Genomic DNA, 72089 nt, shown 5'->3' on the forward strand with positions numbered 1-72089 from the left:
ACTAACCCCAGACCTGACTACTCACACCAACCCCAGACCTGACTACTCACACCAACCCCAGACCTGACTACTCACACCAACCCCAGACCTGACTACTCACACTAACCCCAGACCTGACTACTCACACCGACCCCAGACCTGACTACTCACACTAACCCCAGACCTGACTACTCACACCAACCCCAGACCTGACTACTCACACCAACCCCAGACCCAATCCTGACTACTCACACACCTGCTAGGAGACTACAGCATTCTTTGGGCTACTGTAAATGAACTTGGTGGTGTGTGCGTGTGAATCGTTCTCAGCACACCTGGTTCAATGCTTATCTTGACTGCTATAACCCATTCAGAGCAGACAAGGCCTATGATTACATGTGTTAGCTATGTGCAGACATGTAAGGACATTGAGGGTGCTAAACTTTCTCTCACTGACTCCCACATGATCTAATTTCATTTATTGGATGCTACAGTATAACCCATTTATAGCCATGATCATTTAAAAACTCTAAAATGCTATTAAGAGAACAGCAACAGCAAGCCAAAATGACCCCAGCCATTATCACATTGGTTGACGTAGCTTCATTCAACTCAGATGATCTACAAACACATAGCCTGTTAGCTATACAATTAGCCACTACACATTAACTCACATTAACTCTCAAAAAAACTATAATGTTATATCTAGTGACCTGTTAGCGCGAAATGTATTTTATAAACTAAAGGTAAACAAACACGTTTGCTTTACATAAAAACAATTGTTGTGCAGTTGTACAGCTAATTTCCTGCAATTCTACCCATTGTTCCATTACGTATGCCATGTCAATATTATATCTGAGTGAAAGTGACTAACAAAATCAATGGGTGTCCCCTGGAGGTCAGGGCCCCTGGGCATATGCCATGCATGCCCGGTCTGTAATTTGGCCATGAATACTTCAAGTTTAGTTAGCTGTCTAGACTAACTAGACTAATTAACCAATCAAAAAATGATAATATTAACGGACTAATTGAGTGACTGTCAGTGACTGACATAACAACAGGAAAACTGCTGATGCACAACCAAATTTCCAAATTGCACCTTGTGTATTCTACTATTCTAACTCGTAACAGTGAGTTAAGACCCCGACTGACTTCCTAAAAAATAAATAAATTAGTTGTAAACTGCACAAAAAAAGGTTATGTAAAGCAAACGTATTTGTTTTCCTTTTGATTATAAAATACTTGTTCTGCTAACAGATCCCTCTGTGTCCTCTTATGTAGCTACGGCGATGCTAAGGATATCAAAGTTTGTTTCCATGGTTATTATCATAATTGAAGGGCCATCAACCATGTATGATTTCATCTCATGTGATGTCGTCTGGTTGGGAGCTAATGAGCCTAATGTGTCATCATGAGTCTTGCATGTTTGAGTGATGAGGTTTGCTAATAGCATCACACTAAATGTGATGAGTGGGAGAAAGAGGAGATGGGGAGTAGAGAGAGAGGAGAAAATTACAGAGAAACAGACAGAAAGGAGAGACTGACAACTGTGGGGTTTTACGAGTTCATTTTCAGAACAATCTACTGGCCCTTGAAACACATCAGCCTAATTATTCTGCACCTCACCACTTCTCTCCATCTCTGAGAGATATTCAGTCTCTCTCCCTGCCCCCCTCTCGCTCTCTCAATTCAATTCAAAGGGCTTCATTAGTATGGGAAACATATGTTTACATTGCCAAAGCAAGTGAAATAGATAAACAAAGTTAAATAAACAATATAAAATGAACAGTAAACATTACACTTACAAAAGTTCCAAAATAATAGAGACATTTAAAAGGTCATATTATGTCTATATACAATGTTGTAATGACGTGCAAATAGTTAAAGTACAAAAGGGAAAAGAAATAAACATAAATATGGGCTGGTTGCCCTTTTCTTGTGGCAACAGGTCACAAATCCTGCTGCTGTGATTGTACACTGTGGTATTTCACCCAATAGATATGGGAGTTTATCAAACTTTGATTTGTTTTGGAATTCTTTGTGGGTCTGCGTAATCTGAGGGAAATATGTGTCTCTAATGTGGTCATACATTTGGCAGGAGGTTAGAAAGTGCAGCTCAGTTTCCACCTTATTTTGTGGCCAGTGTGCACATAGCCTGTCTTCTCTTGAGAGCCAGGTCTGCCTACAGGCTACCAATAGCAAGGCTATGCTCACTGAGTCTGACCATAGTCAAGGCTTTCTTTAATTTTGGGTCAGGCACAGTGGTCAGATATTCAGCCAGGAAGAGTAGCTGCTGCACGTGCAGTAGCTAATGAGGATCCTAATAAACTAAACTAAATTCTCTCTTCCACTGAGAGGTGATGGAGATGGAGACAGAACGTTTCAGCAGTGAGAACCCATCCATCACCCTGGCAACTGGGAGGTGGGAGGGACCGTGTCCAGTGGTGACAGAGAACAGGCCTGTCACTCAAACTCTCTCTCCCGGAGTCTCCAATGGAGAGGTGAGAGAGAGGTGAGAGAGAGGTGAGAGAGAGGTGAGAGAGAGGTGAGAGAGAGGTGAGAGAGAGGTGAGAGAGAGGTGAGAGAGAGGTGTGAGAGAGACGGAGAGGAGAGGTAAAGGGAGGAAGAGGACAGAGAGGAGTGTCACGACTCCCGCCGAAGTCGGTCCCTCTCCTTGTTCGGGCGGCGTTCGGCGGTCAACGTCACCGGTCTTCTAGCCATCGCCGCTCCACCTTTCATTTTCCATTTGTTTTGTCTTGTTTTCCCGCACACCTGGTTTACATCCCCTCATCACTCTACGTGTATATTATCCTCTGTTCCCCTCATGTCTGTGTGTGGTATTGTTCGTTCGTTACGTGTGTGACGCTACAGGCTGGTTTTGCGGCAGGTATTGTTGTAACCCGTAGTTTTGTTATTTGTACCTATTTGTGTAATTTGTGCGCTATCGCTTTTCTCCCTTGGGCCGGAGTGTTGTGACGCTGTTGCGTCCAGCTGTTTTCCTCTGCCTGAATAAAGTGTGCCTGTTCACTCATCTCTGCTCTCCTGCACCTGACTTCCTTCGACCAGTTGCACACACTCTGACAAGGAGAGGGAAAGAGAGGAAGAGGACAGAGAGGAGAGGTAAAGAGAGGAAAAGAAGAGGGTAAAGACAGACATAGAGGAGAGATACAGTACGGATGGACAAGAGCATACGGGAGAGATACAGTACGGATGGACAAGAGCATAGAGGAGAGATACAGTACGGATGGACAAGAGCATAGAGGAGAGGGATAGAGAGGAGAGCCTGAGCGAAGGAATAGAGGCTTTAGACTTATCCTCCCTCCAGTCCAACGATTGGAAGAATTTGAAGAACTCTCCATCATGCAGCATGTTAGAAGAGGAGGATGGAGAAAAAGAGATAGACAGACAGACTGGTGGAGCATGGCAGGGAGGAGTGAATAATGAATAGCATTGTCAAAGAGAGGCAGACATTAAACAAGAGACTTGATAGCTTTTAGATCAACGCCAGTTCTTCCTATTTAAACCCCTCTCTTTCTGAAGACTCCTTCATATGACACTGCATATAGAGACAGCAGCACATAGCATGATAAGATCTCAGTGAATCATAAAGATGTGCAGCGCCATGTTTCAGACAAGAAAACTACGGATCTGTCTCAAATTATACCCTATTCCCTATAGAGTGACTTTTGACCAGGGCTCTAGCATATTCCCCATAGTGCATTACCACTGATCAGAGCCAGATGTGGATTGAGATATGTCCTACTACATATTCTGATGGCAGGGGAGACATTGAAAAACAAAACTGTCAACGCTCATTGCTAGGTCACAGAAACCACCCATGGACCTGTAGTCATGTGTAAGATGGTAGACATCACATATGTCATAAGATCCCACTGGGCACCTCACATCAATTCAATGTCTATTCCACATTGGTTCAACGTCATTTCATTGAAATGTGCAAACAACATTGACTCAACCAGTGTGTGCCCAGTCGGATGTCAAACACAATAATGTAATCTGCCGATCATGGAATTCTGCTCTCTCTCACTCCTCTCTCTCTCACTTCCCCTCTCTCTTTCTCTCTCTCTCTCTCTCAGTCCTCCCTCTCTCTCTCCCACCACCTCTCTCTCTTTCTCTCACTCCCCTCTTTCTCACTCCTCTCTCTCAGTCCTCCCTCTCTCTCTCCCACCACCTCTCTCTCTTTCTCTCACTCCCCTCTCTCTCACTCCTCTCTCTCTCTCCCACTCTTTCTATCTCTCTGTTTCTGTCATTCTCTCATTGTTTCCATCTCTGTCTAATGTAATACATATATGTTGTTGGTTTACAAATCAGATGACAGATGTTCATCCCTCAGACATGATAAATATTCACTAATATTTCAGTTGACACCAATGTGTGTGTGTGTGTGTGTGTGTGTGTGTGTGCGTGCGTGCGTGCGTGCGTGCGTGCCATGCGTGCGTGCGTGCGTGCGTGTGTGTGTTTGAGAGAGACAACGCATGTTGACATCAATTGAGGACATATCTTATGGGACAGGGATACTGTCTGCAGACCCATCTCTACAAGTCAGTCTCTACACTGATGTAATCTGCCTTCTAATCTAATAGTCATTTCATTTCCTCATTCAATAATTCCATAATTCCAGCCCTCTCCAATCCTCTTTGGAGCCACATCCTTGAGTGGGAAGTACAGTAACAGTCTGTCTGCCTGTATAATCCCCTATCCTGCTGTGTGGCGCTCCACGGGGGTAGCAGCGGAGGCCTGTAGCCCAGCAGAGGAGCCCAATCCTGGGCAGACTAATCACAGACAGACCCCACCTCCCTGGGTGTCCCATGGCAGACAACAAGACAGTGGGAGCTAGCGGGAAGAGTGAGGATCCTATCAGGTGTCTGATCTTGGTGTTAAATCCAAACTGATTTAAAGAGGAGAGAAGATTCTAACTGTAGAAACAGTAGGCTAATTATAATGTGTGAGCAGATTGACTCGAGTGGGCAAGACATCCAAATGACAAGATAGTTACCTCCACTTTGTTAGCAAAAATAATGAAGAAGAGGTTGAATGTAAAACAGGAAGCTAGACATCATGGTACCTGCGGATAGGTTATGGGTGATGTCATCAGGTCCAGGTGAGAACTACCCCACTGGGCACAAACTGGTTGAATCAACGTTGTTTCCATGTCATTTCAACAACAACAAAAAATATATGTGATGACATTGAATCAACGTGGAAAACTGATTGGAATTATAAAAAGTCATCAACATCAGGGCATTTATTTTTTTTACCCAACTTTGAACCTATATCCAATGTTTTGTTGATCTCACATTGAAACTGACATCTGTGCCCAGTGGGATGGCTCCACATGGCTTGTAGAGTTGTGCCGTAGACAGCCACTATCATCGCTTGAGGAGTTAAATGTTATATGTCACGCTCAATCACCCTGGCTATTTCAAGGCAAGCACTGACACTCGCTTTGAAAATCCATTGACACTACATATCTCTCTCCTTTTCTCACTCTCTTCATCTCTCTCCCCCTCTCCTCATGCCAGCAGGTGTGATTAAGCTCTGCCAATATCAGTCAGCTATGCATTTCTCAATAAGAACTATATAATCAGTGGGCACTTCAGTCACTTTTACTGCAACGCAATTATAGCTCAGTCAATACCACATGTTCTACACCTATCCTGTAATCGATCTATCACCCTGTTGCACCGGAATGAGGAGAGGAGAGGAGAGGAGAAGGGAGGAGAGGAGAGGAGAAGGGAGGAGAGGAGAGGAGAGGGAAAATGAGAGGGAAAATGAGAGGGGAGGAGAGGAGAGGAGACTTGATAGAGGGAGAAGAGATTGGATTGAGGATGAAGAAAGGAGAGAGTATAAAGGCTGAAATACCACTAAACCCAGGACAAAAGAAACCTTTGACTACTTTGCTGAATTTATTTTTTTCCAACAACGCAACAAACACTGAAGGGATCTATTTGAGCTGTCACAGAGATCGAGTAGCTACTGTTTTCTGCCAGAAAATCAACTTGGAAGGGTTTCTAAAAGACTGAAAAGTAGAAAATGCGATGCCCCAGAAACCAAAAATAGCTTAGGTTTAGAAGTTATCACTCAATGAAGGAAAGTGTGCGTGTTTTGAGTTACTTTTGAGCATCTTCAGTATAGACACTCAAGTACGGCAAACATAAGCAGACAAAAAATTCTTAATTCAGACATACTCTTTGGGTTTTAAAATGAAGCTGAAAGCAGGCGAAAATCAGTTCCAAACAGTTCATAAAACCAATCTAAACAGGTTGCTCTCTCTCCCCCATCCCTCCTATATCCCAGTGCTGAAAACACTACTCTGACAATCTTAAAATCAATCATGACTTCTCTGATCAGCCAATACTTTTTACTCTCGGTCCAGTGAATAGAGCATTGGTCAAGGCCTAAAGTTCACAGCTGTCTGGCAGAGGGAGCTCTGTAATGCCTGTACTCTTCAGACCCTCTCCTCCTCCACAGAGAACTCTTGTCTTCCTCTCCTCTCTCTGTTTGTCCCCCCTCTTCTCTTTGAGGGCTGATTGGTGCAGACTCAGCAATCCAGGGAGGAGAAGCGACAGAGAGGTGCCTGGGGGGAACATAGCAACACCGGTCAGGTCAGGAGGGTGACGAGAGGGGGCACAAACACCTCTTAGCTGAGTCCCATGCCTATACACCTGTACCGCTGCCATCACTACCACACAGCCATTATGTTGGCCAATGATGTGTGACAGCTAGTCCTCACGAACCAGACCCCCAGAATCTATTGTCTTAAGTCTTGGATCCTGCACTCTCTCTATCTCTCTCTCTCTCTCTCTGTTTCTCGCTCTCTCTCTCTCTTTCTCTCTCTCTCACACTCTCTTTCTTTCTATCTCTCTCTCTATCTCTCTCACTCTCTCCCACTCTCTCTCACACTCTTTCTCTCTCACTCTTTCTCTCTCTCTCTCTCTCACACACTCTCTCTCATTCTCTCTCTCTCTCTCACACACACTCTTTCTCTCTCACTCTCTCTCTCTCTCTCTCTCTCTCTCTCTCACACAGACACTCTCTCTCACACACACACTCTCTCTCTCTCTCTCACACTCTCTCTCTCTTTCTCTCTCTCTCTCTCTCTCACACACACTCTTTCTCTCTCTCACACACTCTCTCTCTCTCTCTTTCTCTCTCTCACACACTCTTTCTCTCTCACACTCTCTCTCTCTCTCTCTCTCTCACTCTCTCTCTCACACACACTCTTTCTCTCTCTCTCTCATTCTCTCTCTCTCTCTCTCTCACTCTTTCTATCTCTCTCTCTCTCTCTCTCTCTCTCTGTGGCAGGGACCACACAATTCGATATTATCACAATACTTAGGTGCCGATACAACATGTATTGCGATTCTCACAATTCTTACGATTTTATATGTATTGTGTTTCGGTACTGTGATTTTATTGCGATTCGATGTTAAAAAGATATTTCCCACCATATTTCCCATCATGTCTGCTGCAGAGAGACACGAGAGAGAAATAAAAGTGAAATAAAAGTGCTGAAACAAATTGGCTCTCTATATAAAAATAAGATGGAGAACAAGCTAAGAAGGAAAAATACTGGAGTTTTGGTGCAGGTACAGCCAACTAATGCTGGCTGTACCTGCAACTGTACGTAACTGTATAGATTTTCCCCCATCACTAATGCAAAAATAATATTGCCATATTGTCAAAACCGTACGATACTGTGAGGACAGACGCTGGGAGACGAGAAGCAAGTACAGGGAGTGATCATTTAATAAATAACCAACATAAAACTAATAAGGACAGTGTCTGGACAGGGGAAACATAACGACAACAATGCTGACACGGGGAACAAACTGGGGAACAGACAGATATAGAAGGGCAATCAACAATGTGAAGGAGTCCAGTTGAGTTCAATGAGTGCTAATGCACGTAATGATGGTGACAGGTGTGCGTAATGATGGTGAGAGGTGTGCGTAATGATGGTGACAGGTGTGTGTAATGATGGTGAGAGGTGTGCGTAATGATGGTGACAGGTGTGCGTAATGATGGTGAGAGGTGTGTGTAATGATGGTGAGAGGTGTGCGTAATGATGGTGAGAGGTGTGCGTAATGATGGTGAGAGGTGTGCGTAATGATGGTGAGAGGTGTGCGTAATGATGGTGAGAGGTGTGTGTAATGATGGTGAGAGGTGTGCGTAATGATGGTGAGAGGTGTGCGTAATGATGGTGACAGGTGTGCGTAATGATGGTGACAGGTGTGCGTAATGATGGTGAGAGGTGTGCGTAATGATGGTGAGAGGTGTGCGTAATGATGGTGAGAGGTGTGTGTAATGATGGTGAGAGGTGTGTGTAATGATGGTGACAGGTGTGCGTAATGATGGTGACAGGTGTGCGTAATGATGGTGACAGGTGTGCGTAATGATGGTGAGAGGTGTGCGTAATGATGGTGAGAGGTGTGCGTAATGATGGTGACAGGTGTGCGTAATGATGGTGAGAGGTGTGTGTAATGATGGTGACAGGTGTGCGTAATGATGGTGAGAGGTGTGCGTAATGATGGTGACAGGTGTGCGTAATGATGGTGAGAGGTGTGCGTAATGATGGTGAGAGGTGTGCGTAATGATGGTGACAGGTGTGCGTAATGATGGTGAGAGGTGTGCGTAATGATGGTGACAGGTGTGCGTAATGATGGTGAGAGGTGTGTGTAATGATGGTGAGAGGTGTGCGTAATGATGGGCAGCCTGGCGCCCTCAAGCGCCAGAGATGGGGAGCGGGAGCAGGCGTGACAGATATGATATATCGTCAAAATAATATCCCAATACGTAACTGTATAGATTTTTACCCCATCACTACTAGGCATTGTGTGGTGGTTTGTAGCTTTCTTAGTAGTTGCTGTGCATGTCTTGGGTTAGAAAGGATAGAGGGAAATACACAATATAAAGTGCTGTGAGACTCATTATCAGGATGCTTAAAATGATGTCATAGGAACACAGTCGGATACACAGCATCAATAAGGGGGAGGAAATGGCTGCTCTTGGAAGAGGGAGTTTCTAGGGACAGGGTCAGGTTTGATTAAGAAAGCACTAGGCCGTTATTGTGCTGCTAGGAGAAGTCTTAGTGATGTGGAAATCTACCTCTGAGGGCTCACCTCTAGGAATGTGTCCGAATCGGCATCCTATTCCCTACATAGTGCACTACTTTTGACCAGGGCCCATAGGGAATTAAGAATCATAGCTTAAAATATGCACCACCCAGTTCATTTACATTTTTACTGACACTCATATTAACATTGTTAGAAAAAACTTAGTGACACTGTCGCGTTATGATGTGGCCAAATAGTGGCTGGATAGCTGTCGGGCAGCAATAACTGTGAATCTGCCTTCTTCTGCTATTTTCAACACGCTGTTTGGAAATAGTGACAAGAGCCGTCTCAGAGAGAGACAGAGAGAGAGAGAGAGAGGAGAGAGAGAGAGAGAGACAGAGAGAGAGAGAGAGAGAGAGAGGAGAGAGACAGACAGACAGAGAGAGAAAGAGAGAGAGGGGGAGGGGAGAGAGACAGACAGAGAGAGAGGGGGGAGAGGGGGGAGAGACAGAGAGAGAGGGGGAAGAGAGAAAGAGAGGAGAGAGAGAGAGAGAAAGAGAGAGAGCGAGTGCACATCGTTACAACACTGTATATAGACATATGACCTTTGAAATGTTTTTATTATTGTGGAACTTCTGTGAGTGTAATGTTTACTGTGAATTATCTACTTCACTTCACTTGCAATGTTAACATATGTTTCCCATGCCAATAAAGCCCTTAAATTGACATTGAATTGAATTGAGAGAAAGAGTCAGAGGGAGAGAGAGAGACAGTGAGAGAGAGAGAGAGGGGGTGGGAGAGAGAGAGAAAGAGAGTGAGAGAGGAGAGAGAGACTGAGGCAGCCACAGTCCTGTTGTGTAATCAGCATTTGTGGCACTCTTTTGTACAGGGAGACACAGATCAACCACACCAAAATGCTGACAGAGAGATACAGTAGACGGACGGACGGACGGACGGACGGACGGACCGACCGACCGACAGACAGACAGACAGACAGACAGACAGACAGACAGACAGACAGACAGACAGACAGACAGACAGACAGACAGACAATCAGACAGCATATGCCCAAGCAACCGAAGGAGTGTGGCTCTGTGTTTGTCCTCCAATGCTCCAATGTCAGACACACACCCCTCTGGCCCAAAAACAGCCCCAGAAGCCCAGAGCTTTAAAATTCTCTCCCCCTGCCTTTACAACTCAGCAAGGACCTTTTCATGGATATCAATCCTTTTAATTGCAGTCTCTCTCCTTCTCTCCCTCTCTCTCTTTCTCTCTAGGTCTCTGTGTGGTTCAATAAAAAACATCAGAAGTAAAAGTACATCCCTTAATCTTCTGGAAACATGCCTCAATGTGTGTGTCTCAACCATGCTGAAATCTGTTCCAATGGTGTCAATGACAACATCCAAGAATATCATTATAACCAACCCCTGGCCCTGGCACAAGAGAGCGGTTGTAACCATTGCACCATTGTCATCCTTAAGTGGTTTAATGCTATTAATTAACTTTTTTTTAAAATCGGAAGTGACTTTAAATGTCAAATATTATATTGAGGAGCTAGCATAGTGGGCCTCTGAGGGTCATGGCTAGAGAGAGCTAGCATGCCTCTCCTATAGCAACGGATTAATTGCGCTGAGCCCTGCTCTGCTCTGTCTTTTACAGGGCTTTGATGAGGATTAGGAGAGAACATCTTATAGTCTGACATAATGAGTCTGGAGAGAGCTATTGGGGTAACCTTGTTGAACTCAAAGATCAACCTGAGACAGCAGATGTTAAAATAGTAGTATTTCTTTCTTTCTTTCTCTCTCTATCAGGCCTTTTTTATCAATTCAGTAGGCTACATTGGTGAGATGTGGACGCTATGTGACTTATTGGAGAGAAACAATGTCCCCTATTGAACCCTCTTTACCACTGGGTGGTGTTGTCTACTGACTCAGTATACACATACAATATATATACAAAGTATGTGGACACCCCTTCAAATTAGTGGATTTGGCTATTTCAGCCACACCCGTTGCTGACAGGGGTATAATATAGAACACACAGCCATGCAATCTCCATATAGAAACATTGGCAGTAGCATGGCCTGACTGAAGAGCTCAGTGACATCCAACATGGCACCGTCTTAGGATGCCACCTTTCCAACAAGTCAGTTTGTAAAATGTATGCCCTGCTAGAGCTTCCCCAATCAACTGTAAGTGCTGTTATTGTGAAGTGGAAACGTATAGGAGCAACAAAATCTGAGCCGCAAAGTGGTAGGCCACACAAGCTCACAGAACGTGACCTCCAAGTGCTGAAGCATGTAGCACATAAGAAATGTCAGTCCTTGTTGCAACACTCACAATGCTAAGTGTCAGCTGGAGTGGTGTAAAGCTCACCGCCATTGGACTCTGGAGCAGAGGAAATGCATTTTCTGGAGTGAAGAATCAAGCTTCATCATCTGGCAGTCCGACGGACAAATCTGGGTTTGGTGGATGCCAGGAGAACGCAACCTGCCCCAATGCATAGTGCCAACTGTAAAGTTTGGTGGAGGAGGAATAATGGTCTGTGGCTGTTTTTCATGGTTCGGGCTAGGCCCTTAGTTCCAGTGAAGGGAAACCTTAACGATACAGCATACAATGACATTGTCATGACTGACCACGAGAATCCAAAAAGGTCAAATCAGGTTTGCAATGACTTCAATCAGACCCCCTTTCACCCGTAGAGGGGGAGGATAGAACTAGTGGGGATTGACACTCACATCCTGTTGTAAATCAAGGGAGAAGTTCCAGGCCTGTGCTCTCCAAATTCACCAAAGGAATGTACTTTGTCTCAACAGACCTTTTCCCGTTGAAACTCTAACACGTTCAAAAGTGAATACTGGAACAATATTTCTAACGTAGAATGTGGGGAATGGTCCGAGGCGATCTATAGAACACTAATATCATTTTGTTTGTTATTTTGTGATGTCATTAGAAATGTTATAAAGGAAATACACATATTACATAGCTGAAGTTTCCATACCATGGGTTGTGCATGTAATATGAAAAATGATGAAAATGTTTTTGTTAAGATAGGGATATGATTTGATCAATTATAAGAGATCATTGTTATCCATAACTTTGCACAGTGAGTAGTCACCGCCCCAACGTGAGGTTAGAGAGCGTGTCAGCCCACCAGAACCGCCCCTTTCGAGCAAAATTATGGATTAAGAATTTAATACAGCGGACCAACGCGAGATGGAGAAAATAAACTCACCTGCCGGACAATCGCTGGTATGGCTGGTTAGCTGTCCTAAGTAAAGTATCTTAGAAAGCAAATTTAAGTAGGACCATCCTGTTACTGTGCTCAAACCATCTTATTACGCTTCCATCATCACCCCATTTGGGAACCATCGATACGGCTGGCTAGCCGATCTTCAAAAAAGCATCTTCAAGAGCGAATGGAACGAACAATCAACTCTGTAGTTCTGTTCAGGACTACACGACAAGTCGCTCTCGTGGTGCCCAAGATCATAATGAGTTAATCGTTACATGATTCATTTAATCGGGCAACAACGAAACATAGTTAGTTGATTAGATAAATAACAGTCTTCAGATGAATGTTAAAGTCAACACACGACAACATTCTAGACAATTCTGTGCTTCCAACTTTGTGGCAAAAGTTTGGGGAATGCCCTTTCCTGTTGCAGCATGACAGTGCCCCTGTGCACAAAGCGAGGTCCATACAAAAATGGTTTATCGAGATCGGTGTGGAAGAACTTGACTGGCCTGCACAGAGCTCTGACCTCAACCCCATCAAACACCTTTGGAATGAATTGGAATGTCGACTGCGAGCCAGACCTCACTAACGCATTTATGGCTGGATGGAAGCAAGTCCCCGCAGCAATGTTCCAACGTCTAGTGGAAAGCATTCACAGAAGAGTGGAGGCTGTTATAGCAGCAAAGGGGGACCAACTCCATATTAATGCCCATGATTTTGGAATGAGATGTTCGACAAGCAGGTGTCCACATACTTTTGGTCATGTAGTGTATCAACACACTCATAAACTCAATTTGACAACAGTGACTAATTGTCAAATCAGTAAATAATTAACAAATAATATTATTATTAATTGTGTCATTATTTTATTAAAAAGAGTGTGTGTAAATCCAAAGGCAAACAATGAAATTCTATTCATGTGCTTTGATGTTCTATACATGTGCTATGACCTATTCATGCAGTGAATCAAACGCTTAATTCACACTATCAATAGATACATAGGATGAAAGAAATTGCTTGCTGGAGGCCGAGTAGGCTAATGTTGAGAGAGGCGGAGATGAGGACTCGTGCAGGTAGGTGTGTGTATTGAGAGAGAGAGAGAGAGAGAGAGAGAGAGAGAGAGAGAGAGAGAGAGAGAGAGACTCGCGGGTGACTTGTTTGCTGAGGATATTGGATTTCTCTATTCATCGTCGTTAGTTCTCTTTCCTCTCTGCCAGCTCTCTGAGGACGTCTGATGCGCTGACCAGCCCTGCTGTAGCCTGTCACTCTCGGGGTTGTCTGGCCGTGGACACAGACTGGACTGGACAGCCGTGATTGTTTTTTTAAAAGGAGCTGGTACATTACCACACCTTTGTTGCGCGTTGAAGACACTATATGAACAGTGAAGGGACTTTCCGCGAACGAAGAGACTCATGAATGGTTGGGTTTTATTTTACGCGTATTTCTCTGTGAAGGTTACGGATCTTGCTCAAGAATAAGGGCGTTTTAGAAGATCAAGGCAAGTGAATGACCACACGAATATATGTGCTACTGTAAACCAAGACATTGCCCGAGTAGACCCTAACGTCATTCCATTGTGGCTTAACACAAATCAGCTTCCTTGGATCTTACTTTTGTTTTGTTAGTGTATTTTTGCATAATATATATTTTCCCCCACGGATCTTTGGATTAGCAGAACTGTAGAATTAATATAATACAGGGAATACTCACCAAGAGGAAAGATGGGGAACAGTGTCTAGAACTGGTAAGTGAAGCGAGGTTACTATATGATAAACAGAATAATCGATTTAAATTTCATTCACGCACACATGCGTATGTGTGTGTGTGTGTGTGCGTGAGAGTGTTTAAGAATGACTTTATCTGCATTAAAATATGCTTGTGGCATATGTCAATCTTTGTCTATCCAATCAACGACAGAGCATTAAAACGTCAACATGCTGTCAGAAATAAAATAGTGCATGACTGAAGCATAAATTCACTTGTCATTGTTGGCTGTAACTACACTCTCCTATAGCATACATATTTATTTGTTCAGTGAAGGTAAAACGTTTGGTTTGGCTCTATGCTCCAGCATGTTGGATTTGAGATCAAATGATTTAAACGAGGTGACAGTACAGAATGTCACCTTTTATTTGAGGGTATTTTCATACATATGTTTTATCGTTTAGAAATGAAAGCACTTTATGTATCTAGTCACATTTTGGAGTCACTGGTAACTGTTTCTGAACACTTCGACATTAATGTGGATGCTACCATGATTACGGATAATCATGAATGAATCGTGAATAATGATAAGTGATACGTTTTTAGAGGCATAAATATCATAACATTTGATCTCAAATCCAAAATATTGGAGTATAGAGCCAAATGAAACGTTTTAGCTTCACCATCCAAATAAAATAAGTAGGAGAGTGTACATTCTCAATCTCTAATACAATTTAACTTTGTAGTATTATGCAAATGAGTTCAATAGATTACACAGCTATTGTTGTGCAGAGTGTTCTGCAGAGTGCTGGTCAAAAGTTGACCCCTATATAATAATTCCCGAGCAGCATCTCATTGGATCTACTACACTGGTCACGTTGCCTCTACTACCATGTTTGGATTACAAACCCAGTGACAGTAGGAGTCAGTGTTGCCAACAACCTCAACTCCAAGATGATATCATCCACAGAGTTGAGCACAGACTAGAGTTTTTTAAATTAACCTCCTGGCTCCTTCCAGTCACTATGCAGTTAATACTTCAAACATGTGCATTCTTAAACCCTTACCATGTACCTATGTTTGTCCTCTGTTGATGTGTGCCTTTCTTTGTTTGCTGAAATCCATACTTTTTTATAAAACATTAATCAAATACAACCATGAGTTTCCTTGCTGAGATTCAATTGTAACATTCCCACTGAGTTGCCACCTTAGAGCAACAGCAATAAGTAAACATGAGGAAAGAGTAAGAAATACACAGCTATCCTAAATAATGTAAATTCATTCCATTTAAACTACATGACTTGTATGCTAAACTTACCTTTCTTATCTTGCCTCTGTGTAATCATTAACCGTGCGGGGATACATTGTAAACGACTACTTCCTTAAACAGGGTGTTGCTGTTCTGCTCTTCACAGCACTAGTAGCATAACAGGCTAAATGCTATTTAGCAGTTCCTGGACTTACACCATTATTTTTGTTCGAATTATATCCATACAGTGTAGCCTAGTGTACAGCTTATGGATTTGAGGTCTGAGGATCATCATAGCCCCTGCGTAAATTTCTCACGTGTGTAGGATGATTTCGTAGAGAGCTTCTGAGGGACGTGTGTATCCCAGGTAGGCAAATTTATTCTCTATATCGTAATAGTCATAAATCAACAGTTATTGAATATTCAAACCATACAGAGGTACTGGAGCAGGAGACATGTTGGAGATGTGTCCCCAGTGGCATGTTGCCTATTATTTTCATTTCATTGTGAATGCGAACAGTATCCCAACTTTTTATAGAGCCTCAGCCACCTCTCACTGAACACACATTCACTCTGTCACAATCTATAAATGATGGATTCCTTGATACAGGATGTATTTGAGATTGTATTGCATGGATGGGTCCTCTATGAGGTATTATGATTATACTTGGCTTAGAAAACCTGTTAGGTGGGCAGAGACACTCAAGACCTTCCGGCTGACATCCACACCAAAGTCATTAGCCCTGCTACAACTTTCCCACACCCTCATCTCCAGTCCCCTCCACCCCTCGCCCCCACCCTGCCCCTCCCAGGACCCCAGGGTCAGAGGGGGAGTGAGGGGGTTCAGGTTTCCCACCCTCCCCTACCCACGCAGGCAGGCAGCATGGAGCTCCAGCCTCAGAGATCCTCCCCAGTAGACCTAATGCTACTGTAGCTGATCTTTTCACACAGAGATGCTCTAACCACCAGAACCCTGCATGTAGCCTTCTATAACCACCAGAACCCTGCATGTAGCCTTCTATAACCACCAGAACCCTGCATGTAGCTTTCTATAACCACCAGAACCCTGCATGTAGCCTTCTATAATCACCAGAACCCGGCATGTAGCCTTCTATAACCACCAGAACCTTGCATGTAGCCTTCTATAACCACCAGAACCTTGCATGTAGCCTTCTATAACCACCAGAACCCTGCATGTAGCCTTCTGTAACCACCAGAACCCTGCATGTAGCCTTCTATAACCACCAGAACCTTGCATGTAGCCTTCTATAACCACCAGAACCCTGCATGTAGCCTTCTGTAACCACCAGAACCCTGCATGTAGCCTTCTATAACCACCAGACCCCTGCATGTAGCCTTCTATAACCACCAGAACCCTGCATGTAGCCTTCTGTAACCACCAGAACCCTGCATGTAGCCTTCTATAACCACCAGAACCCTGCATGTAGCCTTCTATAACCACAAGAACCCTACATGTAGCTTTCTATAACCACCAGAACCCTGCATGTAGCCTTCTATAACCACCAGAACCCTGCATGTAGCCTTCTATAACCACCAGAACCCTGCATGTAGCCTTCTCTAACCACCAGAACCCTGCATGTCTTTCTATAACCACCAGAACCCTGCATGTAGCCTTCTCTAACCACCAGAACCCTACATGTAGCCTTCTATAATGACCAGACCCCTGCATGTAGCTTTCTATAACCACCAGAACCCTGCATGTAGCCTTCTATAACCACCAGAACCCTGCATGTAGCCTTCTATAACCACCAGACCCCTGCATGTAGCCTTATATAACCACCAGAACCCTGCATGTAGTTTTCTATAACCACCAGAACTTGAGCTTCTTACTGTTAACATCCATTTACCAACATGATATCGCTACTCTATGCACTCGCTGCAACTAAACTCAGCAACAACAAAAACATCCCTTTTCCAGGACCCTGTCTTTCAAAGATAATTCGTAAAAATCCAAATAACTTCACAGATCTTCATTGTAAAGGGTTTAAACACTGTTTCCAATGCTTGTTCAATGAACCATAAACAATTCATGAACATGCACTTGTGGAACGGTCGTTAAGACACAAACAGCTTACAGACGGTAGGCAATTAAGGTCACAGTTATGAAAACTTAGGACACTAAAGAGGCCTTTTTACAGACTCTGAAAAACACCAAAATAAAGATGCCCAGGGTCCCTGCTCATCTGGTTGAACGTGCCTTAGGCATGCGGCAAGGAGTCATGAGGACTGCAGATGTGGCCAGGGCAATAAATTGCAATGTCCGTACTGTGAGATGCCTAAGACAGCGCTACAGAGAGACAGGGCGGACAGCTGATTGTCCTCGCAGTGGCAGACCACGTGTAACAACACCTGCACAGGATCGGTACATCTGAACATCACACCTGCAGGACAGGTACAGGATGGCAACAACAACTGCCCAAGTTACACCAGGAACGCACAATCCCTCCATCAGTGCTTAGACTGTCCGCAATAGGCTGAGAAAGGCTGGACTGAGGGCTCGTAGGCCTATTGTAAGGCAGGTCCTCACCAGACATCACCGGCAACAACGTCGCCTATGGGCACAAACCCACCGTCGCTGGACCAGACAGGACAGGCAAAAAGTGCTCTTCACTGACAAGTTGCGGTTTTGTCTCACCAAGGGTGATGGTCGGATTCGCGTTTGTCATTGAAGGAATGAGCATTACACCGAGGCCTGTACTCTGGAGCGGGATTGATTTGGAGGTGGAGGGTCCGTCATGGTCTGGGGCGGTGTGTCACAGCATCATCGGACTGAGCTTGTTGTTATTGCAGGCAATCTCAACGCTGTGCATTACAGGGAAGACATCCTCCTCCCTCATGTGGTACCCTTCCTGCACGCTCATCCTGACATGACCCTCCAACAGGACCATGCCACCAGCCATACTGCTCATTCTGTGTATGATTTCCTGCAAGACAGGAATGTCAATGTTCTGCCATGGCCAGCGAAGAGCCCGGATCTCAATCCCATTGAGCACGTTTGGGACCTGTTGGATCGGAGGGTGAGGGCTAGGGCCATTCCCCCCAGAAATGTCCGGGAACTTGCAGGTGCCTTGGTCGAAGAGTGGGGTAACATCTCACAGAAAGAACTGGCAAATCAGGTGCAGTCCGTGAGGAGGAGATGCACTGCAGTACTTAATGCAGCTGGTGGCCACATGAGATACTGACTGTTACTTTTGATTTTGACCCCCCTTTGTTCAGGGACACATTATTCCATTTCTGTTAGTCACATGTCTGTGGAACTTGTTCAGTTTATGTCTCAGTTGTTGAATCTTGTTATGTTCATACAAATATTTACACATGTTAAGTTTGCTGAAAATAAACGCAATTGACAGTGAAAGGACGTTTCTTTTTTTGCTGAGTTTATGTAGTTTCACTTTAAAGTTGTAAAGTGAAACCTGGGCCCTTATCCACAAAGCGTCTCAGAGTAAGAGTGCTGTTCTAGGATCAGTTTTGCCTTTCAGAATAAGAATATGTGGACAGATTCTAGATCAGCAGTCCTACTCTGAGACGCTTTGTGGACACAGGCTCTGAGGGCTCAAGTTCCTCTTTGATAAGGGTTCCTGTGAGTCATCATGGCCAGGGTAGTCATTCAACCTCTTCCAGGTGGACTCCTGCACCACATGTGCCCCAATCCTCCAATCCAGGCCCGGTCTAGAGAGAGAAACAGGTGTGCGCCTAACGAGGGCATAATTTACTTTGACGTAATGTGAAATGGAAAGGGGCTTGCTACAGCCCAGAATGTGAGGTCATGTTGGGTAGTGTGTAGTCATGTCTCTCATGTCACACTGTGTCTCTGTCTTTCATGTCACATCATGTCTCTGTCTCTCATGTCACATCATGTCTCTGTCTCTCATGTCACATCATGTCTCTGTCTCTCATGTCACACTGTGTCTCTGTCTTTCATGTCACATCATGTCTCTGTCTCACATGTCACATTTGAGACACAGACATGATCGTGCAGTGGAATACAAACGTCATGGTCTTGAATGTTCTGTGTCCAGAGAAAAGGAGTGAGGAGACAGCGAAATGAAAGAAGAGCGGGACGATAGTGATGATAGTGATGATAGTGATGAAATGATGAAGGGAGAGTGTCTCTGTCTATCATGTCTCATCATGTCTCTGTCTCTCATGTCTCTGTCTATCATGTCTCATCATGTCTCTGTCTCTCATGTCTCTGTCTCTCATGTCTCTCATGTCTCATCATGTCTCTCATGTCTCATCATGTGTCTGTCTCTCATGTCACATCATGTTTCTTTCTCTGTCTCATCATGTCTCTGTCTCTCATGTCTCATCATGTCTCTGTCTATCATGTCTCATCATGTCTCTTTCTCTCATCTCTCATCATGTCTGTCTATCATGTCTCATCATGTCTCTGTCTCTCATGTCTCTGTCTCTCATGTCTCTCATGTCTCTGTATCTCATGTCTCATCATGTCTCTTTCTCTCATGTCTCATCATGTCTCTGTCTATCATGTCTCATCATGTCTCTGTCTCTCATGTCTCTGTCTCATGTCACATCATGTCTCTGTCTCTCATGTCTCTCATGTCTTTGTCTCTCATGTCTCTGTCTCTGATGTCACATTATGTATCTGTCTCTCATGTTACATCATGTCTCTGTCTCTCATGTCTCTCATGTCTCATCATGTCTCTGATGTCTCATCATGTGTCTGTCTCTCATGTCACATCATGTCTCTTTCTCTGATGTCTCATCATGTCTCTTTCTCTCATGTCTCATCATGTCTCTGTCTATCATGTCTCATCATGTCTCTGTCTCTCATGTCTCTGTCTCTCATGTCTCTCATGTCTCATCATGTCTCTGTCTCTCATGTCTCATCATGTCTCTTTCTCTCATGTCTCAGTCTATCATGTCTCATCATGTCTCTGTCTCTCATGTGTCTGTCTCATGTCACATCATGTCTCTGTCTCTCATGTCTCTAATGTCTTTGTCTCTCATGTCTCTGTCTCTGATGTCATATTATGTATCTGTCTCTCATGTTACATTATGTCTTTGTCTCTCATGTCTCTGTCTCTGATGTCACATTATGTCTCTGTCTCTCATGTCACATCATGTCTTTGTCTCTCATGTCACATTATGTCTCTGATGTCACATTATGTCTGTCTCTCATGTCTCATCATGTCTCTGTCTCTCATGTCTCATCATGTCTCTGTCTCTCATGTCTCATCATGTCTCTGTCTCTCATGTCTCATCATGTCTCTGTCTCTCATGTCTCATCATGTCTCTGTCTCTCATGTTACATCATGTCTCTATCTCTCATGTCACAATATGTCTCTGTCTTTCATGTCTCATCATGTCTCTGTCTCTCATGTCTCTCATGTCTTTGTCTCTCATGTCTCTGTCTCTGATGTCACATTATGTATCTGTCTCTCATGTCTCATCATGTCTCTGTCTCTCATGTCTCATCATGTCTCTTTCTCTCATGTATCATCATGTCTCTGTCTATCATGTCTCATCATGTCTCTGTCTCTCATGTCTCTGTCTCATGTCACATCATGTCTCTGTCTCTCATGTCTCTCATGTCTTTGTCTCTCATGTCTCTGTCTCTGATGTCACATTATGTATCTGTCTCTCATGTTACATCATGTCTCTGTCTCTCATGTCTCTCATGTCTCATCATGTCTCTGATGTCTCATCATGTGTCTGTCTCTCATGTCATATCATGTCTCTTTCTCTGATGTCTCATCATGTCTCTTTCTCTCATGTCTCATCATGTCTCTGTCTATCATGTCTCATCATGTCTCTGTCTCTCATGTCTCTGTCTCTCATGTCTCTCATGTCTCATCATGTCTGTCTCTCATGTCTCATCATGTCTCTTTCTCTCATGTCTCAGTCTATCATGTCTCATCATGTCTTTGTCTCTCATGTGTCTGTCTCATGTCACATCATGTCTCTCTCTCTCATGTCTCTCATGTCTTTGTCTCTCATGTCTCTGTCTCTGATGTCATATTATGTATCTGTCTCTCATGTTACATTATGTCTTTGTCTCTCATGTCTCTGTCTCTGATGTCACATTATGTCTCTGTCTCTCATGTCTCATCATGTCTCTGTCTCTCATGTCACATCATGTCTCTGTCTCTCATGTCACATCATGTCTTTGTCTCTCATGTCACATTATGTCTCTGATGTCACATTATGTCTGTCTCTCATGTCTCATCATGTCTCTGTCTCTCATGTCTCATCATGTCTCTGTCTCTCATGTCTCATCATGTCTCTGTCTCTCATGTCTCATCATGTATCTGTCTCTCATGTCTCATCATGTCTCTGTCTCTCATGTCACATCATGTCTCTGTCTCTCATGTCTCTCATGTCTCTGTCTCTCATGTCTCTGTCTCTGATGTCACAGTATGTCTCTGTCTCTCATGTTACATCATGTCTCTATCTCTCATGTCACAATATGTCTCTGTCTTTCATGTCTCATCATGTCTCTGTCTCTCATGTCTCTCATGTCTTTGTCTCACATGTCTCTGTCTCTGATGTCACATTATGTATCTGTCTCTCATGTCTCATCATGTCTCTGTCTCTCATGTCTCATCATGTCTCTGTCTCTCATGTCTCATCATGTCTCTGTCTCTCATGTCTCATCATGTCTCTGTCTCTCATGTTACATCATGTCTCTATCTCTCATGTCACAATATGTCTCTGTCTTTCATGTCACATCATGTCTCTGTCTCTCATGTCACACTGTGTCTCTGTCTCTCATGTCACATCATGTCTCTGTCTCTCATGTCACATCATGTCTCTATCTCTGATGTCACATTATGTCTCTGTCTCTCATGTCACATCATGTCTCTATCTCTCATGTCACATCATGTCTCTGTCTTTCATGTCACATCATGTCTCTGTCTCTCATGTCACACTGTGTCTCTGTCTCTCATGTCACATCATGTCTCTGTCTTTCATGTCACATCATGTCTCTGTCTCTCATGTCACATCATGTCTCTATCTCTCATGTCACAATATGTCTCTGATTTTCATATCACATTATGTCTCTGTCTCTCATGTCTCATCATGTTTCTGTCTCACATGTCACATCATGTCTCTGTCTTTCATGTCACATCATGTCTCTGTCTCTCATGTCACATTTGAGACACAGACATGATCGTGCAGTGGAAAACAAACGTTATGGTCTTGAATGTTCTGTGTCCAGAGAAAAGGAGTGAGGAGACAGCGAAATGAAAGAAGAGCGGGATGATAGTGATGATAGTGATGATAGTGATGAAATGATGAAGGGAGAGTGTCACAGTCCACAGTCAACAGGCTTCTAATTACCTCACAACATGGTAGCTATGGACGCCATGGCAACGCTCAGCACACAGTTAATCTTAGCTCTCTGGAATGCTGCGCAGCATTTGTGATGTCATTCAAGCAGAGTCTGTAAAATGTGATACTTGCCTCTACGCTACAGTTCATTTGGAAAGTATTCAGACCCCTTGACTTTTTCCACATTTTGTTACATTACAGCCTTGTTCTAAAATGGATTAAATACATTTTTTCCTCAACAACCTACATATAATACCCCATAATGACAAAGCGAGAAACGTAAAAGAAAAACAGAAATAACTTAGTATTCAGATCCTTTGTTATGAGACTCGAAATTGAGCTCAGATGCATCCTGTTTCCATTGATCATCCTTGAGATGTTTCTACAACTTGATGGGAGTCCACCTATGATAAAGTCTGTCTGTCTGTCTGTCTGTCTGTCTGTCTGTCTGTCTGTCTGTCTGTCTGTCTGTCTGTCTGTCTGTCTGTCTGTCTGTCTGTCTGTCTGTCTGAATGGCTGCTGTCTGTCTGTCTCTGATCCTGTCACAGCACATCTTTATGCTTCAGTAACAATGTCTCTGTCTCTCATGTCACATTGTGTCCCTGATGTCTCATCGTGTCTCTGATGTCACATCATGTCTCTGTCTCTCATGTCTCTATCTCTGATGTCATATCATGTCTCTGTCTCTCATGTCACATCATGTCTCTGTCTCTCATGTCTCTGTCTCTGATGTCACATTATGTCTCTGTCTCTCATGTCACATCATGTCTCTATCTCTGATGTCACATTATGTCTCTGTCTCTCATGTCACATCATGTCTTTGTCTCTCATGTCACATTATGTCTCTGATGTCACATTATGTCTCTGTCTCTCATGTCTCATCATGTCTCTGTCTCTCATGTCTCATCATGTTTCTGTCTCTCATGTCACATCATGTCTTTGTCTGTCATGTCACATTATGTCTCTGATGTCACATTATGTCTCTGTCTCTCATGTCACATCATGTCTTTGTCTCTCATGTCACATTATGTCTCTGATGTCACATTATGTCTCTGTCTCTCATGTCTCATCATGTCTCTGTCTCTCATGTCACATTATGTCTCTGTCTCTCATGTCTCATCATGTCGCTGTCTCTCATGTCACATCATGTCTTTGTCTCTCATGTCACATTATGTCTCTGATGTCACATTATGTCTCTGTCTCTCATGTCTCATCATGTCTTTGTCTCTCATGTCTCATCATGTCGCTGTCTCTCATGTCACATCATGTCTTTGTCTCTCATGTCACATTATGTCTCTGATGTCACATTATGTCTGTCTCTCATGTCACATCATGTCTCTGTCTCTCATGTCTCATCATGTCGCTGTCTCTCATGTCTCATCATGTCTCTGTCTCTCATGTCTCATCATGTCTCTTTCTCTCATGTCACATCATGTCTCTGTCTCTCATTTCACATCATGCCTCTGTCACTCCACTGTCCAGTAGGGGTAATAAGGGATACAGTTAAATTAAATCAGAATCTTGACAGACATTATGAAATTAGTAATGCAGCGATATTAGATTTGTATCGGTTGCCAATTACTTGTAGTTGATTGCGTTATGCGGCAATTCTTTTTTCATGATTATGCAAAATCAATGTAAAGAACATTTGACAATCCTTTTTGATTCGCACCAAAAGATCTTATGGTAACTAGAGAGTTATTTATTCTGTCCAGGCACTGATGCTCTACCAACTGAGCTACAGAGGAACCACCCTACTGAACAAAAATAGAAAAGCAACATGCAACAATTTCAACAATTTTAATGAGTTGCAGTTCATAGAAGGAAATCAGTCAATTGAAATAAATACATTTTGCCCTGATCTATGGATTTCACATGACTGGGCAGGGGTGCAGCCATGGGTGGGCCTGGGAGGGCATAGGCCCACCCACTTGGGAGCCAAGCCCATCCAATCAGATCAGTTTTTCCACAAAAAAAAGGGCTTTATTACAGACAGAAATACTCCTTAGAACCCTTCCTCACAAATTCTTTAACGACGTTGTAGGCGGCGTATGGTAGAGAAATTAACATTAAATTATCTGGCAACAGCTCTGTTGGACATTCCTGCAGTCAGCAGGCCAATTGGACACTTCTTCAAAAGTTGTGACATTTGTGGCATTGTGTTGTGTGACAAAACTGCACATTTTAGACACACACACACTCCCAGGTAGTGTTTATTGGAAGAATATTCCCAAAGAGGTTTGCGCTGGGGATTGATGAAGCTGGTCCAGGATGGTGGTGGCTGTTCAACAGAGGGATTTAGTGAAAGGGTTCATGTTATGCTTAGCCTCTCTCTCTCTCACTGATATGCCTTACCACAGAAAGAGGGCGGGTGGCGTATGGGTTGAGAAATGGAATACTGCAACGGTAACTTGATAGTTTGTGTGTGTGTGTGTGTGTGTGTGTGTGTGTGTGTGTGTGTGTGTATGTGTGTGTGTGTGTGTGTGTCTACATGTGTGCATGTGTGTAACACAATACACTCATTTGTCTGCAGCTGAATCCCCCACACCACAAACAAAGGAAGGCGGTTTATGGTTTGTTAGAAAGCGCGCTGAGACATAAGCTTGGTATTTTTCGCTCTCTATGTTGGCGTTAACTCCACTCAACTTGGCAGAAGCGGCCCTGGCCTTACTCATTCTCCTCAGGCATAGTGCTGGACGCCAATAGACTTTTGGGGTCCTGTTGTGACTGTGGAGAATGGTGAGCCAAAATGGCTCCCATGCCAGCAGTCCCCACTGGGAGGACAGGCTGCTGAAGGACCATCTGTACAGGCATCCTGACATGCAGGGTTGGGAAGTAGGGCAGGGAAAGGAATGGATGGACTAGTGGAGGGGAAAGATGCGATATAGTGGAGAGAGAGAAAAACAGAATGATTTATTATTGTGATGATCAATAACTACTGCGCTCAGATGACATCCTTTTTAAACACAGAGATAAAGCCCACAGAATCACCACAAAGCAAACAACTTTCAAAGAACAGCTCCGATATAGGCCAGTAGTGCTACAACGCTCTGAAGCACTCTCACTCTCACTACGCCCCAAAACAGTGTCAGCACTACAAGTATGCCAATGTTTTTTAGAGCAGTTCCTAAAAATGGAAAAGGCGCTAAAATAATGAACTTGCTAATAGAGTTAACAAGCGGAGCTGAAATTAGATGACAAGTGTTATAGATGTTCAGAGAGGAGAGAGTTAGGGGAAGGGAGAGGAGAGAGTTAGGGGGAGGGAGAGGAGAGGAGAGAAGAGAGAGTCAGGGGGAGGAGGAGAGGAGAGAGTCAGGGGGAGGGGGAGAGGAGAGGAGAGAGTTAGGGGGAGGGGGAGAGGAGAGAGTCAGGGGAGGGGGAGAGGAGAGGAGGAAGTTAGGGGGAGGGGAGAGAGTTAGAGGGATTGGATGAAGTTAGGGGGAGGGGGAGAGGAGGGAGTGAGTTAGGGGGGAGAGGAGGGAGTGAGTTAGGGGGAGGGGAGGGGGTTGGGGGGTGAGTTAAGGGGAGGGGAATGGAGTAAGTTAGGGAGAGGGGAGAGGAAGGAGTTAGGGGGAGGGGAGAGGGGGGAGTTAGGGGGAGGGGAGAGCAGGGTGTTAGGGGGAGGAGAGAGGAGAGGAGGGACATAGGGGTATGGGGAGAGGAAGGAGTTAGGGGGAGGAGAGAGTTAGAGGGAAGGGAGAGGAGAGGAGGGGAAGAGGAGAGGCTGAGGAAGAAAAGTGTCTCTGACCGAACGAGTAAGAGAAGGTTTCCTCAGACAGATGGCCTCAGGCTTCCTGCCCTGGGGTGGAATGTCTCCTACTCACAGGTTCTCACCCATTCTCATTCTTCTTCTCACCCCTATTCATCCCTTCTTACCTCTTCCTCACCCCACCTCCTGAATTACCTTTGAACTAGGAAATGACAACAACAAAACAAAGTGTGGTACCATACCCATAGAGGATGTTTCATGTCACCATTGGCATCTGAGAGGTGACTCTGAAAGGTTTTTGTAATATCTTCCTCATTCATAACCCACTTGAATATAAGGATATTGCCGATCCAATTGGCTGTCAGTTATAACATGTTCTACTATATAGATGTCCAGAGGGAGCTGATACACTTTATATACAACTGTACGTAGTAGAGGTCGACCGATTATGATTTTTCAATGCCAGTAACGATGCCGATTATTGGAGGACCAAAAAAAGCTGATACCAATTAATCGGCAAATTTTTATATATATATTAGTAATAATGACAATTACAACGATACTGAATGAACAATGAACACTTTTATTTTAACTTAATATAATACATCAATAAAATCAATTTAATCTCAAATAAATAATGAAACATGTTCAATTTGGTTTAAATAATGCAAAAATAAAGTGTCGGAGAAGAAAGCAAAAGTGCAATATGTGCCATGTAAGAAAGCTAACGTTTAAGTTCCTTGCTCAGAACATGAGAACATATGAAAGCTGGTGGTTCCTTTTAACATGAGTCTTCAATATTCCCAGGTAAGAAGTTTTAGGTTGTAGTTATTATAGGACTATTTCTCTCTATACCATTTGTATTTCATATACCTTTGACTATTGGATGTTCTAATAGGTACTTTAGTATTGCCAGCCTAATCTCGGGAGTTGATAGGCTTGAAGTCATAAACAGCGCAATGCTTGAAGCATTGCGAAGAGCTGCTGGCAAACGCAGTAAAGTGCTGTTTGAATGAATGCTTACGAGCCTGCTGCTGCCTACCACCCCTCAGTCAGACTGCTCTATCAAATCATAGACTTAATTATAATATAATAACACACAGAAATACGAGCCTTAGGTCATTAATATGGTCAAATCCAGAAACTATCATTTCGAAAACAAAACGTTTGTTCTTTCAGTGAAATATGGAACCGTTCCATATTTTATCTAACGGGTGGCATCCATAAGTCTAAATATTGCTGTTACATTGCACAACCTTCAATGTTATGTCATAATTGTGTAAAAGTCTGGCAAATAAGTTTGCAACGAGCCAGTCGGCCCAAACTGTTGCATATACCCTGACTCTGTGTGCAATGAACGCAAGAGAAGTGACACAATTTCCCTAATTTAATATTGCCTGCTAACATGAATTTATTTTAACTAAATATGCAGGATTAAAAATATATACTTCTGTGTATTGATTTTAAGAAAGGCATTGATGTTTATGGTTAGGTACATTCGTGCAACGACTGTGCTTTTTCGCAAATGCGCTTTTGTTAAATCATCACCCGTTTGGCGAAGTTGGCTGTCTTTGTTAGGAAGAAATGGTCTTCACACAGTTTGCAACGAGCCAGGCGGCCCAAACTGCTGCATATACCCTGATTCTGTTCCACAGACCGCAAGAGAAGTGACACAATTTCCCCAGTTAAAAGAAATTCATGTTAGCAGGCAATATTAACTAAATATGCAGGTTTAAAAATATATACCTGTGTATTGATTTTAAGAAAGGCATTGATGTTTATGGTTAGGTACATTGGTGCAACGACAGTGCTTTTTTCGCAAATGAGCTTGTTAAATCACCCGTTTGGCGAAGTAGACTGTGATTCAATGATAAATTAACAGGCACCACATCGATTATATGCAACGCAGGACAAGCTAGATAAACTAGTAATATCATCAACCATGTGTAGTTAACTAGTGATTATGTGAAGATTGATTGTTTTTTATAAGATACATTTAATGCTAGCTAGCAACTTACCTTGGCTCCTTGCTGCACTCGCATAACAGGTAGTCAGCCTGCCATGCAGTCTCCTCGTGGAGTGCAATGTAATCGGCCATAATAGGTGTCCAAAAATGCTGATTACCGATTGTTATGAAAACTTGAAATCGGCCCTAATTAATCGGCCATTCCGATTAATTGGTTGACCTCTAGTATATAGACACCCCTTCAAATTAGTGCATTCGGCTATTTTAGCCACACCTGTTGCTGACCGGTGTATAAAATTGAGCACACCGCCATGCAATCTCCATAGACAAACATTGGCAGTAGAATGGCCTGACTGAAGAGCTCAGTAACTTTCAATGTGGCATGGTCATACGATGCTCTTTTTTTATAAGTAACCTTTATTTAACTAGGCAAGTCAGTTAAGAACAAATTCTTATTTTACAATGGCGGCCTACCCCAGCCAAACCCGGACGACCCTGGACCAGTTGTGCGCCGTGCAATGTGATGTGATGCAGCGGTGACACCTCTAACACTGAGCTGCAGTGTCTTAGACCGCTGCACCACTCGGGAGCCCCTTATTAGAGCACCAAAGTGGAGACCAACTCCATGTTAATGCCCATGATTTTGGAATGAGACGTTCGACGAGCAGGTGTCAACATACTTTTGGTCATGTGCTGAATGACAGACTAAATACTTGTAATAAATCCTCTGTCTCCTCCCTGCTAGATACTGTCTCTCAGACATAGGATAACAGCTAGGATCTCTGCCTGCTGCTGTACAGAGACACAACTGGTCTTGTCTTCGCTTCACTCTGACTTTGGGAGTGATAAATTGACATGAATCACTGTAAAACAGCCCGGGTGTCTACACTGCCTCAGCCTCTCTAGGCTTTTATACAGGCTTTTATACAGCAAGGTCTCTGAATAAGACACTAAAACAGCCTGGGCCAGGCTGAATAAAAGTTGGAAGAGGGGCTCTCAACCTTGGATTGACCCTGGTGTAAACAAAGCCCTGACTGTACTCAGGAAGCAGTGGATCTTACCCCCTGACCTCTAACCCTTGACCTCTGTGTCTGAGAGGGCAGACTGAGATTTAATGCCTGACTGAATCAGCTGGTCTATTGTGAATCTGTCCTCAATGGCCCTACTTATTAACCCTTTAACCCCAGTAGGCCCCTTAATCCTATATGTCTAAGAATCCAGACAGAGATTTGCTACCTCACTGATTCAGCCAGCCGCTCCCACTCCTCTCTCCACTACACTACAGTCTGATTTTAGAGTTGTCCCCAATTCACCAACTCCCCTGAACTCGAACCTCTGTGTCTGAGAGACCAGGCTGGTAGCTGTGTCTCTCCTCTCTCTCCTTCCTCTCCTTTCTGCCTCACTGACAGACTGGCAGGTGTGAGTCATTCAGGTTGGGGAACAGGTTTCACAGAGAGAGAGGGGGGTAGAGCGAGAGAGGGGGAGAGAGACAGAGAGAGAGAGAGAGAGAGAGAGAGAGGGGTAGAGAGAGGAGGAGAGAGAGAGAGAGAAAGGGGGGTTAGAGAGAGAGAGGGGGTAGAGAGTGAGTGGGGTAGAGAGAGAGTGGGGTTAGAGAGAAAGAGGGGGAGTAGAGAGAGTGGGGTAGAGAGAGTGAGGTAGAGAGAGTGAGGTAGAGAGAGGGGGCAGAGGCAGAGAGAGGTGGGTAGAGAGAGAGGGTAGAGAGAGAGGGGATAGAGAGAAAGGGGGGAGTAGAGAGAGAAGGGGGAGAGAGAGAGGGGTTAGAGAGAGAGGGAGAGAGAGATGAGGTGAGAGAGGTGGAGAGAGACAGAGAGAATACAACGTAAAACACCAAATAATGCATGCAGAGCAAAATTAGGCCGATACCCACTAATTATCAAAATCCAGAAAAGAGCAGATCAATTCTACAACCACCGATTCCCAAACCTTACATAACAAAACCATCATCTGCAGAGAGATGAACCTAGAGAAGAGTCCCCTAAGCAAGCTTGTCCTGGGGCTCTGTTCACAAACAGACCCCACAGAGACCCAGGTCAGCAACACAATTAGACCCAACCAAATCATGAGAAAGCAAAAAGATAATTACTTGTCACATTGGAAAAAATGTACCAAAAAACTGAGCAAACTGGAATACTGGCCCTAAACAGAGAGTACACAGTGGCAGAATATCTGACCACTGTGACTGACCCAAAATTAAGGAAAGCTTTGACTATATACAGACTCAGACCTGTCTCTCAAGAGAAGACAGGCTATGTACACACTGCCCACAAAATGAGGTGAAACTGAGCTCCCTCAGATTACACAGACACACAAAGAATTCAAAAACAAACCCAATTTTGATAAACTCCCATATCTATTGTGTGAAATACGACAGTGTACAATCACAGCAGGATTTGTGACCTGTTGCCACAAAAAAAGGGCAACCAGTGAAGAACAAACACCATTGTAAATACAACCCCATATTTATGTTTTTTTCTTTTCCCTTTTGTAGAGAGGAGAGTGTGTCTCTGTATGAGAGCGACAATGAAAGAGAGAAAGAAAGAAAGAAAGAAAGAAAGAAAGAGAGAAAGAAAGAAAGAAAGAAAGAAAGAGAGAAAGAAAGAAAGAAAGAAAGAAAGAGAGAAAGAAAGAAAGAAAGAAAGAAAGAGAGAAAGAAAGAAAGAGAGAAAGAAAGAAAGAAAGAGAGAAAGAAAGAAAGAAAGAAAGAAAGAGAGAAAGAAAGAAAGAAAGAGAGAGGGAACATGTGAAGAAAGAGAAAGATATGGAGGGAGGAGTCTGACAGCCTCAGTCAAGCGAATGCCTTTCTTTCAAGGGCGGAGTGTGTGTGCTCACGGGCGGTATGTGTGTGTGTGTGTGTAAATCTCTGCAGACAGTGGCACCCTGTGTTAATCCTGACAGAACAAAGCAAGCGGCTCCCCATGATGCTAAGGATAGCAGCCCCACTGGAACAAAAGGTTGTCTGTAGGTGGCTGTATATCTACTCCACTGCACAATGAGACTTACATCTGTCAAGATTCTAGACACACACACGCTTTTGCTGCTGCTGTTGGTCTCGGCCAGGTAGTATGATAAACACCTGCTGTGTTTTAGTTGATGTGATGTTCCAGGCCTTATGGGAATATGACAGAAGAAAATCTTAATCCTTAATTGTCTATTAGCTATGTTGTCTATGACATTAGCTAACATTAGCTAATAGCTAATAACAATGTAGGCTGTGTATAGCGGTTATGTTATGAAGGTTTGGCTTGGAAGGGTTTTTTCGCCTGGTCACATACAGCTGATGTGTTGTGCACTGAAGTCCACAAGCGAATGTAAAAGGTGAGAGGAGGAGAGCACGTAGATGAGAGAAGGAATTATACAACAATCACAGGTATCATGCTGTTTGTATGTGGCTGCTATGAAAGTGAACTGTGTTCGCATGTGATCAGGGGTGTATTCATTCTGCCGAGTCTGTTGAAAAACGCTTCTTAAACGGATGCAAACGTAATGAAATGAGGATAAACATAGCTGAATACACCCTAGATCAGCTTGATGCAGGCAAGATTGTGCAAGGCTGTTTTGAATGTGGCACTAACTGTCACCTTGATTACACATGTTTCTCTCGACCTGTGCACCTACATTGTAAACTTTCATTCATAGGCTAGGTTGTAGCAACCTCATGATGGGTATAGGTAAAATGTGAGTATCATGTAGTAGCCTAAACATTGGGTGAATGGAATATAAAGGACAGTCATCCAATATGCTGTAATATAAATAAGGCCATGCTCATAAAGAAAATAGTAATTCTCCCTCATCCTAAACGTCACCGACCGCCACTGGTCCGAACTGGTTTGGCCTACTAACTAATATGATCCCACTATGGAAAGGGGAGACTCTCAATGAACACAATCATGTTCTCCGTTTGCAATGACTCCCCCCCAACTCTCACAAGACTTGTCTGAAGGTAATCGCAGTACCGATTAAAATGAATGGAAGAATGGAATAGCCTTCCCTTGGAGATCAAGCAAATAAAAAGTAAAATGTTTTTCATTTGGACAAGGTTGTCTAAGTAAGGGAAACCACTCCACTGACCCTTGTGCCCCTACTGCTGGTCAGGTGTATTGATTTGAAGGATCGGTATGATGTGTAATTAATAGATTGTTTTAATATGAAATGAATATAGTTCATTTTTAAGGTTAGGGAGAAGTGCAGTGAATTGTGCCACTTTTTAGGATGTCAATATAAATTAATGTATTTATGGTTGTTTGTCATTTTGTCTTGTCTTTTAATCATTATGTGTTATTGTTTTAACCATCGAGGACCACTTTGGAAATAAGTGTTTTAATGAATACTTTCAGTGATATCCTCTTTGTCCACATTGTGCATTTTGTTGTATATGTCTGCTGCCCAAAATCAATTCAATTCAATTCAATGGAGGTAATTTTGTGCCAACAAAAAAGGAGTTAAATATGTATAAAAAAAAAACTAAAATGTTTCCTGAGCTTTCTTATATCTCCTAGACATAGGGCAGACACTTCAAAACCTTCTTCCGTATGATAGATTTTTTTACAGTCTGTTTTTCCATTTATGAATGTGTTATTCAATGCATTTCTGTGGGCTATAGAAGTATTGCCCAAATTCAATATTTGATCAAATAACTACAAAAGTGTTATACCTACAGGTATAGCCGTGGGAAGTAGCCATGCTGAAAAATCATAATATATATATATTTTTTATGTTTTATTTTTTATATTTTATGACAAAAGTAGTGCACTGGGCCTGTAATAGTGCTGTATTAGCGGACCAATATAAATACATAAATACTGAACCTCCCTTTGACTTTTAGAGATGTTAAAAGCAGGTTGGTTCTACAGTAGGTTATGAGTGTGTCTGCAGGGGGATCTCACCTATTTTGCTGGAAATCGTGCAAAAAAGCATTGCAGAATAGTTCCTGAAGATGTGTCTGATACGGTAGATGTGTGTATTATTGTTTCCTATACTGCTAGACCATGATGCATCACCTGGCGATGTCGTCATGTCATGAATAAATGATGGGGGTGGTTTGTGTGTTTCTGCGTGTGTGTGCGTGCGTGTGCCTGCGTCCGTGTGTAACAGAGGTACCAACTGAGCACCCACACACTCACACGCACACTCATGCTCATCCGCTCATCCGTCTCTGGGCTAATACAGGGGATTAGTTTCTACAAACAGTGGTGACACATGGTTGAACTCACAGATGTCCTGCCACATCCATCATGGCCACAGAGCTGTACAGGCCTAACTACACAGTCAACCAGTCAGCCAGTCAATCAACCAGTTAGTTATCCAGTCAGTCAGCCAGTCATCCACTCAGCCAGCCAGTTATCCAGCCAGCCAGTCAGTCAGCAAGCCAGACAGACAGCTAGCCAGTCATAGTCATTCAGCCAGTCAGTCAGCCAGGCAGTCATCCAGGCAGTCAGCCAGTCAGCCAGCCAGTCAGACAGTCAGCCAGTCACTCAGCCAGACAGTCAGCCCTGCCTTACATAGGAAATGCTTACTGTAGGGACCCCACTAGGACAGCATAGAGCTGGCAGTGCCAGGGTAATCTATACCACAGCAGTGCTACTGCAAGGACACGCTGGGCTTTCCCCAGCATAATCAGATCTAGACAATTATATACCTAAAATACTGATAAAAAGTGAGATATTTATTGATTGATTTTATTGGACAATTTAAAAACACAGTACAACCACAATGCAGATAATGGCTTCTAATTGGGTCAGAATATATCTCAGACCTCACAATCCATTGTTTTAATTCACTTTGCTAAATCCTGTTGCTTTTTCATGTCATTTATCACCAAACAGTCAAAAAGGTCAGAGACTAAAGTGGTGACAGTGTGTGTGCCAGCCTGCCTGTGTGTGTGTGCCTATACGTGTACATGCTGTGAAATAGATGCACCCTGTCAGAGGAGGAGAGTTACGTCAGAAGACTAGAATGTTGTTAGGTCCCAGACAGGTGGAATGTGACAGCTTAATGAAAGGAGTGGGGTGTTGACTGCTGGCCTAAATACCTCCTTTCTCCCCTCAATGGATGCTGTTATTTATGTCACTGTGTCACAGTCTGAACACACTGAACTGCTGATTACCATGACCTCTGCCTTTCAACCAAAGACAAGGAAATGTCAGCTGCTTTAAAGAACCTTTTATCAGAGATGATGCAGGCAAAGTAGAATGACAGCCACCCTCTCCCGCTTCCCCTTCCCCCACCCTGTGTGTGTGTGTGTGTGTGTGTGTGTGTGTGTGTGTGTGTGTGTATGTGTATGTGTATGTGTATGTGTATGTGTGTGTGTGTGTGTGTGTGTGTGTGTGTGTGTGTGTGTTTGCTTGCGTGTGTGCGTGTGTGTGTGTGTGTTTGTTTGTTTGTATGTGTTTGTGTTTGCGTGTATAATATGTGCAAAGAAACAAAGGGAAGAGGATGTCTTGGAGAGGAAACTTGATAAGCGTCACAATCTCACATTGCTACGTCGGCTTGACATCTCACCTCTTAGGTGTTGTAGACGGGGTCTGGAGGTACAACAAATTTCCTGCAATTCTACACAGTTTGACATCTATTAAGCCTCTCGAGAGGTATTTTAAGGGGTATATGGAATGGTATTTTGAAAACACAGTTTAAGTGGAAGGTCTATCCCCAACCCCCTAAAAAAGTATAAGTAATTTCGTTTTTAGGGAAAACAGATTTGCAACTTCCTGCATTTCAACACATTTTGCCATGGGGCAGAGAGAAACAATTTCAGTTTTATAATGCTATTTTGTCATAAGTCATTTTGTCATAAGTCTTATAATTTTTTTGCAGTTTTAAAGCTAAATTCCTGCTACTCTACACGTTTTGCCCTGAGGCTGAGAGAAAATGTTTCAGTTTTAAAGTAACTGTCCATTGAAAGTCTCACTTCATAAAGTTTATATTCTGTGGACTCACACCCAAATAATTTTGTTGATTCATCCTATACACGTATTTGTGGCCAAAGCATACATTGGAGATGTTTTATTATTTCTAAAACACCTCAAACTTGTATCTCAAATAGACCATTTAAAAAATGCTTGCTATTTCCTCATACAGGATGATGTCATCCTCCTGAGGAGGATGAGCTGGCCAATCAGCATGAATATTTTTAATGACCAATATATGCCCACAACATTCTGTTGTTGGGGTACACCCACACAAAAAAATTGCCTTTTAACATACTTCATTACAATTTCAATCATAATGGAATTAATTAAGGCCAAATGTTATAGAACTCTGGAAACACTGGGCAGTTACTTTAAAGGTCGACTTTGGGCAAAAAAATAAAAAAATAGAGAGTGATGTCTTGAGAGCCAGATGAGGGGTAGAGAGAGGGATGAGGGGTAGAGAGAGAGGGATGAGGGGTAGAGAGATAGAGATGAGCGGTAGAGAGAGAGAGATGAGGGGTAGAGAGAGAGAGATGAGGGGTAGAGAGAGAGAGATGAGGGGTAGAGAGAGAGAAATGAGGAGAAGAGAGAGAGACCAAGGGTACAGAGAGAGAGAGAGATGAGGGGTAGAGAGAGAGATGAGGGTTAGAGAGAGAGATGAGGGTTAGGGAGAGAGGAAACGGAACACTTTCTTACGGCAAAGGTCTCAACGGCGACAGTATGACACACATTTCCCCTCTTGTATTACATCGTCCTTGGAGACGGCCGGCTGGGGGTTGGGGGGGTATTCCATTTCCCCCAACAACGGAGGCCGTGGCTGGCAGGTTGTAAAGTCACTGGGATGGAATGAGTGTGTAGTGGAGACTGAACTAGAGATAATGCTCTGAGAGGGTAAACAGCTAGCCTGCTGAATGTTTCTCTCTGTCTGTTCATCCCAGCCAGGAGAGGAATGCCCCAGACTGTGTTCCCAGCAGCAGGCACCATGTTCACCCCCAGTGGCTTCAGCCCCCACCTGGCCTCCACCTGCTCTGAGGCTGACCCTGAGGAGGAGGAAGGCCCCCAGGAGGCCAGAGGACCTGGGGCTTGCGCGGCCGACGGACCCCCCATTACCTCCGCCTCTCTGGACACTCTCATCCAGCACCTGGTGCCCACCGCAGACTACTACCCAGAGGTAAACACTACCCTGGTTGTAGTGACCCCAGCCTCAGAGTAGAAATAGTAGTAGGAATATAATGTTAATGATAATGGAAATACTGGATGTGTTTTACCCATTGTTTCCCTCCACAGAAAGCCTATGTGTTTAACCCATTGTTTCCCTCCACAGAAAGCCTATGTGTTTAACCCATTGTTTCCCCCCACAGAAACCCTATGTGTTTAACCCATTGTTTCCCTCCACAGAAAGCCTATGTGTTTAACCCATTGTTTCCCTCCACAGAAAGCCTATGTGTTTAACCCATTGTTTCCCTCCACAGAAAGCCTATGTGTTTAACCCATTGTTTCCCTCCACAGAAAGCCTATGTGTTTAACCCATTGTTTCCCTCCACAGAAAGCCTATGTGTTTAACCCATTGTTTCCCTCCACAGAAAGCCTATGTGTTCAACCCATTGTTTCCCTCCACAGAAAGCCTATGTGTTCAACCCATTGTTTCCCTCCACAGAAAGCCTATGTGTTTAACCCATTGTTTCCCTCCACAGAAAGCCTATGTGTTTAACCCATTGTTTCCCCCCACAGAAAGCCTATGTGTTTAACCCATTGTTTCCCTCCACAGAAAGCCTATGTGTTTAACCCATTGTTTCCCTCCACAGAAAGCCTATGTGTTTAACCCATTGTTTCCCTCCACAGAAAGCCTATGTGTTTAACCCATTGTTTCCCCCCACAGAAACCCTATGTGTTTAACCCATTGTTTCCCTCCACAGAAAGCCTATGTGTTTACGTTCCTGCTGAGTGCTCGTCTGTTCATCTCTCCCCCTGAGCTGCTGGTCAGACTCTGTGACACCTGCATCAAACAACAGCAGTTGGACCAGAGTCCACTGGACACGGTCAGCACGGCTTACACACACACACACACACACACACACACACACACACACACACACACACACACACACACACACACACACACACACACACACACACACAAACGTTCCATCCCAGTGACTCTGACTGTGTCTCCTCACAGGCTAAAGTGAGGAAGTTTGGTCCCAAGATCCTGCAGCTGCTGACTGAGTGGACAGAGACGTTCCCCACAGACTTCAGAGAGGAGAAGATGGTGGGCCTTTTCAAAGATATCATCCACAGGATAGCACCCTGTGATGAGGTGAGAGGGAGGGAGGGAGGGAGGGAGGGAGGGAGGGAGGGAGGGAGGGAGGAGAGGCTACCCTCCATACTCTCAGAAAGGAGACTCAGTCGGGTGAAGGGGTGATGCACTCTGAATGTACAAAACTGTGCAATGTTATGCATTCCTGTTCTACTGCATTACAGGAAGAGAAGAGTAGAGAAAGAACGAGAGAGAGCGAGAGAGGACGGAGAGAAGAGAGAGAGAGAGAGAGAGGAGGGCGAGAGAAGAGAGGGAGAAAGAGCGAGAGAGGAGAGAGAAGGGTGAGAGAAGAGAACAATAGAGAGGAAAAATAAAAGAAAGAGAGAGAGAGGGAGAGAGAAGAAGGAGAAAGAGAGAGAGAGCAAAGGAGAGGGAGAGGAGGGCGAGAGAAGATAGAGAGGAGGGAGAGAGGGAGAGAGGGAGGGAGAGAGGGAGAGAGAGAGAGAGACAGAGATGGGTCACAACTCCTGCAGTTCTGTCGCACGCTGGGTCTGTACATAGTCAATGGTAGGCTTCGAGGGGACTCCTATGGTAGGTACACCTACAGCTCATCCCTTGGCAGTAGTACTGTAGACTACTTTATCACTGACCTCAACCCAGAGTCTCGTTCACAGTCAGCCCACTAACACCCCTATAAGGAAATAAACAACAATGACAAATGGTTTGATGAAGAATGCAAAAACCTAAGAAATAAAATGATTAACCTATCCAACCAAAAAGATACAGACCCAGAAAATCACTAACACTATACACTAAAAATACTTGAATCAGTTATAGAACCCATTGTGAGGTCCACTCAATTGGGGGGGTCCACTCACCAACCAAAAATTCACAAAATGGGACAAACACCAAATTGAGACTCTGCATGCAGAATTCTGCTAAAATATCCTCCGTGTACAACGTAAAACACCAAATAATGCATGCAGAGCAGAATTAGGTCGATACCCGCTAATTACCAAATCCAGAATAGAGGCATTAAATTCTACAACCACCTAAAAGGAAGTGATTCCCAAACAAGCCATGAACAAGCCATCACCTACAGAGAGATGAACCTGGAGAAGAGTCCCCTAAGCAAGCTGGTCCTGGGGCTCTGTACACAAACAGATCCCACAGAGCCCCAGGACAGCAACACAATTAGACCCAACCAAATCAAGAGAAAACAAAAAGATAATTACTTGACAGAATTAACAAAAAAACAGAGCAAACTAGAATGCTATTTGGCCCTAAACAGAGAATACGCAGTCACAGAATACCTGACCACTGTGAATGACCCAAAATTAAGGAAATCTTTGACTATGTACAGACTCAGTGATGCGAAGAAGGAAGAAGAGGGATGGAGAGAGAGCAAGAGGAGGGTGATGGTGATGAATTTGCAGCTATTTGTGGTTGCAGAGCAGGGCCCAGGCAGTGTTCTGGCTTCAGGTCATTTATGACACGCTACGGGTGATTTACTGAGACTCGACCTGCCGGCCCCAACCACCAGCCTTACAGCCACACAGCTCAGCGTGGGAGGGACACACACACACACACACACACACACACACACACACACACACACACACACACACACACACTGGGGGGAACACAACACACACTCACACACACAGATGAAAAGGGACACATGCTCGCACGTGCACGATGGTGTGAAAGAGGGGTGTAAACTGTGAAGGAGAGGGATGTAGTCTGGAGAGATGATGAGGGTGATGATTATGATGATGATTGTGATGATGATGAGAATTCTGATGATATTGGGGGGGATGATTGTGATGGTGATAATGATGATTGCGATGATGGTGGTGATAATGATGATTATTTATTTATTTTATTTCACCTTTATTTAACCAGGTAGGCTAGTTGAGAACAAGTTCTCATTTACAACTGGGACCTGGCCAACATAAAGCAAAGCAGTGCAACAAAAACAACAACACAGAGTTACACATAAACAAACGTACAGTCAATAACACACAAAAAAAGAAAAATAGAAAAATCTATGTACAGTGTGTGCAAATGTAGAAGAGTAGGGAGGTAGGCAATAAATAGGCACTAGAGGCGAAAATAATTACAATTTAGCATTAATACTGGAGTGATATATATGCAGATGATGATATGCAAGTAGAGATACTGGAGTGCAAAAGAGCAAGAGGATAGATAACAATATGGGGATGAGGTAGTTGGTGTGCTATTTACAGATTGGCTGTGTACAGGTACAGTGATCGGTAAGCTGCTCAGACAGCTGATGCTTAAAGCTAGTGAGGGAGATATAAGACTCCAGCTTCAGAGGTTTTTGCAATTCATTCCAGTCATTGACAGCGGAGAATTGGAAGGAAAGGCGGCCAAAGGATGTGTTGGCTTTGGGGATGACCAGTGCAATATACCTGCTGGAGCACGTGCTACGGGTGGGTGTTGCTATGGTGACCAGTGAGATGAGATAAGGAGGGGCTTTACCTAGCAAAGACTTATAGATGACCTGGAGCCAGTGGGTTTGGCGACAGATATGTAGTGAGGGCCAGCAAACGAGAGCATACAAGACGCAGTGGTGGGTAGTATATGGGGCTTTGGTGATAAAACGGATGGCACTGTGAAAGACTACATCCAGTTTGCTGAGTAGAGTGTTGGGGGCTATTTTGTAAATTACATCACCGAAGTCAAGGATCGGTAGGATAGTCAGTTTTACGAGGGTATGTTTGGCAGCATGAGTGAAGGATGCTTTGTTGCGAAATTGGAAGCCGATTCTAGATGTAATTTTGGATTGGAGATGCTTAATATGAGTCTGGAAGGAGAGTTTACAGTCTAACCAGACACATAGGTATTTGTAGTTGTCCACATATTCTAGGTCAGAACCGTCCAGAGTAGTGATGCTAGTCGGGCGGGAGGGTGAGGGCAGCAATCGGTTGAAGAGCATGCACTTAGTTTTACTAGCATTTAAAAGCAGTTGGAGGCCACGGAAGGGGAGTTGTATGGCGTTGAAGCTCATTTGGATGTTTGTTAGCACAGTGTCCAAAGAAGGGCCAGATGTATACAGAATGGTGTCGTCTGATTAGAGGTGGATCAGAGAATCCCCAGTAGCAAGAGCGACATCATTGATATATACAGAGAAAAGAGTCAGCCCGAAAATTGAACCCTGTGGCACCCCCATAGAGACTGCCAGAGGTCCTGACAACAGGCCCTCCGATTTGACACACTGAACTCTATCTGAGAAGTAGTTGGTGAACCAGGCGAGGCAGTCATTTCAGAAGCCAAGGCTATTGAGTCTGCCGATAAGAATGTGGTGATTGACAGAGTCGAAAGACTTGGCCAGGTCGATGAAGACTGCTGCACAGCACTGTCTTTTATCGATGGCGGTTATGATATCGTTTAGGATCTTGAGCGTTGCTGAGATGCACCCATGACCAGCTCTGAACCCCGATTGCATAGTGGAGAAGGTACGGTGGGATTCCAAATGGTCGGTGATCTGTTTATTAACTTGGCTTTTGAACATTTTAGAAAGGCAGGGCAGGATGGATATAGGTCAATAACAGTTTAGGTCTAGAGTGTCTCCCCCTTTGAAGAGGTGGATGATCGCAGCAACTTTCCAATCTTTAGGGATCTCAGACGATACGAAAGAGAGGTTGAATAGGCTAGTAATAGGGGTTGCAACAATTTCTGCTGATAATTTTAGAAAGAGAGGGTCCAGATTGTCTAGCCCAGCTGATTTGTAGGATCCAGATTTTGCAGTTCTTTCAGAACATCAGCTTTCTGGATTTGGGTGAAGGAGAAGCAGGGGGGGTTTGGGCAAGTTGCTGCAGGGGGTGCTGAGATGTTGGCCAGGGTGGGGGTAGCCAGGTGGAAAGCATGACCAGCCGTGGAAAAATGCTTATTGAAATTATTGTAGATTTATCGGTGGTGACAGTGTTTCCTATCCTCAGTGCAGTGGGCAGCTGGGAGGAGGTGCTCTTATTCTCCATGGACTTTACAGTGTCCCAAAACCTTTTGGAATTAGTGCTACAGGAAGCAAATTTCTGTTTGAACTGACTGACTGAGTATATTGGTTCCTGACTTCCCTGAAAAGTTGCATATCGCGGGGGCTATTCGATGCTAATGCAGAACGCCACAGGATGTTTTTGTGCTGGTCAAGGGCAGTCAAGTCTGGGGTTAACCAAGGGCTATATCTGTTCTTAGTTCTACATTTTTTGAATGGGGCATGCTTATATAAGATGGAGAGGAAAGTGCTTTTGAAGAGCAACCAGGCATCCTCTACTGACGGGATGAGGTCAATATCCTTCCAGGATACCCGGGTAAGGTCGATTAGAAAGGCCTGCTCGCTGAAGTGTTTTAGGAAGCATTTGACAGTGGTCGTTATGATGATTGTGATGGTGATGATGATGATGATGATAAGGAGGGTGAGAATGATGATGATGGTGTTGATCATGATTATTATTAGTTGTCTAATCATTCTAAAATCTATATGTCCTTTCCAGGCGTATTGGAAGACACTGAACCAGGTTTTGCAGACGCTGAACCAGAAGCTGGCAGCCATCGCCCAGGGAGAGGAGAGCATTGTCAAAGTGAATGCCTCCTCAGTCTCCTCAATCTCAGACAAGCTGGTGGGCTTCAAGACCAAGCCTCCACCTATCCAGAAGGATATACTGTCTATCTGCAACGACCCATACACACTGGCACAGCAACTCACCCATGTGGAACTGGTAAGAAGAGTGGTAGGAAGGATGTGAGGAAGGAATTAAAGGAGAGAGAGGAGAGATGAAAGAGAATGAGATAAGGGTGTGATCGAAGGGAGAGATGATGAGAAGAGGAGAGAGGCGGAGGGAAGAGGAAGACTAACAGACAAAGACAGAGAAAGACGATGAGAGATAAATTACAATAGGAGAGAGAGGAAGCAGAAGGGAGAAAGGAATAGACACAGAAATGAAGTGGAGATTAAGCTAGATGTAGAATCAAGACAGAGAGAGAAAGAGATCCAGCATGTAAATCTTCCAAACAACCCAGGGGATATTTAGTTCTAACATTTGCTTGATTACCAGCTGTATTAGCTTTGAATGGTCCTAGGTTAGCTCTAGCCTACAGCTAAGTAACAGGCTTTGAATGGTCCTAGGTTAGCTCTAGCCTACAGCTAAGTAACAGGCTTTGAATGGTCCTATGTTAGCTCTAGCCTACAGCTAAGTAACAGGCTTTGAATGGTCCTCTGTTAGATCTAGCCTACAGCTAAGTAACTGGCTTTCAATGGTCCTATGTTAGCTCTAGCCTACAGCTAAGTAACAGGCTTTGAATGGTCCTATGTTAGCTCTAGCCTACAGCTAAGTAACAGGCTTTGAATGGTCTTCTGTTAGCTCTAGCCTACAGCTAAGTAAAAGGCTTTGAATGGTCCTATGTTAGCTCTAGTCTACAGCTGAGTAACAGACTTTGAATGGTCCTCTGTTAGCTCTAGCCTACAGCTAAGTAACAGGCTTTGAATGGTCCTATGTTAGCTCTAGCCTACAGCTAAGTAACAGGCTTTGAATGGTCTTCTGTTAGCTCTAGCCTACAGCTAAGTAACAGGCTTTGAATGGTCCTCTGTTTGCTCTAGCCTACATCTAAGTAACAGGCTTTGAAAGGTGCTCTGTTAGCTCTAGCCTACAGCTGAGTAACAGACTTTGAAAGGTCCTCTGTTAGCTCTAGCCTACAGCTGAGTAACAGACTTTGAAAGGTCCTCTGTTAGCTCTAGCCTACAGCTAAGTAACAGACTTTGAAAGGTCCTCTGTTAGCTCTAGCCTACAGCTGAGTAACAGACTTTGAAAGGTCCTCTGTTAGCTCTAGCCTACAGCTGAGTAACAGACTTTGAAAGGTCCTCTGTTAGCTCTAGCCTACAGCTAAGTAACAGGCTTTGAAAGGTCCTCTGTTAGCTCTAGCCTACAGCTGAGTAACAGGCTTTGAAAGGTCCTCTGTTAGCTCTAGCCTACAGCTGAGTAACAGACTTTGAAAGGTCCTCTGTTAGCTCTAGCCTACAGCTGAGTAACAGGCTTTGAAAGGTGCTCTGTTAGCTCTAGCCTACAGCTGAGTAACAGACTTTGAAAGGTCCTCTGTTAGCTCTAGCCTACAGCTGAGTAACAGACTTTGAAAGGTCCTCTGTTAGCTCTAGCCTACAGCTGAGTAACAGACTTTGAAAGGTCCTCTGTTAGCTCTAGCCTACAGCTGAGTAACAGACTTTGAAAGGTCCTCTGTTAGCTCTAGCCTACAGCTAAGTAACAGGCTTTGAAAGGTGCTCTGTTAGCTCTAGCCTACAGCTAAGTAACAGACTTTGAAAGGTCCTCTGTTAGCTCTAGCCTACAGCTGAGTAACAGACTTTGAAAGGTCCTCTGTTAGCTCTAGCCTACAGCTGAGTAACAGACTTTGAAAGGTCCTCTGTTAGCTCTAGCCTACAGCTGAGTAACAGGCTTTGAAAGGTGCTCTGTTAGCTCTAGCCTACAGCTGAGTAACAGGCTTTGAAAGGTCCTCTGTTAGCTCTAGCCTACAGCTGAGTAACAGACTTTGAAAGGTCCTCTGTTAGCTCTAGCCTACAGCTAAGTAACAGGCTTTGAAAGGTGCTCTGTTAGCTCTAGCCTACAGCTAAGTAACAGGCTTTGAAAGGTGCTCTGTTAGCTCTAGCCTACAGCTGAGTAACATACTTTGAAAGGTCCTCTGTTAGCTCTAGCCTACAGCTAAGTAACAGGCTTTGAAAGGTGCTCTGTTAGCTCTAGCCTACAGCTAAGTAACAGGCTTTGAAAGGTGCTCTGTTAGCTCTAGCCTACAGCTGAGTAACATACTTTGAAAGGTGCTCTGTTAGCTCTAGCCTACAGCTGAGTAACATACTTTGAAAGGTGCTGTACAGACACAGAAACAGACAGGGCTGAGTAACAAAGGAGCTCCTACTCTCACTGATGGTAGTGCTGTGTGTGTGTGTATGTGTGTGTGTGTGTGTGTGTGTGTGTGTGTGTGTGTGTGTGTGTGTGTGTGTGTGTGTGTGTGTGTGTAAGGGCCATCCTCCGTAGGCATGAGTAAGCATGTATTCTGGTCTGAAAATCGCGACATCATCTCAAAGTCAGTGGTTTGCCTGGTGCCTTTAAGGGAATAGATCCACAGTTGATATATGTGACCTGACAGTTTTACACACACACACACACATCCACACACCCACACCCACACACACACAGCTTACTGTGGGCTCCCGCTAAATGTTGGGACAGATTTGTGAAACACAGACACCACTCATCTCTTGGCTACATTCCTGTCAGAGTTTGGGTCAATCTGTGGGTGAAGATGTACTGTAGCTGTGGGTGATTCTCTTTGTTGATATGACAACAGTGACATAGCATGTGTGTTTTCTTATGTTTGTGTATTTTTGATTTGCGTTGCTTAGCCTGTGCATACCAGGGGTCAGCTGTTGCTTCAATGGAATGTGAGATTTCTCAATGATTCATGACTTCCTGTATTGCTTGGCTTCTATTACTGAGATTAATCTAGTTAATATGCACGGCCATGTCGCTCAACTCTGCTCTCTCTGTTTCAGGAACATCTCAGTCATATCGGTCCTGAGGAGTTTGTCCAAGCCTTTGTTCAGAAAGACCCGCTAGATAGCACTCAGGTATAGTATAATATACTGCATATCAAAACTTTTTCACTGGGAATAACATTATAGTACACCGTTGTGTAAATCATTTGTTTACTTTTTGAAAAGAGAAGGAAAGTGTGTGTGAGAGAGAGAGAGAGAGAGAGAGGGAGAGAGAGAGAGAGAGAGAGGCCACAGTACAGTAGACTATATGATCACAGACATGGACCCTTTCTCTCTCAGCTCATTCACTGTCAAGCCACTAACACCTCTGTCTGATCACAGCCAAATTACGTTGTTCCTCAAAAGAACAGACCTGGAAACAACCACACATTCACAGCCCAGTAAGCTGTACAACATCAGAAATTCATACAGATGGGCCCAAAACAGCACAGAAGAATACCAGAAAGCAACCTGGAACCAAAATATCCAAACACTCTTAGATAACTTTCTGGATACCACATTCACTCACAGTAAAGAAGGCATCAATCTAGCAGTACGAAACATCAACTATATATTCAGGCAAACGGCAAAAGAAGCACAATTGAAATTGATAAAAAACAAAACTAAAAAAATCACAGATGACAACTGGTTTGATGCAGATTGTAAAATTATAAGGAAAAAACTTAGAACACTATCCAACCAAAAGCACAGAGACCCAAATAATGGTGAATTACGCCTTCATTACTGTGAGACTTTAAAACTCTATAAACGTACACTCAGAACCAAAAAAGCACAGTACAACAGCAAGCAGCTGACACTAATTGAGGAGTCCATAAACACAAACAACTTTTGGCAAAATTGGAAAAAACTAAAAAAATCTAAACAAGAGGAATTAGCAATACAAAATGGTGACATATGGACAACCCATTTCAAAACACTCTACAACACCGTTCAAATTGACACAAACGCAGAACAACGCCAAATCCATGAGAAGTTGAATGGATTAGAAAAAGCTATAAAGGACAATCAAAACCCATTGGACTCCCCAATTACTGACCAGGAGCTCTATAAGAAACTTCAGGCTCTCAAATTTAAAAAAGCCTGCGGACCTGATGGCATCCTAAATGAAATGCTCAAACTCACTAGTGCAAAATTTCAATTGGCTATATTAAAATTGTTTAATTTGATCCTGAGTGTAGGTTATTTCCCTGACATCTGGAATCAAGGACTCATAACCCCAATCTTTAAGAATGGAGACAAATTTGACCCTAACAATTACAGAGGCATTTGTGTGAACAGTAACCTGGGGAAGGTTTTCTGTAGTATCATCAATGTAAGAGTTCTAAACTTCCTTAATAAGCACAATGTCTTGAGTAAAAGCCAAATTGGATTTATACCAAAACATCGCACAACTGATCATATTTACACCTTACACACCCTGATAGATAAACATGTCCACCAAAATAATACCAAAATATACACTTGCTTTATCGACTTCCAAAAAGCATTTGATTCTATTTGGCATACAGGACTGTTCTACAAAGTTATTGAAAGTGGTGTAGGGGGTAAAACATATGACATAATTAAATCAATGTATACTGGCAATACGTGCAGCATTAAAATTGGTAAGAAAAGGACAGAATTCTTTAACCAGGGGCGGGGCCTTCGTCAGGGTTGCAATCTGAGCCCTGCACTCTTCAATATTTACATTAACGAATTGGCCACTATTCTAGAAAAATCCTCAGCCCCTGGTGTTAGTCTCCACAATTCAGAAGTTAAATGCCTACTCTTCGCAGATGACCTATGCCTGCTGTCACCCACAGCACCTGGCCTACAGCAGAGCCTGGACCTGCTAGAGCAGTACTGCCAGACCTGGGCCCTGGCAGTAAACCCCAAAAAGACTAAAATAATGATTTTCCAGAGAAGATCCAGATCTCAGGGAATTAGACCAAAGTTCTCAATTGGTACAAAATATATAGAGTACTGTACACACTACAATTACTTAGGTTTAAAAATAAGCTCAACTGGACACCTTAATGAGGCAGTGAATGAACTGAGAGAGAAAGCACGCAGGGCATTCTACGCCATTAAAAAGCAAATTCAAATTGAAATACCTATTAAAATTTGGCTAAAACTAATTGAATATGTCATTGAACCAATTGCACTTTATGGCAGCGAGGTGTGGGGTCCACTTGCAAAACAAGATTTCATCAAATGGGACAAACACCCCATTGAAACCCTACATGCAGAGTTCTGTAAGATTCTCCTACGTGTCCAGAGGAAAACTACAAACAATGCATGCAGGGCAGAATTAGGCCAATATCCACTAATAATAAAAACTCAAAAAAGAGCAATTAAGTTTTGGAAACATCTAAAATACAGTGACCCCCTCTCATATCATTACCAAGCCCTGCAATGCCAAGAGCTGAGCAAAGAAAAGAGTCCCCTCATCCAGCTGGTCCTGGGGCTGAGTTCACAAACCTGTTCTACTAACACACTGAAGCCTCAGGACCAGAACATCCAATCAATCAGAATAAACCAAATTACAACACAGTCAAAACAAAACTACATTGCTTATTGGGAAACACAAGCACAAACACAAAGCAAAATGCAGTGCTATCTGGCCCTAAATCGACAGTACACTATGGCTAAATATTTGACCATGGTTACTGATCAAAACCTTAGAAAAACCTTGACAAAGTACAGGCTCAGTGAGCACAGCCTTGCCATTGAGAAGGGTAGACACAGGAAAACCTGGCTCCCTGTAGAGGAAAGGCTGTGCAACCACTGCACAACAGCAGAACCTGAGACGGAGCTGCATTTCCTGACAAAATGTCAAAAATATAAAACAATTAGAGAGTGTCATTTCCCCAAATTTGAAATCCTTATTCAAGGTTTTAAAGACCTCTCTGATGAGGATAGGCTACCCATCCTGTTGGGGGAGGACGCAGAGAGCTGTGGGTTGGCAGCGCACTACATTGCTGCCTGCCATAAGTTGAGGGACAGTGTCTGACAGACCAATAAACCTGCACATGTCCTCAACTGTATGATTATTGTTATTGTTGAATGTATGGTTATATTGACCGTTGGTTATTGTTGTTACTGTTGTCCCGTTGACAATTTTTGATTCTCATTTTTATTTATTTTTTATATTGTAAATATCCAAAGTAAGCTTTGGCAATATGTACATTGTTACGTCATGCCAATAAAGCGAATTGAATTGAATTGAATTGAATTGAGAGGCCCTCTCTGGTCCTGATTTGCAGTATTCTGTGTTTGTGTCCCAGCAGCCGTGTTTCAGTGAGCAGAAGAAGAAGACCACTAACCTGGAGGCTTACGTCAGGTGGTTCAACAGGCTGTGCTACCTGGTAGCTACTGAGATCTGTATGGTAAATGATTTCACGTTATTCTCTTCGTTCTGGTCCCGTATTGCTCATTTGGTAGAGCATGGTGTTTGTAATGTAAGCGCTGTGGGTTTGATTCCCGTGGCCACTCATACATTAAGCATGTATGCATGCATGACTATAAGTCCCTTTGGATAAAAACGTCTGCTAAATGGCATGTATTATGATATATTATATTTTGCCAGTCTTCCCTCACTGAGGTTGATGATTCATTCATGGTTCTTTAGTGTCACCTGCTGGCCATGTGACATTACTACACTCCTATACCCATTGTGAGGCATTGATACTTTCTTCCCAGACCAGGGCCTGTATCCACAAAGCATCTCAGAGTAGGAGTGAGGATCTAGGATCAGGTCCCAACCTCTCCATATAATCTTATTCATTATGATCTAAAAGGCAAAACTGATCCTAGATACGGGCCCTGGGACAAATACTGTATTATTTTGCATGTAATTTACATCTATTATATCCTACTAGCAGCCTGTGTCTATCTCCTCTCAGCCTGCTAAGAAGAAACAGAGAGCCCAGGTGATTGAGTTCTTCATCGACGTGGCCAGAGAGTGCTTCAACATTGGCAATTTCAACTCCCTCATGGCCATCATCTGTGAGTACATCATACATGACCCAAATACTGATATTTAGCAAAATACCGATATTTGACTTGTGTCTGCTCCTCTAGCTGGTATGAATATGAGTCCTGTGTCTCGTTTGAAGAAGACGTGGGGTAAAGCCAAGACTGCCAAGTTCTTCATCCTGGAGGTAAGACTAGCCAACCAGCACAGCCTTAGATACCTTGTTAGAATTTGTATTATTTCATTGTTGTTATTATTATTAAACAGTAGTTGTTAAAGTTCATTGTTCATTGGTTTGGGATGAATTGTTAAACTCATCCCAAACCATCTCAAGGTGTGTTTTGGGTCACTGTCCTGTTGAAAAACAAATGATAGTCCCACTAAGCGCAAAACAGATGGGATGCCGTATCGCTGCAGAATACTGTGGTAGCCATGCTGGTTAAGTGTGCCTTGAATTCTAAATACCAGCAAAGTAACCCCACACCATCACACCTCCTCCTCCATGCTTCACAGTGGGAACCACACATGCAGAGATCATCCGTTCACCTACTCTGCATCACATAAAGACATGGCGGTTGGAACCAAAAATATCAAATTTGGACTCATCAGACCAAAGGACAGATTTCCACCGGTCTAATGTCCGTTGCTCATGTTTCTTGGCCCAAGCAAGTCTCTTCTTCTTATTGGTGTCCTTTAGTAGTGGTTTCTTTGCAGCAATTCAACCATGAAGGCCTGATTCACTCAGTCTTCTCTGAACAGTTGATGTTGAGATGTGTCTGTTACTTGAACTTTGTGAAGCATTTATTTGGGCTGCAACTTCTGAGGTGCAGTTAACTCTAATGAACGTATCCTCTGCAGCAGAGGTAAATCTGGGTCTTCCATTCCTGTGGCGGTCCTCATGAGAGAGTCCCTGTATATAGCCTCATTATTGTTCTTTTATTGTCTTTTTTTACTTTAATTTATTTAGTAAATATTTTCTTCACTCTACTTTCTTAAAACTGCATTGTTGTTAAGGGCTTGTAAGTAAGCATTTCATGGTAAAGTTGTACCTGTTGTATTCGGCGCATGTGACAAATACATTTTTATTTCATTTAACTAATATACTATCTTATTTTACCATACAGCATCAGATGGATCCTACTGGAAACTTCTACAACTACAGAACAGCACTTAGGGGAGCCGTCCACAGGTCCCAGACTGCTAATAGCATCAGGGAGAAGGTACAGGCCACCATTCACTTTGTAACTATCCTTACCTGACCCCTACTCGTGCACTGAAACCAAGGACAAACATCATTAACTCTGTCTCTCTCTCTTTCTTAGATTGTGATTCCCTTCTTCAGCCTACTGATCAAAGACATCTACTTCCTGAATGAGGGATGTGCCAACCGCTTGCCCAATGGCCATGTACATTTTGCGGTAAGGCTGAAAAGTTCATACTGTTACATACAAATGTGGATTGTACTCTCTCAATTCAATTCAAATGGCTTTATTGGCATGGTAAATATGTTTACATTGCCAAAGCAATCTCTCGCTCTCTCTCTTACTCTCTCTCTGCTTTTTTTATTTGTTTTTCAGAAATTTGTGGAATTGGCTCGCCAGGTGGGAGAGTTTATGACGTGGAAACAGATAGAGTGTCCGTTTGAGACAGACAGGAGCATCCTCCACTACCTCCACACTGCTCCCATCTTCAGTGAGGACGGTAAGACACGGTCTCACCTAACATGAGTCTTGAAGTAAAAACATTTAATCACACATTACAGTTAAACATTATAGTCACATATCATATTTCTTTCTTTATTTCATCCCTAGGCCTCTACCTGGCATCCTATGAGAGTGAGAGCCCAGAGAACCAGGTGGAGAAGGACAGATGGAAAGCACTCAGGTATGACAGATATCAGTGATGTAATCTAATGAGTCAGTGATGTAGCCTAATGAGTCAGTGATGTAGCCTAATGAGTCAGTGATGTAGCCTAATGAGTCAGTGATGTAGCCTAATGAGTCAGTGACGTAGCCTAATGAGTCAGTGATGTAACCTAATGAGTCAGTGATGTAACCTAATGAGTCAGTGATGTAACCTAATGAGTCAGTGATGTAGCCTAATGAGTCAGTGATGTAACCTAATGAGTCAGTGATGTAGCCTAATGAGTCAGTGATGTAACCTAATGAGTCAGTGATGTAGCCTAATGAGTCAGTGATGTAGCCTAATGAGTCAGTGATGTAACCTAATGAGTCAGTGATGTAACCTAATGAGTCAGTGATGTAACCTAATGAGTCAGTGATGTAGCCTAATGAGTCAGTGATGTAGCCTAATGAGTCAGTGATGTAGCCTAATGAGTCAGTGATGTAACCTAATGAGTCAGTGATGTAACCTAATGAGTCAGTGATGTAATCTAATGAGTCAGTGATGTAACCTAATGAGTCAGTGATGTAACCTAATGAGTCAGTGATGTAACCTAATGAGTCAGTGATGTAACCTAATGAGTCAGTGATGTAACCTAATGAGTCAGTGATGTAACCTAATGAGTCAGTGATGTAACCTAATGAGTCAGTGATGTAACCTAATGAGTCAGTGATGTAACCTAATGAGTCAGTGATGTAACCTAATGAGTCAGTGATGTAGCCTAATGAGTCAGTGATGTAGCCTAATGAGTGACATAGTCTTAGCTTGTTAAAACCACCTGTATTTTCCCTCCTATCTTTCTCCAGGTCTAATATTCTGGTGAAGACAAAAGAGCTAAAAGAGCACCATGGCAGCTAACCCTCAGGCCAGCCCAGCGAGGGAGGGAGGGAGGGAGGGAGGGAGGGAGTGTACTCATTGCACTAAAACAAACTGTGAAGGAGCCTAGCTGGTACCCGAGGTGTTTTTCTACACATGAAGAATAGAAGTGATGAAACAATAATGATGAACAGGATTCATCAACATCTTGATCAGTAAAAACACAATGAAAGAACAAAGGTCAACAAGCAGTGAAAAGTGCTGTATGGACACTAACTGGGGGAGTATAATGTCATTACCTTTGGTTTGACTTTTGTACATGGGGTACATAAGGGATAGATCAATCCCGCAATCTTGGTGTTTATTTACTCTTTATCATCTTTCTTTCTCTCTCTCCCTCTCTCTTTCTTTGTCTCTCCCTCTTCCTTTCTTTCTCTCTCATCTTTCTTTCTCTCCAAAGCCTTGTGTACGTTTTCTATTGTACTGTTAGAATCCTGTAAAAGTAAGAGTAACTATGATGTGAAGGGCGCTGGCTTGCCCACTTAGCTGCCGGACTGTGTTTGGTCCTCTACTACTGAAGACTACTACTAAAGACTACTACTAAAGACTACTTCTAAAGACTACTATTGATGACTTCTACTAAAGACTACTATTGATGACTTATACTAAAGACTACTACTAAAGACTAGTATTGATGACTTCTACTAAAGACTACTATTGATGACTTCTACTAAAGACTACTTCTAAAGACTACTATTGATGACTTCTACTAAAGACTACTTCTAAAGACTAGTATTGATGACTTCTACTAAAGACTACTATTGATGACTTCTACTAAAGACTACTTCTAAAGACTACTATTGATGACTTCTACTAAAGACTACTTCTAAAGACTACTATTGATGACTTCTACTAAAGACTACTACTACTAAAGACTACTACTGAGTACCAGGAACCACTGGAGAGACATCCTGCATTATATCATTCCACATACATAAATACATTGACTGTGTGTGTGTGTGTGTGTGTGTGTGTGTGGTCTCAGTTGAGGGGCTTATTCTTATCAAAATGTAAATCTCTCATCCTCAGTGGAGAGACTGTTGTTGAAACCATGAAACCAGGGTAATTTCATCTCCATGTCTGAATCTAGTCTACCTGTACATTGTAGGTGTGGAGGGCTGGGGATATCAGCGTTGTCTACTCCAATGTGAAAATGGATTGTGCCATGAAAACGACAGCAAAACAATCAATCATGTCAAGGGCCAGGCCTGTGTATAGATTGTGTACAAAGAACTACTTTTCCCATGTACCCCCTGACATCTTTCTACTCTCCAGGAAGAAGTCTCTCTCTGACTGATGTTCAGTTGTCTGATATTTATGGTTTTGTTATTCTTTTCTTTTATTCCTCTATTGAAAATGAAGTCTGCTAAATGTCATGCTAAAGACAGTGTTTTGAAGGGGCATTATATGTAGGGTTCCACCACTGAAATATTGGAGGTCTTTTAGGCCATTGGAATATGAGCTAAATGATCAAATGGATACTTTCACCAATAACATCTGCCATTGTCTTTCTATTGTTGGAGAGGGAAAGTTATGCCAGTTTGTCACTACTAGTTGTTACGATTATCCAGGTTCTTTTAACTTGAAACTTGCTGTTGTTTATGACTTTGTTGTCCTGTGGGATAGTCACATGTGATCCCTGGGGGTTATCATAAAGGAGGGATATGCGTTATTCCATGTTTTTAAGAGACAGTTTGATTCAATTTTATATGATTGATGTTCAAGTGATGCACTCGTAGCCCTGTCCTTCTTTTAACAACAAGCTGGTTCTCTCTCTCTCTCTCTCTCTCTCTCTCTCTCTCTCTCTCTCTCTCTCTCTCTCTCTCTCTCTCTCTCTCTCTCTCTCTCTCTCTCTCTCTCTCTCTCTCTCTCTCTCTCTCTCTCTCTCTCTCTCTCTCTCTCTCTCTCTCTCTCTCTCTCTCTCTCTCTCTCTCTCTCTCTCTCTCTCTCTCTCTCTCTCTTCTCTGTAACACAGAGAAGACAGGTACATTCCTCTAAACACTTTCCCTGCCCTGTTACCTACACTCAGTTACCTACACCCAGTTACCTACACCCAGTTACCTACACCCATGCCATGCCACACTGTCTTGTAGGATCAGGAGGCATCCAAGGTAACAGTTTTCAGTGCAGTGTTTTCAGTGAAGAGTGTTTGCGTGTGTGACACACTGAAGCAGGCAGATCATTGATACTTTTTTGTTTATTGGCCAGTTTACAGGATTCTGGCCCCATCGATAGCAAATTGAAAAGAGGCTGACTTAAATAAATGGCTTTTAATAAAATGCATCCTTGCACGGTGTGCTGATTTCATAGTAGCAGGCCCATAGGTCCGTAGCCTACATTGTAGTCTCATGAAAATCTTTTTATGCACCCAGATCTAGGGGAGGCATGTTCTGATGGGAAACATTTTAGCCCATGGAGTGGAAAGTGTTAATGTCTTCATACCTCCTATGTGCAGAATAAGGAAGTTGACAATACCAACTAGAGGCAACGAGGTTATTAAGAACACAGTCAAAAGTAAAGATGTTCTACTCAGGGGGAAGTGGTAAAGGTATTGGGTTCATTTTGTTTCCATGTGTGAAAACTAAATGTATATTATCATCTTCTGGCTAAATGACAAACAACACAACATCTAGCAGTGTTTATCTATGCTCTTCTCTCATCCTCTCCATCATTGGTTGTTTGCACTGTTGCTATGGAGTGGAAGTAGTTTTCAGCTCTTCACACCTCCTATGTGCAGAATAAGGACGTTGACCATACCAAGAGACAATAAGTGTGAATACAGTCTAACAGTGCTGCCAATAGCCACAGGACACTGAGGACAGCCACAGATACACTATATATACAAACATATGTGGACATGCCTTCAAATTAATGGTTTCGGGTATTTCAGCTACACTCGTTGCTGACAGGTGTATAAAATCGAGCACACAGCCATTCAATCTCCATAGACAAACACTGGTAGTAGAATGGCCTTACTGAAGAGCTAAGTGACTTTCAATGTGGCACCATCATAGATGACACCTTTCCAACATGTCAGTTCGTCAAATTTCTGCCCTGCTAGAGCTGACCCGGTCAAATGTAAGTGCTGTTATTGTGAAGTGGAAATGTCTAGGAGCAACAACGGCTCAGCCGCTAAGTGGTAGGCCACACAAGCTCATAGAACGGGACTGCCGAGTTCTGAAGCATGTAGCACATAACAATCGTCTGTCCTCGGTTGCAACACTCACTACCGAGTTCCAAACTGCCCCTGGAAGCAACGTCAGCACAAGAACTATTCGTCAGGAGCTTCATGAAATGGGTTTCTATAGCCAAGCAGCCACACACAAGCCTAAGATCACCATGTGCAATGCCAAGCGTCAGCTGGAGTCCAGTGAGGTCCATACAGAAATGGTTTGATCGAGATCAGTGTGGAAGAACGTGACTGGCCTGCGCAGAGCCCTGACCCCAACCCCATCAAACACCTTTGGGATGATTAGGAACGCCGACTGTTAGCCAGGCCAAATTGTATCTAGACACTGTTGCCCTAGAGCACACAAAGAATTACACCTACCTTGGCCTAAACATCAACACCACAGGTAACTTCCACAAGGCTGTGAACGATCTAAGAGACAAGGCCACAAGGGCCTTCTATGCCATCAAAAGGAACATAAAACTCAACATCCCAATTAGGATCTGGCAAAAAATACTCTCTATGGCTGTGAGGTCTGGGGTCCACTCACCAACCAATAATTCACAAAATGGGACAAACACCCAATTGAGACTCTGCGTTCAGAATTCTGCAAAAGTATACTTAGTGTACAGACCCAAAACAATGCATGAAGAGCAGAATTATGACTATATCCACTAGTTATCAAAATCCAGAAAATAGCTGTTAAATTCTACAACCACCTAAAAGAAAGCAATGCCCACACGTTCCACCACAAAGCCCTCGCCTACAGAGAGATGAACCCAGAGAAGACTCCCCTCAGCCAGCTGGTTCTGGGGCTCTGTTCACAAACACAAAAAATACTACACAGAGTCTCAGGACAGCAACACATTTAAACCCAACCAAATTATGAGAAAGCAAAAAAAATAACTAATTGACACACGAAAGAATCAACCAAAAAACAGAGCAAATTGGAAAGCTATCTAGCGCTAGACAGAGAGCACACAATGGCAGAATACCTGACCATTGTGACTGACCCTAAATTAAGGAAATCTTTGACTATGTACAGACTCAGTGAGCATAGCCTTGCTATTGAGAGAGGCCGCCATAGGCAGACCTGGCTCTCAAGAGAAGACAGGCTATGTGCACACTGCCCACAAAATGAGGTGGAAACTGAGCTGCACTTTCTAACCTCCTGCCAAATGTATGACCATATAAGAGACACATATTTCCCTCACATTACACAGATACACAAAGAATTTGAAAAACAAATCAAATTTTAATAAACTCAGCAGCAAGATGTGTGACCTGTTGCCACATGAAAAGGGCAACCAGTGAAGAACAAACACCGTTTTAAATACTACGCCACTTGAGAAGCCCCAGTATATGTCTACTTATGGTAATACTGCACTTCTCGTGACATACATCTTGTTCTTGTCCTCTCAAGGGATGCCATTTAACCGGCTGTCACAATCTCCGTATAATCAGCACACAAACCCCTCAGGATTCAGTGCTCAACAATGCATTCCACTTGTAAAGCAGCTGCTTCGTCTTGATGTTCTTCTTTCCTCCCATTCACTCCTTGAAGGAGAGCTCTCCTAGTCCCAAAATAGCCCAGAATGCACCGCGCGGCCCATTGACGACACATGTGCAACGTACACAATGTGCGTTAATACGATTTCAATGGAGTTTCCCCATCTCCGCAAAAGTGTCTCTGGGTATAATAAGAACTTCCACAGTAGGTGGCAGTAATGCACCATAACGTTGGATGCCAACCACCGATAACCCCCACCGAAGAAGAAGAACATAAGAACAAAGATGTTTTAATGTTCCCTGTCCTCTCCTTCAAAAATAGACAATTCAAGAATTTAAACCTGTTGTATTGATATAAAACAATAACGGTGCTTCTTTAATTGCTATGAACTTTATAATTGGCTTACTTCTTTTTTTACCAAGCCGTGCATCTGTTGCAGATTGATGGGGTGGATTCCTGCAATTCATTCTGGTAGGTACTGCCTCTGAGGACAGTGTCTTCTGTGAACCCTGTTGAAAGAGAAATTTTTACCACAAAAGTATTATATGAATTAAATGTATTTTTATTAACAAAGATAGTAGCTGTACCTTAATCATAATAAAACACTCTTCAAAGTGCTCCTCGCATTCAGCAACCCCCTTTCTTCAGGTCCTCGGAGGACTTCTGCAGACTGATGTCCCCACGCCTGATGTTTCTCAGCCATATCTTCCTCCATAGCAGTTGCAGAAGTGTGTAAGGTTTAATCTCACATTTGATTGAATTAAAAACAAAAAATATAATTACACATGCTTTGTTTTCCATTTTATGGAAATATGACTGACTCTCGTCTCTCTCGAGACCTACAGTTTTTTATTTGTTAAAAAAGTTTGAAATATCCAATAAATTTCGTTCCACTTCATAATTGTGTCCCACTTGTTGTTGATTCTTCACAAAAAATTACAGTTTTATATCTTTATGTTTGAAGCCTGAAATGTGGCAAAAGGTCAAAAAGTTCAAGGGGGCCGAATACTTTCGCAAGGCACTGTACATTTGGCATCATCTGCTGGAGTTGGGTCTATGCTCATTAACTCCTGTTCCCTTCCTCACCTCTACTCTACTTTGGGGTCTTCATCACACTCCTTCTCTTCAATCAAAACTGACTCATTCCTCCATAACAACCATTGCCTGATTAGCAACAACCCCAATATGGAGAACATATTATAGAATAAAGACCCACACTTTATCCTGTCCTATGAAACATTAGAACAAAGACCCACACTTTATCCTGTCCTATGAAACATTAGAACAAAGATCCACACTTTATCCTGTCCTATGAAACATTAGAACAAAGATCCACACTTTATCCTGTCCTATGAAACATTAGAACAAAGACCCACACTTTATCCTGTCCTATGAAACATTAGAACAAAGATCCACACTTTATCCTGTCCTATGAAACATTAGAACAAAGATCCACACTTTATCCTGTCCTATGACACAGAATAAAGACCCACACTTTATTCTGTCCTATGAAACATTAGAACAAAGATCCACACTTGATCCTGTCCTATGACACAGAATAAAGACCCACACTTTATTCTGTCCTATGAAACATTAGAACAAAGATCCACACTTTATCCTGTCCTATGACACAGAATAAAGACCCACACTTTATCCTGTCCTATGACACAGAATAAAGTCCCACACTTTATCCTGTCCTATGACACAGAATAAAGACCCACACTTTATTCTGTCCTATGAAACATTAGAACAAAGATCCACACTTTATCCTGTCCTATGAAACATTAGAACAAAGATCCACACTTTATCCTGTCCTATGACACAGAATAAAGACCCACACTTTATTCTGTCCTATGAAACATTAGAACAAAGATCCACACTTTATCCTGTCCTATGACACAGAATAAAGACCCACACTTTATCCTGTCCTATGACACAGAATAAAGACCCACACTTTATCCTGTCCTATGACACAGAATAAAGTCCCACACTTTATCCTGTCCTATGACACAGAATAAAGACCCACACCTTATCCTATGAAACATTTTCACTTGCTGTCCTTAACATTTAAACCTGATTGATCTTGTGAAGCGATGCTACACTTGGTGTATGTCTTTCTTTTTTGGACCATTTTCCTATTGAGGGGATGGATGCGCAATGTGTTCTTCCAGGTTGTGATCAAATGCTCTACTTTCATGGTTTCCATATGTTCTATATTTTTCACCATGTTAACAGGCATTTAATAAATGTGCAACCTGTTGAGTTTTGTAATTATAGTAGACTATATTTTATGGTATTCTGACTTAATCTGATCATAGGGCAACAGAATTTAAGTAGTCTCCTATACAATGTTTTACAGACATCTACCATCATTTAAGGAGGTACTTAATGGTGTTCTACAACTCGATAAATTACTTTGCAATGACTCAGTGTGACAAATGCTGGCTTCTATTGATTGTACAGCATACCCTGGGATAGCCTCATATGTAATATAGCTGGACACATTGGTAAACAAACTTTAACTAGCCATGCTGCCTCATGCTAGCTGTGTTAAACCCAGCTATAGTTTTGTTTCATTATTGGTAGCTAGTTGGTTTAATCTATCAGTGATCGTTTCTTTGGTGATTGATTCGATGGGTAGTCATGGATACAGCACACTACTGATTACACAGCCAACGACGTGTGCCTCACCATGCAATAATTACTCCAAATGCATCTTCTCGTTATTTATTACATACCTTGGAAACTGGAAAAATAATTTTGCTCCCTTGCTCTGCACAGTATTGCAGCCGATTAATGCACATAGCTTCATCTTTGTATCTCCGTAATAATTGTAATAGTTATCAGTATCTTTGACAACAAACACATGAGATTACAGCTCAACAATTTAACAATCAAGCTGGAAATTAGCTTTGCATAATGATTCGTTTTTTATACTGCTTCCCCTCCACTTAAACAAACTAACAGAGAACAGTTTACATTAAACAAGGTATTTATTGATTACATATGTTTTGGAAACAGAAAACATCAATCGAGATCAAAGGTTTCATTGATGAGAAAATTAGCAGAATGTCTGCCATAATCCATTTTCTCCCACTGCCGCCCACTGGGCTTCCTCTAACTAATATATTTGGTTGCGCTAGGAAACGCCAACCGGATGCTTCACATTTATACATCCGGTGAAATATCTGTCTCATTGTTCAATCTATGACAAGAACTTCCAGCAGCAGCAGAGTTCGCCATTTTGGAAGGCAGCTTTGTTCCTACACAAAAGTACAGATAAAACATCGTTTTTTTGGTTATTTTTTTATTTAAAAAAAAAACCGTATTAGTTGTTTGGGGTACATCCTTCGATAGATAAAGTGAGGACAGATGATTTAATGTGTAATACTTCAATGTAAACAATATATCATCTGTTCAACATTATCTTGCTAGCCTTCAGGTTTCGTCGACGAACCAGGAAGTTAACGTTAGTAAGCTGGCTAGCCAATGTACAGATAGCTAGTTATTACTTTCTGAAAATTGTTGACGCTAACATTTATCAGATGCATGTTGCTAGCGTTATCTGAAGTTAGTCAAGCAGCTAGATAGGTTTCACGTGGGATTGTTATTCATTTAGCTAGCAAGTTAACGTTAGGTAAATTAACGTAGCTAGCATGTTAGAACAAATACACCAGTCGGTGTCTGTAGAGGATAAATTGACCATGATTAGGTAGCTAGCGAATGCTAGAAAAGAATGTACGCTATTTACTGGTGTATGGTTGAATTTACTTCATGTCATCCAGAAGGTTAACTCGCTATCTATATGTAGATTTGAATTATTTTTTTTACAGTTTGTTGGCACTGCAGCTAGCCATGTAACGTTAGCTCGTTTTAGCTATTAATGTGAACATTTATCACTTGTGTGGCAGATGCGCCAGGCAAAGCGAATTCGTTCCCCTGGCGTTTGGCTCAGTGAGTTCAGCTGGGTGGAGAGCCGAAAGCGCCAGAAGCGAGATGATTCGAATAGCAGTGTAAGGGAGAATAAATCTCGAAGACGTCAACAACCCCTCAAAACACATGAAGGGTAAATATTCTGACCCAATTTCCCCCCCCACAGAACTATTATAGGCCCCACCCATCCACAAGCAACCCGAGATCATCCTTTTTACATCTGTCTGGTCATTTCTGCCTCTTCAATTAGGTTTGTAGGATCCAGCAGCTATACACATGCCAAATGTTTTCACAGCAATATATTAATGTGGTGAGGACAAGCCATCATCTTATAAATAATGAGTGAAATCCAAGCTCACAGCATACTTTAGGCCAAAGTTTATTTCAGGAGAATCTGCCTCTTTCCCTGCCCTTGACAGATGTGGTCACAATTCATTTTCGAAGTTTGAAGTCTTTATTATTGGAAGTCACTGTCATTTGACAATATATCACTGTAAATTTTATTGCTGGAAGGTAAAACCGTGTCTGGTTTCTGTGTCCGTCTCTGATTGAGCTTGTGCTTTGTGAGAGATGGAGGTTTATAGTGGAAGTTTCCAGGGCAGAACGGGTAAGGAAGCTCTAATAATAAGTCCCCCGGCAACGCAGATCTTTTCCTGGAAGAGACCTGACACCACCAGGGTGCCATCATGGCTCTCTCTGACTCTGGGGCTCTGGAGGTCCAGAGACTTGGATCACATTCCTCTGTTGAAAGGGCTTCACGGATTCCTCGCTGAGCCAAAACAACTGTCGTAGCAGACACCTGTGCTTTCGATTTGTGTGTGTTGGTGTGTGAGAGAGGTAGAAGGGGATTCTGCTGGATTGGGGGGGTGCTTGAGCACACATACATTCAAGCTGGCTGCTCATATTTATATGATAGATTCATGTGAAAGGTTGCTACATGATCTGTTCTAACAGCTCTTGAGACATATTGCCTGTCCAGTTTGTTGTGTCAGTTTACCCCCAAAACTAGGAATCTACACTATCCTCCACTATGTTAGGCTTTCACACCAAGAACCTTGGAGTGATGATGTTGCACTCTGTAGTTGTAAATAAGCTTGTTACTAATTAAAAATGTTATATATTAAGCCCCTTGGGATAGGATGTCGGGGAAGACGTAGGTCCTGGCCATTAGAACCAAGCAGTGGGTAAGTAGGCAGGAGGAGGAGTCAGTCACTTAGCTGTCTTGTTGTTTCTCCCTTTCAGGCACTACCTGGAGAACCACAGCCTGAACCAGCAGAGGATAGAGTCTAAGAACAGGAGGGCCAGAGAAGCCAGCCTGGAGATGGGCTACGGCGAGGACAACAGGGCCGCCGCCACCAGGGACAGAGACCGCGAGAGGGAGAAGGACAAGGAGTGGCACCACTACAGCAAGTCATCCGGGCGGAGTGGCAAGAGTGGCCGCAGTAGCCGCCGAGGGCGGCGACGCAGCCCTTCTCATCAACGCTCCTCTTACTCGGTATGAGAACATCTTACACGCTCTTCTCTCCTTTCCAACCAACTTCCTATATGGTTATTAGTGGTGTTAGCTTTTCTTTGTCGATCTTTTTCAATATGTACCACAGTGAAAAACAGATGGGTTAGAATTATGGATCCAATGTTATTACCAAAATTCACTGAATACCATCTAGGCATAACTAGCAGACTAAGCGCAAACACCTTTACAAGGCTTCAATAAGAAGAGTCAAGGGAAACTTTATATATATCATTTAACAGTCAGAAGATAACCAAAACTGTAACTTGAAAGACACAAAAATGCATATTAGCCTATTCTACTAGACTGATGGTTGATAATGTTTTGTACCGCTTACTTTGAGAAAGTCTCTCACATGAACCTTGTTGTTGCCATGTTTCTCTTCTGTAACACCCACTATGTGGTGACGCCCCCTATGCCTTTCTCTGGTGGGGCTGAATTTGAATGTGCTGCTCCCGCTGTGGTCCGCTGGCGCTGCCTGGTTCGCAACCCACCCACTCTGAATGGGCCGATCCATCCGAAATCTCTCCCCCACGTCCGATCCCCCCCTCTGCCTGCTGAATGAATGAATGGCACGTTCCGTCCCGTTGTGGTGGCCTGGCCTGATGATGGTGTTCTCTGGGTCGGTGATGGTGGTTGATGGTTGATGATGGTGGTGATGGGACAACAGAGGAGCCATCATCGCAGGAGCAGGAAAAGATCCCGGAGTGTTGAGGATGATGACGAGGGTCACCTGATCTATCACAGGGGAGACATGCTAAGAGCCAGATGTATAGAATATATCCCTTTTCTCTCTCTGTCAACTAGCTATCTGTTATGTTGTTGCTTTTTCATATGGTGTACTGTTGCAAAATACTATTCTATTGTAGACACTATTGTAGACACTGTATTTGAGCGGGTAGGGTTTATCATTGTATTGTTAAATGTGGATTAGTTATTACACCACGCTACATAACATCATTATTAGTGTGATGTGTGTACTGTGTATTATGTTTTGTTGGCTTGGAGCCCTGTCCTGTTCTAGTCACAGACAGTATAATGCTAAATCCATATCGAACAAAGCAGCTAGGCAGACATTTTGTGGCAGATCAGGTGTGATGGTTGTGGATGCCAGTCATCACTCCTCTGGTTCTAACTAATGCTCTTTATTCCCTGTAGATGAGATTGTGTCCACTCTAGGAGAAGGAGCCTTTGGGAAAGTTGTGGAATGCATCGATCACTCTAAGTAAGTTGCTCACTGGAAACGTCTGGATGTCACGGTGACAATGCTACCCCTCTCCCCTTTCAATTCAATTTAACGGCTTTATTGGCATGGGGAAACATATGTTACATTGCCAAAGCAAGTGAAATAGATAATAAACAAAAGTAAAATAAACATTACACGAACAAAAGTTCCAAAATAATATACATTCCAAATGTCATATTGTGCAAATAGTTCAAGTACAAAAGGGAAAGTAAATAAACATAAATATGGGGTTGTATTTACAATGGTGTTTGTTCTTCACTGGTTGCCCTTTTCTTGTGGCAACAGGTCACAAATATTGCTACTGTGATTGCACACTGTGGTATTTCACCCAATAGATATGGGAGTTTATCAAAATGGGTTGTTTTTTAATTCTTTGTGGGTCTGTGTAATCTGAGGGAAATATGTGTCTCTAATATGGTCATACATTTGGCAGGAGGTTAGAAAGAGCAGCTCAGTTTCCACCTCATTTTATGGGCAGTGTGCACATAGCCTGTCTTCTCTTGAGAGCCAGGTCTGCCTACTGTGGCCTTTCTCAATAGCAAGGCTATGCTCACTGAGTCTACATAGTCAAGGCTTTCATTAAGTTTGGGTCAGTCACAGTGGTCAGGTGTTCTGCCACTGTGTACTCTCTGTTTAGGGCCAAATAGCATTCTAGTTTGCTATGTTTTTTTGTTAATGCTTTCTAATGCGTCAAGTAATTATCTTTTTGTTTTCTCATGATTTGGTTGGGTCTAATTGTGTTGCTGTCCTGGGGCTCTGTTCACAAACAAACAGACCCCACAGAGCCCCAGGACAGCAACACAATTAGACCCAACCAAGTCATGAGAGGACCAGCTTGCTTAGGGGACTCTTCTCCAGGTTCATCTTTCTGTAGATGATAGCTTTGTTTTGGAAAGCGTGGGAATCGCTTCCTTTTAGGTGGTTGTAGAGTTGAACGTCTCTTTTCTGGATTAAGATCATTAACGGCTATCGGCGTAATTCTGCTCTGCATGCATTATTTGGTGTTTTACATTGTATACTGAGGATATTTTTGCTGAATTCTGTTTCAATTTGGTGTTTGTCCCAATTTGTGAATTTCTTGGTTGGTGAGCGGACCCCAGACCTCAACCATAAAGGGCAATGGGTTCTAGGACTGATTCAATTATTTTTTGCCAGATCCTAATTGGTATGTTGATTTTTATGCTCCTTGTGATGGCATAGAAGGCTCTTCTTGCCTTGTCTCTCAGATCGTTCACAGCTTTGTGGAAGTTACCTGTGGCGCTGATGTTTAGGCCGAGGTATGTATAGGTTATTGTGTTCTCTAGGGCAATGGTGTCTAGGTTGAATTTGTATTTGTGGTCCTGGCAACTGGACATTTTTTTGGGAATACCATTATTTTTGTCTTACTGAGATTTACTGTCAGGGCTCAGGTCTGACAGAATCTGTGCAGAAGATCTAGGTGCTGCTGGTGGCCCTCCTTGGTTGGGGACAGAAGCACCAGATCATCAGCAAACAGTAGACATTTGACTTCAGATTCTAGTAGGGTGTGACTGGATGCTGCAGACTGTTCTAGAGCCCTCGCTAATTCGTTGATAGATACAGTACCAGTCAAAAGTTTGGACACCTCATTCAAGGGTTTTTCTTTATTTTACTATTTTCTACTTTGTAGAATAATAGTGAAGACATCAAAACTATGAAATAACACACATGCAATCATGTAGTAACCAAAAAAGTGTTCAACAAATCAAAATATATTTTAGATTCTTCAAAGTAGCCACCCTTTGCCTTGATGACAGCTTTGCACACTCTTGACATTCTCTCAACCAGCTTCACCTGGAATGCTTTTCCAACAGTCTTGAAGAAGTTCCCACATGCTGAGCACTTGTTGGCTGCTTTTCCTTTACTCTGCGGTCCAACTCATCCCAAGCCATCTCAATTGGGTTGAGGTCGGGTGATTGTGGAGGCCAGGTCATCTGATGCAGCACTACATCACTCGCCTTCATGGTCAAATAGCCCATACACAGCCTGGAGGTGTGTTGGGTCATTGTCCTTTTGAAAAATAAATGATAGTCCCACTAAGCATAAACCAGATGGGATGGTGTATCGCTGCAGAGTGCTGTGGTAGCCATGCTGGTTTACTGTGCCTTGAATTCTAAATAAGTCCCCAGCAAAGCGCCATCACACCACCTCCATGCTTCACGGTGGGAACCACACTTGTGGAGATCATCCATTCACCTACACTGCGTCTCACAAAGACACGGCGGTTGGAACCAAAAATCTCAAATTTGGACTCATCAGACCAAAAGACCGATGGAAATCTGTCCAATGTCCATTGCTCGTGTTTCTTGGCCCAAGCAAGTCTCTTCTTATTATTGGTGTTCTTTAGTAGTGGTTTCTTTGCAGCAATTTGACCATGAAGGCCTGATTCATGCAGTCTTCTCTGAACAGTTGATGTTGAGATGTGTCTGTTATTCGAACTCTGTGAAGCATTTATTTGGGCTGCAATTTCTGACGCTGGTAACTAATGAACCTATCCTCTGCCCTAGAGGTAACTCTGGGTCTTCCTTTCCTGTGGCGGTCCTCATGAGAGCCAGTTTCGTCATAGCACTTGATGGTTTTTGCGACTGAACTTGAAGAAATGTTCAAAGTTCTTGACATTTTCCATATTGACTGACCGCCATGTCTTAAAGTAATGATGGACTGTCATTTCGCTTTGCTTATTTGAGCTGTTCTTGCCATAATATGGGCTTGGTCTTTTACTAAATAGGGCTATCTTCTGTATACCCACAGTGTGCTCTCAAACTTAATCTCTCTGTTTCTCTCTCTCGTTCTAATCTGAAAGCCTCAATCTCTCTCACAGTTGGATATGTGTGTCTCGTCTGTGATTCCAGAATTGGTTCTCGCGTGGCACTGAAGATCATTAAAAACATTGACCGCTACCGCGAGGCAGCCATGGCTGAGGTGGAGGTGCTGGAGCAGATGAACTCTCTGGACTGTGACCGGAGATAGTAAGTCACGACATGTTATTAGAACATGCCCCATACATAAGCAGAAATCATGTAGACTTTCCATTACGAGGATGATGTGCAGTCTCACTTGCAGTAGTTGGTTGATCTGCCAGGCGTACACTTTAATTATGGAATAGAACTTAAATATCCCACTTTAATGATCACTGTGTCATCAATATCAGACACCTTTGGTTGTCTTGCCTAGCTACCTAATCCCTAACTGTGATTGGCTCTGAATAAGATTCTGCTAAGTTACTGAGATGTAAATCCCTCCTTTGTCTCCCCCTCTCTCTCCTCCCTCTTTCTTTCCTCTCCTCCCCTCTCTCTCTTTCTGTCTCTTGCCTCACTCCCCTCCCTCCACCTCTCCTCCTCCGTCTCAGTGGATGTGTGAGGATGCTGGACTGGTTCGACCACCACGGTCACGTGTGTATATCGTTTGAGCTGCTGGGGCTCAGTACCTATGACTACCTGAAGGAGAACAACTTCCAGCCGTTCCCGGTAGAACACATCAGGATCATGGCCTACCAGATCATCAGAGCCGTACGATGTGAGTAGTTACCATAGAATTACACATTAGAACATACTGGAATAGTCATTTCATTGTATCTCTGTGGTAGTAAGCACCACCCACACTGGGTAAGAGCAATGCTACATGTCTCAACTTAAAGGTTGTGTGTTTCCCAAATGGAACCCTATTCTCAATATAGTGCACTAAGTATTTAATTTTGGGGGGGAACACGTCACCGTTTGGGAGGCAGACACTAAATGAAAAGCTGTTGGGTTCTGGTGGTGACTTCAGAGTGTATTCCATTGTACAAATGGTGTAATAGAACGAAGGGTTTTCTACTCTCCTGCCTGTGTTGACTGTGTTCTCCATGGTGGCTGTTTGTTTCAGTCCTGCATAAGAACAAGCTGACACACACTGACCTGAAGCCCGAGAACATTCTGTTTGTGGACTCAGAGTACGACATCGAGTACAACGCCAAAATGGTACGAGTCTGTTACCTGCCCACTCTCCCACATTGATCTGTGCTGACAAAACACTCACCGTGAATGAACTGTGAAGTTCACTGATTTGGTTGTCAGCCCTATTTGAATTTGTGTACTGTCTGACTCAATCAAATGAATATTTGTCATGACTCATATCTGCCCTACAGAAGCGCGACGAGAGGACGTTGAAGAACCCGGACGTGAAGGTGGTTGATTTTGGCAACGCCACTTATGAACACAACCACCACACCTCCGTAGTGTCCACACGCCACTACCGCGCTCCAGAGGTCATTCTGGGTAAGACAGATACTTCCTCAATGCTAATTCATGATATTACTGATGTTATGTGTTAATGCTACTTATCGTCGTTGTCTGATGAAAACATTATCTTCAAAACAGAAACTTCTCAGGAAATTGAAAAAATTACCACATTTTCCCATTAACAAACATACAATTATAAAACTTCAGAAGCTATTTGTAATACATTTTCTTGGTCTTAGAGTCCTGAAATGTTTAGAGTACATTAAGGGGAGTTACTGATTTCATTAAATGTACAAAACTGAAAATGAGGAATAACAGAGTTCCGGGGTTTTCATCAGACAGCGACGTTATACAGACTTGGGCTGCATCCAGGTGGCATAGGGAACCATTTGGGCTGCATCCAGGTGGCATAGGGAACCATTTGGGCTGCATTTCTCTGTTGCTGATGTCACACTTCTCTCTCTGTGTAGATCTGTGGAGTCTGGGTTGTAATGCTTCTCTCTCTGTGTAGATCTGGGCTGGGACCATGCCTGTGACGTGTGGAGTCTGGGCTGTATCCTCATAGAGTACTACCTGGGATCAACTCTCTTCCAGGTGGGGGACTGTCGGCTATCCACAATATCATCATACTAATAATGCCTTCTGAATCATGCATTCATCTCAAGCTGTTCAAGCTTCTTTCAATGCATAGGTAGATCACAGGGGTTTTCCTGCATAGAAAAGTTTGGTCGGGCCTCCTAAGTGTTATTTTTGGTCACCTAAGTCCATACAGTAAAAAAAATGTAATAAAAAAGTATCATTTGTATGGAAAGACATTTTCAGTGTACACTTGAAACACCTAAAACCAGATATAATGTATGTAGAAAAGATTATGGACCTATGTATTATTTAAATAAGATCATATTTGAGGACTATTAATCACTTAAATGAAAGCTAGACATTCAGGGAGAATCTAAAATGATAAAAATTATCCCTTCAGGGCTCTTTTTGTTATGGCATGGGGCCCCCATTGATTTTGTTATATGGTTTAAGTCACTCAGATAGCATAAGCCACAGCAAAATGTGTACATTTACTGGAAATTAGGTTTAAAACCGCAAATGTTCTCTCAGTGCATTGGCAAATGTGTGGAATTGCAGGAATTTACTTTTAGAACAGCAACATTTTGTTATTGTGGCCAAGAGGGCTTACAAATTTGCCACCACACCCACCACCTAAGCCCTATTTTGATCCAGAAACAACTCTGTCTCACTGTGTCCTGGGTGTAACGTTAGACTCATCTCTGTGGCTCTTGTGTTCTCTCCTCCAGACCCACGACAGTAAAGAACACCTGGCTATGATGGAGAGGGTCCTGGGCCCCATACCGGTGCATCTCCTGCAGAAAACCAAGAAGCGGCGGTATGTCCATCGGTACCAGCTGGACTGGGATGCACTCAGCTCCTCTGGGAGATACGTGAGGAAACACTGCAAACCACTCAAGGTAAAGAGGGCCTCCAGCAATATGGGCAACGTATTTTGTATCCTCAATTCATTTAATGGAACTGACCCTATTGATACTAGTGATATAAAGACGTCTGAATCACAGTTTTGTTGTGGTCATTGATATCAATAAATCTGACCATCTCCTCCCCTCTCTCCTCCACCCCTTCCATCCCCTCGCTGTCCCCTCAGCAATACATGATGGTCCAGAGCTTGGACCACGACCAGCTGTTTGACCTGATCCAGAAGATGCTGGAGTACGACCCAGCTAAACGCCTCTCCCTGGACCAGGCTCTCAGACACCCTTTCTTCACCTGCCTACGCAAGGCCACCAGGAAATGACCTTAAACCACAGCGTGGACCCCAACCTGGCCCTGCCTGTCATCGTGACAATCATCACAACTGTTGTGGCCATGACCATCGCCATGACAATTATGATGATTGACCATCGCCATGGCCCTACATTGACTCTCCGGGAGAGATTGTTTACCTCTGGCTGTATCAGTCCGCCCACGTGGCTTTATAGTCCATTGCTGTCATGCTAGTTAGTGTTAATGTATTGCGAGTTGTATCATTGTAGTAGCAACCTGGTTCACTGATGAAGCTGGTGCATTATTCTATGGGCTGTCAGACTTAATACGTTAACTCCAGTGTTTTTTAATTGCGATTTATCGCATTGTCTAAATGCTTTCCAAATACACTGAAAACATCCCAAGTACATAACCTATTCAGCTAAAAGCTAGTTGACATTGAGGTTAAAGAAAGTGTGCTTTTTCAATTCACCTAATTCTGCTAACCGTTAGACAAAATCAAGATGTCAATATTCTTGTAATGTTTTTGTATAAAAAATCTTACATTTCAGCTTAATTTGAGCAAATTCTGAATTTGCGATTAATCAAAGCAAATCTTGTAATTCACTCGATTACATTTTTGAATCGTCTGACAGCCCTATGAGTTTTTTTCCCAAGTCCCTTTTTTCAGTATGACTGGATTTGTAACTTTTGGAATATCGCTGTATGTGTGCATTTGTCAATAAAACGTCTGGAGTATGAACGTATATGTAAAAATAAAGTACCCTGTACACAGCAGTGCGTATAGTTCAGTGGTTCACAACCTTTTTGTGAAAAAGGACCCCTTTTTCACATCTGATTTCATGGCCCTCATTTATTTTTAACACCGTGAATCAATAAGACCCTGCAACCCCACCAAGAAACTCAGGACCCCTAGGTCGGGGACCACTGGTCTCGATCCAGGAGCTGGTTTTGGCAGGAACAACTAGTATTAAAAAATGTGTTTAAAAACCACACAAGAAATATAAGATCCCAGAAATGTTGCATACACACAAAAAGCTTATTGCTCTCATTTGGTGCACAATTTTGTTTACATCCCTGTTAGTGAGCATTTCTCCTTTGCTAAGATAATCCATCCACACCTAATAAATATGACATATCAAGAAGCTGGTTAAAGAGCATGATCATTACACAGGTGGACCTTCTGCTTGGGGCAAAAGGCCACTCTAAAATGTGCAGTTATGTCACACAACACAATGCCACAGATGTCTCAAGGTTTGGGGGTGATTGCAGTTGGCATGCTGACTGCAGGAATCCAATAAGCCCCCTCAAATGTCGTTTCAAAGAATTTGGCAGTACATACAACCGCAGACCACATGTAGCCAGGCCAGGACCTCCACATCCGCTTCTTCACCTGTGGGATCGTCTGAGACCAGCCACCGGGACAGTTGTTGAAACTGGGTTTGCAAAACCGAATAATTATTGCACAAACTCAGAAACCGTCTCAGGGAAGCTCATCTGCTTGCTCGTCGTCCTCACCAGGGTCTTGACCTGACTGCAGTTCGACATTGTAACTGACTTCAGTGGGCAAATGCTCACCTTCAATGACCCTGGCACAGAGAAGTGTGGTTTCAACTGTACCGGGCAGATGGCGGACAGCATGTGGGCGAGCAGTCTGCTGATGTCAACGTTGTAAACAGTGCCCTATGGTGATGGTGGGATTATGGTATAGGCAGGAATAAGCAACAGATAAACACAATTGCATTTTATCAATGGCAATTTGAATGCACAGAGGTACCGTGACAAGATCCTGAGGTCCATTGTTGTGCCGTTCACCCGCCGCCATCACCTCATGTTTCAGCATGATATCATGTCGCAAGGATCTGTACACAATTCCTGGAAGATGAAAATGGCCCAGTTCTTTCATGGTCTGCATACTCACCAGACATGTCACTCATTGTGCTTGTTTGGGATGCTCTGGATCGACGTGCATGACACCATGTTCCAGTTCCTGCCAATATCCAGCAACTTCGTACAGCCATTGAAGAGGAGTGGGACAACTCTATGCGAAGGAGATGTGTCGCGATGCACGAGGAAAATGGTCACACCAGATACTGACTGATTTTCTGATCCACGGCCATGCCTTTTTTTTAAGGTACTGTATCTGGGACCAACAGATACATATCTGTATTCCAGTCATGTGAAATCCATAGATCAGGGCCTAATTAATGTATTTAAATTGATTGATTTCCTTATATGAACTGTAACTCAGTAAAATCTTTGAAATGGTTGTATGTTGCGTTTTTATGTTTGTTCAGTGTATAGCAGTGGAGGCTGCTGAGGGGAGAACGACTCATAATAATGGTCAGAACAGAGCAAATGGATTGGCATCAAAAACCTGGAAACCATGTGTTTAATATATTTCATACCATTCCACTGATTCTGTTCCAGTCATTGCCATGAGCTCGTTCTCCCCAATTAAGGTGGCACCAACCTCCAGTGGTGTATACACTGGCAAGAAAAAGTATATGAACCCTTTGGAATTACCTGGATTTCTGCATAAATTAGTCATACGATTTGATCTGATTTTCATCTTTGTCACAACAATAGACAAACACAGTGTGACTAGAGAAAGTTCAGCACTGTTGCTACTCTGCCTAGGAGTGGCCGTCCTGCAAAGACGACTGCAAGAGCACAGCGCAGAATGCTCAATGAGGGTAAGAAGAATCCTACAGTGTCAGCTAAAGACTTACAGAAATCTCTGGAACGTGCTAACATCTCTGTTGATGAGTCTACAATACGTAAAACACTAAACAAGAATGGTGTTCATGGGAGGACACCACGGAAGAAGCCACTACTGTCCAAAAAAAACATTGCTTCAAGTCTCAAGTTCGCAAAAGAGCACCTGGATGTTCCACAGCACTTCTGGCAAAATATTCTGTGGACACATGAAACTACAGTTGAGTTGTTTGGAAGGAAC

At 43.1% G+C, this 72089-nt stretch overlaps 2 protein-coding genes across 7 annotated transcripts; both read left to right on the forward strand.

Annotated features, from left to right (window-relative positions):
* Window positions 1–13451: 13451 nt before the first annotated feature.
* Window positions 13452–53426, forward strand: LOC115205413 (ras-GEF domain-containing family member 1C). Of its 3 annotated transcripts, none has more exons than XM_029771375.1 (14): window positions 13452–14037; window positions 36103–36335; window positions 37081–37203; window positions 37344–37481; window positions 41939–42163; window positions 45001–45075; window positions 48270–48371; window positions 48888–48990; window positions 49066–49145; window positions 50083–50178; window positions 50281–50376; window positions 50536–50659; window positions 50770–50842; window positions 51667–53426. In XM_029771375.1, exons 2-14 carry the CDS (start codon window positions 36114–36116, stop codon window positions 51716–51718), a joined length of 1509 nt encoding a protein of 502 aa, XP_029627235.1. In that variant the 5' UTR covers window positions 13452–14037; window positions 36103–36113; the 3' UTR covers window positions 51719–53426. The 3 variants fall into 3 exon arrangements, with proteins under 3 accessions (XP_029627235.1, XP_029627236.1, XP_029627234.1); XM_029771376.1 differs by lacking the exon at window positions 13452–14037 and adding an exon at window positions 15403–15613; XM_029771374.1 differs by lacking the exon at window positions 13452–14037 and adding an exon at window positions 31008–31217.
* A 6183-nt stretch (window positions 53427–59609) lies between these two features.
* Window positions 59610–69907, forward strand: clk4a (CDC-like kinase 4a). 4 transcript variants are annotated; one of them, XM_029771377.1, is made up of 12 exons: window positions 59610–59688; window positions 60327–60481; window positions 61591–61843; window positions 62529–62628; window positions 63017–63083; window positions 65975–66091; window positions 66472–66638; window positions 66987–67081; window positions 67249–67378; window positions 67854–67936; window positions 68650–68820; window positions 69012–69907. In XM_029771377.1, the coding sequence occupies exons 1-12, from the start codon at window positions 59623–59625 to the stop codon at window positions 69159–69161; spliced, it is 1554 nt and encodes a 517-aa protein (XP_029627237.1). In that variant the 5' UTR covers window positions 59610–59622; the 3' UTR covers window positions 69162–69907. The 4 variants fall into 4 exon arrangements, with proteins under 4 accessions (XP_029627237.1, XP_029627239.1, XP_029627238.1 ...); XM_029771379.1 differs by having other exon boundaries at window positions 59626–59884; XM_029771378.1 differs by having other exon boundaries at window positions 59626–59777.
* The last annotated feature ends 2182 nt before the right edge of the window (window positions 69908–72089 follow it).

This window comes from Salmo trutta, chromosome 13 (genome assembly GCF_901001165.1).
Source record: "Salmo trutta chromosome 13, fSalTru1.1, whole genome shotgun sequence".
Classification (NCBI taxonomy): domain Eukaryota; kingdom Metazoa; phylum Chordata; class Actinopteri; order Salmoniformes; family Salmonidae; genus Salmo; species Salmo trutta.

Coding starts and splice junctions, on each gene's coding strand:
- LOC115205413 (XM_029771374.1), top strand. CDS start 31,175: ATGATGCTAAGGATAGCAGCCCCACTGGAACAAAAGGTTGTCT. Junction 31,218..36,102: donor ACTGGAACAAAAGGTTGTCT/GTAGGTGGCTGT, acceptor TGTTCATCCCAG/CCAGGAGAGGAATGCCCCAG. Junction 42,164..45,000: donor AACTCACCCATGTGGAACTG/GTAAGAAGAGTG, acceptor TCTCTGTTTCAG/GAACATCTCAGTCATATCGG.
- clk4a (XM_029771377.1), top strand. CDS start 59,623: ATGACAAGAACTTCCAGCAGCAGCAGAGTTCGCCATTTTGGAAGGCAG. Junction 59,689..60,326: donor AGCTTTGTTCCTACACAAAA/GTACAGATAAAA, acceptor CTTGTGTGGCAG/ATGCGCCAGGCAAAGCGAAT. Junction 67,937..68,649: donor TGGGATCAACTCTCTTCCAG/GTGGGGGACTGT, acceptor TCTCTCCTCCAG/ACCCACGACAGTAAAGAACA.